The sequence below is a fragment of the Mus caroli genome, chromosome 6, assembly GCF_900094665.2.
Source record: "Mus caroli chromosome 6, CAROLI_EIJ_v1.1, whole genome shotgun sequence".
NCBI classification, from domain to species: domain Eukaryota; kingdom Metazoa; phylum Chordata; class Mammalia; order Rodentia; family Muridae; genus Mus; species Mus caroli.
This window is the reverse complement of record NC_034575.1, coordinates 85,374,839-85,439,245: the sequence shown is the minus strand read 5'-3', so window position 1 is coordinate 85,439,245 and position 64,407 is coordinate 85,374,839. Positions and strand designations below refer to the sequence as shown.

At 53.3% G+C, this 64,407-nt stretch overlaps 1 protein-coding gene across 1 annotated transcript; it reads left to right on the top strand.

Annotated features, from left to right (window-relative positions):
* Positions 1 to 12,992: 12,992 nt before the first annotated feature.
* On the top strand, positions 12,993 to 59,122 carry Plxna1 (plexin A1). Its single transcript, XM_021164374.1, has 32 exons — positions 12,993 to 13,193; positions 17,849 to 19,109; positions 20,548 to 20,730; positions 31,525 to 31,665; positions 32,609 to 32,709; positions 32,952 to 33,075; positions 33,167 to 33,320; positions 33,708 to 33,807; positions 35,014 to 35,128; positions 38,291 to 38,491; positions 40,077 to 40,173; positions 40,249 to 40,442; positions 40,565 to 40,716; positions 40,799 to 40,919; positions 41,171 to 41,307; positions 42,438 to 42,605; positions 42,837 to 42,930; positions 43,287 to 43,526; positions 43,628 to 43,771; positions 44,170 to 44,404; positions 45,139 to 45,281; positions 45,804 to 46,060; positions 46,166 to 46,232; positions 50,780 to 50,926; positions 51,058 to 51,217; positions 51,762 to 51,865; positions 52,109 to 52,205; positions 52,527 to 52,717; positions 52,836 to 53,005; positions 54,376 to 54,588; positions 54,683 to 54,833; positions 55,963 to 59,122. Exons 2-32 carry the CDS (start codon positions 17,868 to 17,870, stop codon positions 56,056 to 56,058), a joined length of 5,739 nt encoding a protein of 1,912 aa, XP_021020033.1. The 5' UTR covers positions 12,993 to 13,193; positions 17,849 to 17,867; the 3' UTR covers positions 56,059 to 59,122.
* Positions 59,123 to 64,407: the final 5,285 nt, after the last annotated feature.

Here is a 64,407-nt window from a genome sequence, read left to right as displayed (position 1 = left end):
TTTTTTTTTTTTTAGTTAGGGTCTCTCATATCCCAGGATGTCCCAAAACTCAACTGTGTAGCTAAGTAGTGGCTTTGAAATTTTTTAACATTTTATCGATTTTCTTTGTGAATTTCACATCATGCACCCAAAAATCCCACTCATCTNTCTATATCTTCATTCCACCCTTGCAACTTCCCCCCCAAAATAAAAAATAAATAAACATACAAAACAAAAATTCTCATCGTGGCAGCTGTAGTGTGTCACACAGAATACCTATGTCTAGGGTCCACATATCTTTACTTGCAAATGTTCATTGCAGTGAGTCATTGGTCTGGTTCAAAGCCTCTGGCTTCTGCTATACAAGCAATACTGGGTATTGTCCTCTTCAGGACTCCCCTCAGATATACTGTTGTTGCCTTGTGTCATGGAGATGTACAGAGCTTTGGATCTGTAGAACTTGCCCCCTCACATGCTCCAGTAGTTCATAGATGGAGTAGATATGTGGTTGGCCAACTCAAAGCCCTGGAACTGGGTCTGGGTGATAGTTGAGTTCATCAGCCCACTAGCTCTCATGCACCCACACCCCAGGGAGAGCTCTCTAGCACTGCCCATGCTAGCTCACTCAATGCCATAGCTGGTGAAGGGCAGGGCCAGCTCTCCACCTGCACAGGTGGCAAGGAGCAATGGGGATGAGAGCATCTCTCCCTCACCCATGCCATCACACCACAAATGGGGTGGGACCAGCTCGGCACAGTGCTTGGACATCAACATGGCCTCAGGTAGCAGCCCAAACCAGGGCTATCTGCATGTCCTTTGGTAGTAATACATGCCTCAGACATCAACACAGTCACTTGCTGCTACAGTACCAAGGACCAAGACATGGCTTGGTGGCAGCATGGGCCCGGATGTCACCATGGCCTCAAGTGGCAGCACAGAATCCTTGTATCTGCCCATTTCTCACTGCATGGAGTCTCCAGTCCACCTTCCTCCAGTGTATAAACCCCTCAGCATCACTTTCTCCCCCAACTCTCCACTACACACTCCATCTTTCCCATCTTTTCATCACCTATTCTCTCATTATAGTGGTGCCCACAATGAGTACCTAGGTGTCTTTCTTCCAGATTCCCCCTGAATTCTTGATTCCCCTGTCTTTCACGTCCTGAGATCATAGACCTGCACTNCCAGTTTATATAATGCTTCAGTATCAAGCCTACTGCACGCTAGACAGGTGTCTACTAACTGAGCTTTCCCCCTGCTCCAGCAATGGGCAAACAAGAGGGTGTGGCTCTTTATAGCCTCAGGTCATGAGACAGGCAGCTTCTTCCCTCCTATGTATCTGAGCCCTTGGCTCTTGTTACAAAGGCTAGCTTTGCTCCAATCCTGGACAGTTTGANCCTCCTCGAACAGCAAGGTGCTTCTGCCTTCTAAGCAGAGGCCAGCAGAAAGGCAGGGTCTAGGGTATTTATCCTTGAGAGACGATCAGGCAAGAGGCCTTTCTGCACCCACCAGATACCCATACAGACCGTCTTGGTGTGCATCACAGTCACTCTTAGGCACTTGCTGAAGACAGCACAGAGTAAAACCAGGGGAGGGTACCCTTGAGTGTGGAGACCTGTGGGAAGACATAATAAAAGGAAACTAGTAGGGTCACAGAATGCCTGAGGTGGACTCTGGTGCTCTTCTTTTCCCCTCTCCAGGTTCCNACTGCAGACTCAGGCTAGCCTGCAGTCACCCTAGATCTGGGACCAGGAAGTCCAAAGCAATTCACTCTGAAGGAAGTACATTCCACCTCACATGAAAACCTGCCTCATTAAATTTAATGTGCTGGTTATTCCTGTTAAATAAACATCAACTAATTATGAAAAACATATTTGCTAAAGTTTGACTATGGAATGTATGAACCAATTACATGGTTATTCAGCCTCAAGACACACGTGGTAATGAGGTGGGTTATAGACTAGCAGCAGGTAGGGACGGCTGAGCCTGGCTCAGAGGAGCTCCTTTCCTGCTTCCTTCCAAGAGAATAGGAGCCCTAAAGAATGTTCATATCCTGGAGAATCAGCGTCTAGGCATACTGGGGTCATATGAAATCACAGTCCTTCAGCATGAGCAACAGACTTGACCGACAGCCACCTTAAATAAAAATTCTTATCAGATTGAGTTGTTCAAAAGAGCCTCAGGCATAGCTAGATCTAGTGGTTAAAATCCATTTATTGAGACCTAGTCTCTTTAGCTGTTTTTCTCTGTTGCCCTTGGAAGTCCCAACAAAGCCTCAGTTTAACCCTATGAAATTTCTTTTCCCTGTACTTTCAGATTGGGATTCGAGATCATTTTTATTTGGTTGGTTGGTTGGTTGGTTGGTTGGTTGGTTGGTTGGTTGGTTCTGTGTAGCCCTGACAATCCTGGAACACTCTGTAGACCAGGCTGGCCTCAGACTCAGAGATCTGGCTGCCTCTGCCTCCGAAGTTCTGGGATTAATGGTATGTGCCACCACAGCCTGGTGATCCACACTCATTTTTTTAAACCACCTTACAACTAAATATCTAACATCATGAAACTCTTGAGAGTTTCATAAATATAGGCATAGGTGCAGCTCAAGGAAGCACCTGTCTCATGTGTGTGAAGCCCTGACTTCTGGGCCCTGTTCTTGGAACACGAACAAAGCCATGATAACTTACTGAGGAAATGCAAAATAAAACCATAAAAAGTCCTATATACCTAGCCAGGGCAGAAATGAAGAGCAAGCAGCCCTACACAGGCTCCCTGATGCTGCTACTGGGGACAAGTGGTGTGAAAGGATGGAAATGGCTTGGTGGGGTTTGGAGAGAAGGGAGATTTTTGGTTTGGTTTGTGTGTGTGTGTGTGTGTGTGTGTGTGTGTGTGTGTGTGTGTGTGTGTGTGTGTGTGTGTGTGGATGTTTTACCTGAATGTATGTCTCTGTGCCACATGTATTCCATGCCTGCAGAGGCCAGAAGAAGATATAGAGTCACCTGGAACTGGAGCTACAGAAGGTTTTAAGCCACCACATGGATTCTGGAAAGTGAATGGCAGTACTCTGGAAGAACAGTCAGTGCTCTTAACCCGCTGGTGGCTTCTTAAGGAGCTGAGATGCCGTTGCTTCACCTTTGGCTTGGCATTCAAGAGAATGACCACCTTTGTCCTCTCTGCCCATACAGGATGTCACATAGATTTATTCACAGAAGCCAAGGACTTAGAGCAGCCCCAACCTACCTGTGCTCCTGAGAAGTCACACTGTACAGTGAAGAACTAGAACCATGCAGTCCTGCAAGAGAGAAAACCTTCACAGAACCCACTGCTNTGTTTGCTTTCTTTCAAAATCGTGTGCATTCATGTATGTGTGCATGCATGCACATGAATGCAGGTTCCCACAGAGGCCAGAGGCGTTGGATCCCTCTGGAGCTGGAATTACAAGCAGTTGTGAGCTACCTGGCATGGATGCTGAGAACCAAACGCCAGTCCTCTGGGAAAGCAGCTGAGCCATCTNCCCAACCCATGTGTTTGCTTGCTTTTGTTCCCTCCCCAACAGGACCACAAACCTGGGCTAGCCCAGCACACATCTCACCAATCTGGGTTGATGCTGGGCACAGTCACCTGCATCATCAGTCACTCAGGCTGCAGAGTAGAAGTGACCAGACTGCTCCTCCAAAGCAAAACTTTACTGTGTGTCCCTGGCTGTCACCAGCTGTCTCATGGCCCTTGATTTTATAAGGCTGTCTCTTCTCTTGCATAACATATATATGTTCAGAGCATCTCCGCTCCTTTGCCCTATCTAGAAGCTAATCACACATCTAAGAGGAGGCAAAGATGTGACATAGTACTTCTGATCATAGATGCAGGACTACAGCACTCATGCTGGCATGGGCAGGGGCGGGGGGAAGTGACAGGGCTACCTGGAAAAGCCTCCCTAGATACTTTCATTTCCTTTGTCATCTCTACTCTCACCCTAGATGTGGAGTAGGTAAACATGCTATGGCATCAGGAATGAGGGACTTTCATATATGTATATAATCATAAAATGGTGTGGTGCTGCATGTTTAAGCCTGTGCACTTTATGGAAATGAAAGGGAANAAAGGGGAGGAGGAGAAATAGAGAGGAGGCAGGGTAGAGAAAATGGGGAGGTATTCATCTTTAGGCGCTCCTGAGGAGTAGTCGTTCAACCTTTTGGTAAGAGGAAAGACAGACTAAATACATGCATGGATGCTTCTGAGTAACAGACTGTGTCTGCAGAGGACTGGAGATGTCCTGCACTTGGCTGTTTGAGCCCAGGCTGCTATCATTTCTCTCCTGCTGTCCTGAGTGGGACTTGAAGAAAAGCTTCTAATTGTGTTTCATTTTATGTACTACTTGAATAAAAAGAAAAGAACACCTATGTTAACCATGAAAACAGTAGTTGTTTCAGCTAAAGGCTGGGCTGCATGGAGGTGCNGGGATCTGGGGCTGTCACCATGCTGCCCCACACAGTTGAGAGGTACGTGCTACGGTTTTAGGCTAAGAAAAATTCTTGTATTTCCTAAACTGTGGCAGCAAAGGAGGACTGTTTTGTGTGGTTCTATTGCATCAGAGCCATGTGAAAAGGATGGATTTTCAGCATATGAGAACAGTGCTAAGGTGGAGCCAAGAAAAGTGTCCCTGGATTCAGCCATGTCTAAAGCTCAATGTCCTTGGGCCAGAGTGAGTCTGCAGTTAGTAAAGCCGGGTTTCCACAANGACGGATGTCGGCCAGCCCACACCTGTGAGCTCCTGCCCATTGCTGATGTCTGTTGTCCATTCTAGTCATTAAATAGTTGGAACGTCATTTTAGAGTCTGCTCCTTGAGTCAGATAATATTGCTACTCTGGACAGTGCTTCCAGGGCATGGAGTATTGGCCAAGTAGTGTGTGCCTAAGAGGAGCAGGCTGAGCAGTTGGATGTGAAGCAATGGCTCTGGTACCTTCACACAGTCCCTGTGGATCTAAGCCCATGCTGAAGAATCCCAANGCCCATGACAGATATCACTGCTTTTGAGCTACTGTCAGCACAAGCCAGAGAGCAAAAGATGCTGATATTCTGTCCAGACTTTTTTGGCCCAAGCAGAGGCTTGGGGAGTCTGAAGCCACAGCTAAGATCAATAGGATGATCCCACGGAAGGATATCCTTCCAGAATGGAGTACCATTCACACAGCACATAGTGTCAGGGAAATCCCTAGAGGCTAGCAGGGGCAGAGCAAGTCTTCGGGGTGGTGCCAGCTGCAGAGAAGAGCCTCTCTCCCCACAAACTGTTGTGTCACAGGTTCTCTGGACTTGGTGCCCGGCCATCCAGGGTCGCTTACTCTGACCTAGAGCATGTCACTCTGCTTCTTGATGATGCACACTAACGCGCGCGCGTGCGCGCGCGCGCACACACACACACACACACACACACACCTCCCCTGTTGGTCACAAAGCATGAGTCTTTACCTTTTGCTTTTGCTCTGGTTTTTAGTGACCCTGAATCTGCCCATGAGCCCCCAAAAGAGGCTGAGGTGTCTGCCTGTTTGTGCTTGTAGACCTGTGCTCTTTCAGAGGGAGACTATGACTGTCCTGGGCCATTCCTGTAATGGAGGCTTCCTTGTAGAGTTGATGCAGTGGGGATAGAAAGTGACCGGACTACCTGGAAAACCCTCCCTGGTTACCATCCTTAACTTTTTCATCTCCATTCACACCCTAGACTCAGAGCAAATGAACTGTGACAGACAGACGCAGAGCATCAAGTNGCATAGNTGTGGGCCATGCCCTAGGNCCTGCTGCCACCCCAGGGCTGGGCTATATCTTCCAGGGACTCAACAGGATTTCCAAGTGCTCACACAGATAGGCATGAGGCTGAGATCGGCACTCTCCCCACNTAGGTAGGGATGCTACTTTCCAGGCCCCCTTCCTGGAGTCATGCCCTGAAGCTACCGTGCAGGAGGAGCCATGTCACAAGCNACACAGGGATCAGGTAAGTCACCAAGGATCCCAGCCTCAGGAGAGTTGTAACCTACACAGCCAACATGTCAGTGGTCAGTGATGAACCACAGCCTGTGGCTGTCCTGCTCTAAGGATTCAGCCACTGGAACATAGACTGCCCTTCCTACTGCCTCTCTGAATACCCAGCAGAAGTCAGGGATACTACACAGCTGCTTTCAGAAGCCTTTCATCTCAGGGGCTAAGGACATTAATAAATGCCATATTCAATCCCTAACCCAGCCACACTCTAGCTGTGGCAGACACGGAACTACATGGTAAGGGTGATGGGGCCTGGCTGCATGAAGTTCCCATTCTGGGGTAACCAATTACAGCTAAGTTGACAAAGGAGTACTAAGAGCTGAGGAATAATGAACCCAAGTGGGGAGTATCTCCCATGAAGGGCTCGGGGTTCTGGAGAATGTGAGCCAGCCCCGGAGAATGAAGAGATGAGTTCTGGGATCTGGAGACTAGAGCTCTCTAAGCCCCTATAGTAGCTTCCAAGAGTGGACCCTGGAGGCCCTGTAGCAGCCTTGTCCAAGAAGCAAAACTTGCAGCAAGCTGGGAAAGGGTCAAAGAAACAGCCAAGGAATTTTCTAAAACTTTATTTTGAAATCATAATTATTATAGACTCACAGGAAGTTGGAAAGAGCAGAGGGAGTCTTGTGTTTACTGTTCTCCTCAGTGGTCACACCATCTTGAGATGAGGGCATTGATCCTGGGGTCAACAATTTCTGTGTCATTTTGTCATGTGGACTTATATCACCATCACCAACGTCAAGTTATGCAATTATTCCCTTGAGTTGGAAATAGTAGCTTACTCATATGACCTCAGCATTCCNGGGGTTGAGGCAGGAGGATTGCTGCAAGTTTGAGCCCAGCCTAGGCTGCATATTGAGTACCAGGCTAGCTGATGCTACCTGGTAAGATTCTGTTTCAGATGAGACAGGAGGTGAGAGAGGGAAGGAAGAGAAGAGAAATTTGTCTTGGCTTGAAGTTCTGGCAGTCCAAGGTCAAGGGTATCATTTGGTGATGGTCTCTTGCTATGGAATCTTGTTGCTCAGGGTATCATGTAAAGAGGGACAGGAAGCATGAATGTGTGTACATTTTCTGGTCCTGCCTCCCTTTTCTTTTAAAGCCACCAGGATTCAAAGAGGGTCTACATCTGACATTCTATATCCTAGTCTTCCCACAGGCCCTGGCCCTAAACATAGGGAGAGTTTCTACTCCTTAAAACTCCACAGGGGGCTTAAACTTGAATATACAAACCTCAGGGGCCCTGCTCTAATCACAGCCAGACCAGAGCACCCTTGTAGCCTCTAGTTTACCCTCCATCTCTGTAATTTTGTCATCCCAAAAATATTATACAAATGGAATCATGTCATTTGTTTACTGTAACTATTGATGACATGGCTATCTGCATTTTAATATTGCTTTGCTTCCAGTTTGTTGTTTTTGTTTTCTTTTTTCTGTTTGGTGTTTAATCTTGTCTTCTCTACCTTATTTTTAGTGTGTACAGATTTCTGTGGCTAGTGTTACATCATCTACTGGGACACCAGACAACATCTAAATTTCTATACGCTGCAACTGTCCATTGCATATATCTGTCAGCTTTCTCTTATTTTTAAAAATATCGCAANATTCTTCCTTTTATCATTTCCTTTCTGCTGTGTCATAGCTTTCTTTAGCTACAAGGAGTGTGCATATGTATGGACTGGATAGTCTGCTGGTGAACACCTCTCATTTCTCCTTTGCCTATGGATTTTTCCATTGAGGTCCTGGAAGGATAGTTTTACTAGGTATAAAATGTATGATTATCATGTCTTCTTTCAGCATTTAGTAATGTTCTGCATCTTTCCGGACTTTATAATTTCTTTTTTGGGGGTAGGGGGCATGGGTTTCAAGACAGGGTTTCTCTGTATAGCCCTGGCTGTCCTATTCACTCTGTAGAGCAGGCTGGCCTTGATCTCTGAAATCCACCTGCCTCTANCTCCCAAGTGCTGGGATTAAAGGTGTGNGCCATCACTGCCCTGCCTAGACTTTATAATTTCTAATAAGAAATCTGTGTTATTTGAATCGCATACCCCCCTAAGGAAAGTGGGATTCCTCTAAAGCTGTTTTCAAGAATTTTTAAAAAGTTTTTGTGAGTGTGGTATGTCTTAGTGTGTATTTCTTTAGGTTTTGCTCTTTGGGGTTCACTCAAATTCTTGAATCTTTATGGCTACTTCTGTTTTGGCCGAGTTTAGAAATTTCCAGTCATTATTCCAGCTTCCCCCTTTTTCTTCTCCCTCTGGTACTTGGATGACATGGATGTTATAGGTTGTTCTATCCCAGGAGGCTTGAGCTTCTTCCCTCCCCCACATAACTATTTTTCCCCTGCTTTTCAGACTGGAGAGTTTCTACCACTTATATTTCTACCACTAGATTGTTGTTCCTTTGTCCCCTTTGTCATGTTGTGGCACTATCAGTGTGTGGGGGGGTTGTTTTTGTCTTTATACAATGTAGTTATTTCCTTAGTCACATGCCATATTTTTATTGTTCCCTTCACGATCATAACTACTCATTGAGACATCTTCTATGATGGCTGCTTTAAAATCCTCAGACCATGCCAATACTGATGTCATCCTTGTTGATGATACCTTTTATACCATTTGAGATGGTCCTTGCTATGACAGGTGAGTTTTAGAAATATTTTCACTGAAATAGAATTATATCATGTCTCATTCCCTTTCCTCCCTCCAGCCCCTCAGTTACCCTCCCTCCAGGCCTTCCAGTGTCTTCCTCCCACCTTTAGGTTGATAGTTTTTTTTTCTCTTCATTGTTGTTACATGCATACATATGCTCACATACCTATAGAAATAGAACCTATTGAGTTTGTTTATGTTGTTTGTGTGTACGGGGTTCCAAGGCTTACCACTCTGTACTGGACGAACAAAAGGAGCTCATCCCTGGAAGAAGCTAAGTCTCCTTCTCCTAGCAGTCATTAGTTGCCAGTAGTTCTTTGTCTATGGGTCAGATCCCCTNCTGTGTTAACATGTCTATAGACATCACCATTGTTCCAAGAAACNTCCTTTCAAATGGTTGGTCAGGGTAGTCAAAGTAACTCCCAAAACAATAGACTATAGAGGTAGCACTTGGTTGCCTCTCAGGTTTTTGTTTGTTTGTTTTTTAATCAGCCCTTGAATATTTTGAGTTTGGTTTGTTGAGATTCTAGATCCTGCTTCCTTCTTCTATGTCACAGCTGTTCTCTTCTACCCAGTACCTGAGGTCAGAGTGGCACTGCCCATCACTGTCAAGAGGGAAGAGAAGTCTAACCTCTATACTTCTGTCTAGTGGTTTATAGAGCCATGGGGGTGGGGGTGTTGGACAAGACAAAAAAAAAGAAAGAAAACAAACAAACAAAAAAATCTCCTGTGCACCCAGGAGGCTCATGTCCTGCTTCTCTGGCACTTGGCACTGCAGTGGCCAAGAGCTCCCATGGGGGCTTCTGGAGTGGNTAAAGAAGCTTTCCATCCTTGAGGACATCAGCAGCACCACTGACTTGGAGTGCCAAGGCCCCAGAGAACCCAGGTCCTGATGAGCTGCATCCATCTACCTGAAGAGAATAGGCAGGCTATGAGGGTGCTTGTGGCCAAGCAAGCCCTCTCTCTGCAGTCCCAGCTCCTAGCCTAGGTACTTCTCTTTCTCTTCCTTTTAGAGGNCTGGACAAGAGCCAAGACCAAGCATGGGGCCTGTAAATACTTTCCACGGACACCCTCCTGCTCCTGGCCCTGAACAACTGCTTGCATTTACACTGATGGTTTCTGTTCAGGGAGCAGAGTGGGCTTCCCAGAGTCAGGTGATTGTACCTGGCCCCTTGTCAGGCCTCTCCTGTCCTAGGATGTGAAAACAAGCCAATGGGTGGGAAGCTCTTCTCTCACACACCTGCTCAACAGACATCAGGGGAACCAGGGGACCATGCCATGGGCTGGGTATGACTGGCCGTGCAAAGCTGTGGCAGAAACAGTAGAGGGAATGTTGTTAGAGGCCAGAGCGGGACTTGTCTCATGTGTGGGTGTGGNTATGTGTGGAGAGGGAAATCATGCATGAACTGGAGGGGCATACTGGTAAACCAGAGGGGTGAGCAGGCCAACAGGTGGACATATGGAGCCCTCTGTGATGGNGAGCTGTACAGTATATGTTTGTGAATATGTTCTGTATATGCAAGTATTCCCCAGGTATGTGCATGTGTCTTTATGTGAGCTCATGTTTGTGTGTACATGGCTATAGATGTGGGTGTATGCAATGTGTATGTACAGTGTACATATGCCTGAGTATATGTACATAAGTGAATGTATGTATATAGGCCTGAGTGTGAGTGCATGGATATGTACATTTGTATGCATGCCTGAGTTTGAGTACATGTATGTATGCATGTATGTATGCCTATACATGAGTGTCCCATATACGTGCCTATGAGTACATATGTGTTTATATATCTGAGTATATATATGTATATGTACCTGTACATTTATGAATACCTGTGTGATGTGTGTACATGTGCATGCATATATATGTGGAGAATTCTGAACAGGAGGCTCTCCACCAACTCTACTTTGACCCTTGAGTCATGGGTGGAAGCCAGAGACAAGAAGGGCCCACAACCCCCCAGCTAGGAGGTGGCAGGAGGGAAGAGGGTGAAATGGGCTAGGAGGCTCTGGTGAGGGAACAGGGGGAAGACTGAAATGGCCTGAGGCTTTAACCTGGGTCTGGGAGAAGTGGGTCCTCCAGCATGCCTGGGCTCTCCCTATGCCTTCTTCCTTATCTCTTACCCCTAATATGGGGCTGTCTGAGGGGAGGAAGAGCCAGCTGAGCCCATTTGTAGGAGGGTCTGTCACAGGTGCAGAAATGGCCCTGAAACTGTTCAATGCTGGAGCATGTGAAGGGAGGGGCCTTAAGAACCTTATTAGGTCCCCTTGACCAGAACCTTGCTCCTGGGACTCCTCTCCTTTCCAGTTCCTGCAGGGAAGTGACCCCCAAAGGGGAAATGCAGAAGGAGGAGCCCTGGCAGCAGCAGTCACAGCAGCTGTGCTGACTCACTTCCTTTCTCTGCAATGTGGTCAAGCCAAAGCTGCAGGCCCAGGTTCAATTCCAGCTCTCCTATGGTCACAGGCTTTCTTCTTCTGCTGCTTCTCGAGACTCAATAAGACCACATAAAAAAGAGCTGAGACATCAGCGGAGGCACAGTGCAGCTGAGAGGGATCAGTGGAAACTACTAACTGATCCAAACCAATAGCCCCTAGCTGGATTTCCTCCAGAAAAAGGTTTGCAGAGGTCACCTATCCCCTCCTGTGGGATGGTAGCCTTCTTTGTGTAGCTTCTTTGGCGTTCTTCATGTATTCTGGATACCTATCCACTGTGTGTGGGTCACAAAACAGGAAGAGCCATGAGCACCTGCCTAGCTGTACTTCGGAAGACAGGTTGGCAAAGGCAGGTGTGAGCAGAGGCAGTAAGCCTCTGAAGCTAAGGAGCAGAGGCAACTCAGGGAACAGCTGGACAGGCACATCCCCAGTCTGCCTGTAACCTCCCCAAAGCGTTGCAAGTAGATTACCAAATCTGTGAGTCAGGTAAGGTTGTGGGCTGGAAAGCAGAGCCAACTATTGGAAGCAGACAGCTGTGCAACTAGGAAGACCACAGTTTGAACTGCACCTCTGGGCCAGACTCCAGGCTCTGCCACCAACCAGCAAGGGAGCTTGGGCAGGCAGGTCACAGGGCCTGCACAGTCTGTCTACCCCGTTTGTACAGCACAGCAGAGATTTGTACATTCAGTATGTAGTGCCTGTGGAGTCCGACGGTAAATGTAACTGTGGAAGAAGGGTCTCACCACCATTCAGAAGCAGAAAGAACCAGCGCCTACTTTCAGCCTGGCAAAATCAAACCATAGCCTTTTCCACTGTTGCTGACACTTCTCCATCACGTGGAGGGGTGGGGTTTCACTTGGGGAAAAACCAAGTTTGCATCCTCTGTTGAAGCTAAAGACATACCTACCAAGGTCTAGAGGAGGGGGCTCCAGTCCAGTAGCAGAAGAGAGGGTTAACTATCCAGAATAGCCTGTGCCACACAGTGAGAGCAAAGACTGACCACACGACCCTGCATTCCTATCAGAGAGGAAGGTGGGACACCATTTCTATAGCATCCTCAAACAAGCTACACAAAAGAATATGTCATTCAGGGAGACAAAATGTAAACGGTCACACCCAAAGAAAAACCAGACAAGGATGAGCACAGGGAAAGAGGGTGATGACTGCCTGGGAGACGAATGAGTACGGACAATGGTCCTTACCGGATGAGCTGCACTGAGTCCCCCAGGCTGTGCCCAGTCAGCACTCGCCCCTCCCACGACCACCTTTTCTGATTGCTCTGTTCTGTTCTGCGCACAGCTGCCTGCTTTGGTCTGGATGCCTTGCACTGGGTGGCCTTATTGAGAAAGGTTCTCTACGCGACCGAGACCTGGCGCAATCCAGCTCTGCAGGCCAGCCCCGCGCCCGCGATCGACCCGGCGAGGTCTCTATCCTGCTGGGGTAGTTCTAACACGCCCCGCTGCAGGACCGCGTACCGGACCGGACAGTCGTCCTCTGAGCTTAGGCATCCTGGCACGCGCCACCTCCTGGGGCCTGCGGGGTGCAGTGCCGGTCCCACCTAAGCGATCGTTGCGCAGGCCGAGATGAGCAAATAGGACCAGGGCAAGTGCTGCCTCCGGACTCAGTTTACCCTTCCGTGCACGAAAGCTGTACTTCCAGCCTGTGCTCCTTAAAGAGTGCATCGACTCCTGGGACCACCCGGACCACCTCACCCACCCCCACCCCAGTCCAGAGTTTTAAGGCTGAGGTGGCCATCGCCCTTTGAAGGCAAGCGGTGGGGCCCGCCGCGCGCGCTCTCGCCGCGGGGCCGAGCGCCCCCTGCAGGCAATCGCGGGTCCCGCCCCGCCCCCGGCCCCGCCCCCCGGCTTCGGCCGGCGCATGCGCGTGGCACGGCGCTCCGCGGGGCGGCGAGAGCGAGGCCGGTCCGCAGCCGCGCGGAGCTCAGCGCCCCATTCATGCTGGGCAGCGGCGACGCAGCCACGCAGCGGAGCGGAGCCCGGGCGCGGCGGCCTCGGCCTGGGCGGCCTGCGCGGCGTGGGCGGCCCCGCAGAGGGGCGAGCGGCGGGGCGCAACGATGGCCAGCGGCGGGACGCGCCCGGGGTTGGCGGGTGAGTCGGGGCGCAACTTTCCCCGCGGGCGGCGGGAGGCTCGTCGCGGCCCGGGGTCCCGAGTGGCCGGGGGGCGCTGGCGGCGGCCAGGGGGGTGTGCGCGGGGACTGCGGCGCGCGTGTCCGCGGCTGGCGTGTCCTGCGGTTCCGGCCGGGCGCCCGCGTGTGTCCGGGCGCGGTCTCCGCTATGGGCTGCCGCGTCCCGGCGGGTCGCAGCACGTCCGGGGCCCTACGATCCGGGGGGGCGCAATGTCTGTGGCCGCAGTTGCGGTCCCTTCCTCCAGGCAGGAGAGAAAGTTTGCAGTGGCCCCGCGGGAAGGGCCCTGCGGGTGCCCATGTCGGCCCGTGTTGCGCCGGGTCGGACCGGGCCGCGGGTGGGGACGTGGGCCGCAGGCGAGCGCCGCGCTGGGCAGGCCCGGGCAGGGCCGCGGGATTCGGGGCAGGTCCCTGGCTGCGCCTCGGGCCGGCCTGAGGCAGTGGGGTGGAAGTTGCAAGGCTTCGTGGGGACCCCCGCCCCCTCCGGCTCCGGCGCGCGAGTGGGCGCCGCAGCCAACCCAGGCCCGCAGGCCCTCCACCCGGCTGCAAGGGGCGGTGCGGTGCCACCGGAGAGGACGCCGGCTCGGGCCTCCTCGGCCTCCCCCTGCGCAGGGCCTCCACGGGTCATTCCTTCCCCGGAGGATTCCCCTCTTGCTTCCTGGACAGTCCCAGGCCTGGTGTACAGCGAGGACGGCGGCGGTGATGGGCTGACTCTGGCTGCTGTAGGGAAGGGCAAGTGTAGATTCCTGGGAGGCCCCCTCCGCTGCAGAGATCCCAGGTGCTGCCCTGGAAGGATACGAGAGGGCTTCAGAAAGGCTACTAGGTGGCCGGAGCCCTCTCAGTCTCATCGGTGGGGTGCTGGGGCCACGCCCCTTGAAAGAAAGGGGTGTGTTGGGGGGGGGGATGGGAACGAACTGAGCCTCTGCCCCTCTGCCAGGCTCCTACCTCTGTCTCTGGCTCCTGGTGCTACCTACCTCTTCCAGCAGGTGCTGCGGGTCTTCAGTCCCATCAGGGTGGTGCTATCCTGTGCTTCTCCAGCCCTCCTGGAGCACCCCCAGTTTTCCGGGTCCATTGCTTGTTGGGGGTGAGCAGGAGGAGGTGGTGCAGCATTAGGCTGGCCAAGAGTCTGCTGGGTTGGGGAAGCACTCAGCCAGTGCCCTAGGCAGAGGTGCAAAACAGGGACTCTTGCTTCAGGGCTAGGCTGTCAGGCAGTGGAGAGGTGGCCACTTGAAGCCCACCAAAGGTGTCTAAAGGCACAGAGGACAGCATGGGTGGAGGCTTGGGGTGTGTGGTCAGTGTTGGCTGAGGAATGTGTTCTTGGGTTTGGAACCAGACAAGATGTGGTGGACAAAGCCACATCTCTTGGAGCACCTGGACCGGAAGTGTGGGACCCCAGGGAAGACTAGAAGCTTGCACCCTTTCTGGAGAGCAGGACTCCGGGGCCTCCTTGTAGAGAGTAGACCGTTGGAGACCAACTCCTATGACCTCCCACAGGGTGGGGCAGGGTGACAAGGCAGGGCGATCCTTCTCTTGCCGCTGATGGGGAACCACTAGGTGAGATGTCAGTAAGCCTGTCCACAACCATAAGGCTCCAGAGCAGCTGGGCACAGGGAGCAAGCTGTCCTCCTATGAGGGCTTTGAGGGCTTTGTTTCTGAGCAAGAACCATAGTGTTACCCAGGGTTGGGAGAGAGCAGAGTACCAGCTCTCTGCAGTCCACTGGAGACCTGCTCCAGCGTGGCCCCTGGCCGAGTCCCCACCATATCTGCAAGCCCAGCTTCTCTCTCCTGGTCCCTGCTGCACACACCCAGCACCACCATGGCCCTCCTGTTTGACTTCTCACTTGTCCGGATCGGGGAGCTATGGCCGTTTGTAGTGCTCCCATCTGCGTGTCCAGCAGGTCCATGCTGACCCCCACCCCACCAGCATCCAGTGGACCTGGTTGTTGTAGAGCAGGTGGAAAGGCGTCACCTGGGAGTTTCCGTAGGCTACAGTGGCCAGGCAGCTCGCAGAGCCCAGAGTTTGTCTGTTCCCCTCCCCAAGCCTAGCTCAGCAGGCAGTATCAGACCATGCTTCTCAGACAAACATTGTTTTCGGAGGGACCTGGCCCCTGTGCTGCCAGGGTCTCCACAGCAGCTCTGCTTCCTTTCTGTCAGGGCTGGCTGTGTGACCTTGGATCTGTCTGGATCCTGAGTCTTTGTATCTGGGGAACGTAGCCTGGGCGTCTTGGCTAGTCTTTGTGCCATGGTAGGTGTAGGCTTGGGATCCCCTCTTCCCTGGATGGCAGCCCTGTACCCCCGGGCCAATCCCTTCCCAGCAGCTTCTGTTGGGAGGAGGGGGAGTGGGCCCAGGGCCAGGCTGGAGTTTGGATGGTGGCTTCTTCAGCCAGGTCCCTCCTGTTTAATATAAAAAGTAGGGCCCGTAATTGCATTAAGACGTGTATAATTATCCCGGAGGAGGGGAGAGCCCAGCCCCTGGTAATTGCAGGCCTGCTTTGAACTGATAAACGGTGAGTGATTCATGTTTTCTTTAGAGTTCACATAGACTCAGTGCTCAGCCCAGGCCCGTTTTGTCTGCGAGCAACCTGCTCTCTAGTCTGCTTTGGTTTTGAGGGTGGGAGGCCGATGCTGTGCTCCCCTTCTGGGTGCCTGTGGAGGCTCCTCTTGGCTGCTGGTCTAGGGACATAAAGCAGCTGACAGCCTGCAAGGAGGGTTCCTGCAAGGAAGTACCACCCTGCATTTGCCCTGGGATTTAGGCCAACACTCTTTGCTGCCCTGAACCTTAGTTTCCCCGTCTGCATGTATGGTGAGGATAGCTTTGCCCAGGCCTGGCCACTCCTAGTGTCTTTACTTACTTGCTCACTCAATCACAGTGTTTGCTGAATCTGCCTGGGCCCGGTGGCTCTGGACAGAGTGACCTATTTGCACCCAGCTTATGATCTTTTGGGAGAACATTTGAGCAATAAGTAAGCCAGAGCCACTAGCCAGACCTATGCCACAGATTAAGACAGGCACCTGCGTGCTGCCAGCTACTGCCTGTGCAAGCAGATCAGAAGATGCATCTCAGGGTTACCTGAGCAGGTGTGGGGCAGAGCAGAGCAAGGTGCCTTGCGCTCTAGACTCTGACCAGAGGAGTAAGGGCTGAGCACCTGTGACTGACTTCCTGCCTCTGGCTAATTCCCCACCTGGACTTACAGAAGGCATCATCTTTAAGCCTCGGTGTTCCCAGCTGTGAGTGGGGCTGTGGGGGAGGGCATGTGTGGGAGTATAAAGAAGCTGTGTATACTGGCTGACTGCCCACTCACCACACTAAACACTTCCATGGTCAGATATCAGCCAAGGAGTGGGGTAAAACCCCCAGCCACAAGCCCACAGGGCAGGCTCTGTGGCCCTGCTGTCCTCAAGAGTGTGGCGCCTACATGATCTTCAAACTGTTTNATCCAGTTTGAAACAAGTGTTGTCATTCCTTTGGCAGCTAGGGAAACTGAGGAAAAAGGATTGTCTCCATTAGGGCAGTTACATTTAACAGACACTACTCAGTCCTGGAAGGTGGCACCTTTCAGGGACAGTGGGTATACAGCTGGATTTGAGGTGTCATGCTAAAGTTTGGGAGGCAGTGCAGGCCTAAAAAGTGGCCCAAACTGTATCATGGCCGTGGGTGGACATGTTGGAGGAACCAGGCGTGAGGTCTGAGGGCTGGAATTTAGGAAGCCCTGAATCTCTCTGGAAGTCTTCTCTGCTTAGAGTCCAGTGTGAGGGTGGAGTACCTGGGAGGAGGCATCATGGGGAGTGTCCTCTGCATGGGGATGTGGGGATTCTAGTGGGAGCTGCTGCCTCTAGATCTGTCCTTAAAGTGCTGGCCTTGGAATTTGTAAGACACCAGGCCAAGGTCAGCCAGGGAGCAATGCCAGGGTCAAGATTCCATAGAAAGTGGCCCAGACTAGCCTGACCCAAGCTCAGAACTATTGCGTGGGTGGGGGGAACACTCTCTGGCCCTTGTGGGTGTGGATGCTGTGCTGGGGGCTGGTTAGAGTCTCGGGAGCAGTCCACACATTGGAGGGTATGTAATAGTGTGGAACATGGCTACCCTAAGCCAAATGGTGCATCGAAGCAACTGGCACTCTGTGGGGAGAGCATATGTGTAATTACAGCCTATTTCTGCCCTGTTTTGGTGGGACATTGATGCAGGAAACATGTCACCCATTTGAGACTGAGGATTTTGAAGGATCTTGATCCTTATTAGGGGATGGGCAGGCTCTGGGTCAGCGTCATATATACCCCAGACCTTTGGAAGTCGCTGTGTTCCTGGGCCCATTCGTGTCTTGCCAAGGGTGGCAAAGCCCAGGCTATAGCTGAGCGCCCCGCTGCTAGGCAGGTATCCTATGCTACTGCTGCATGCCTGTGACACTTTGGCTCACTCTTGCTGCCTCTGTGTCTCAGGACACCAAAGTGCCTTCTTTGCTCTAATCTGTCTGGGTCGTGGTAGAGGGTCTTTTTGTATCTGTATAGCACAGCGGCAAACACACAGGTGAATAGCTCAAAGAATGAGAAGGCCGTGCATGGATGCCCTGCGCATATGTGGGCAGCACCACACTCACACCCTCTTTTCCCTGCTCTTCCCAGGGCCAAGAAACCCAGTCCCATGATGCTCGCCCCTATAGGACCTGAATACTTTGGCTTGAGGCCCCAGCCCACCATGCCACTGCCACCTCTGAGCTCTCGGACACTGCTGCTGCTGCTGTTGCTGCTGCTGAGGGGTGTGTGGATAGCCATCAGCTCACCCCCGGCTGGTTTGGGTCCACAACCTGCCTTCCGCACCTTTGTGGCCAGTGACTGGGGCCTCACTCACCTGGTAGTTCACGAACAGACAGGAGAGGTATATGTTGGTGCTGTGAACCGTATTTACAAGCTGTCGGGGAACCTAACCCTGCTTCGGGCCCATGTGACAGGCCCTGTAGAAGACAATGAGAAATGCTACCCACCCCCCAGTGTACAATCGTGCCCACATGGTCTGGGCAGCACAGACAACGTCAACAAGCTTCTGCTGCTGGACTATGCTGCCAACCGCCTGTTGGCCTGTGGCAGTGCCTCACAGGGCATCTGCCAGTTCCTGAGGTTGGACGATCTCTTCAAGCTGGGCGAGCCGCACCACCGCAAGGAACACTACCTGTCCAGTGTGCGAGAGGCTGGCAGCATGGCGGGAGTGCTCATTGCTGGGCCACCCGGCCAGGGACAGGCCAAGCTCTTCGTGGGCACACCCATCGATGGCAAATCAGAGTACTTCCCCACTCTGTCCAGTCGCCGGCTCATGGCCAACGAGGAAGATGCTGACATGTTTGGCTTTGTGTACCAGGATGAGTTTGTGTCATCTCAGCTCAAGATCCCTTCAGACACACTGTCCAAGTTCCCGGCCTTTGACATCTACTATGTGTACAGTTTCCGCAGCGAGCAGTTCGTATACTACCTCACCCTGCAGCTGGACACGCAGCTTACCTCGCCCGACGCCGCTGGCGAGCACTTCTTCACCTCCAAGATTGTGCGGCTGTGCGTGAATGACCCCAAGTTCTACTCTTACGTGGAGTTCCCCATTGGCTGTGAGCAGGCTGGCGTGGAGTACCGCCTGGTGCAGGACGCCTACCTGAGCCGGCCGGGACAGGCCCTGGCCAAGCAACTGGGCCTGGCTGAGGATGAGGAGGTGTTATTCACCGTGTTCGCACAGGGCCAGAAGAACCGTGTGAAGCCACCCAAGGAGTCAGCGCTGTGCCTGTTCACACTGAGGGCCATCAAGGAGAAAATCAAGGAGCGCATCCAATCCTGCTACCGTGGAGAAGGCAAGCTCTCCCTGCCTTGGCTGCTTAACAAGGAGCTGGGCTGCATCAACTCGGTGAGCAGGAGTAGGGCAGTGTGGGTGGGGGCTCCCGCCACCCTTCCTGGGGTCACATTTCACCTACACCTTGGTGGCCCTGCTCTTTGTTGGATCTGCTTTCTACTTTTTCCCCTCCCTGGTTCCCCCCAACCTTGTGAGGCAGGACCTGAACCCAGCATATTGGGCCTGAAGTCTGCTTCTAACCATGACATTGCCTTGAACCTTAGGAAGTGGCTGGTGGCACCTGTCCACACAGCTCCAAACCCCTTGGGACACTGAGTGGTGGTGACCATTTTTAGTTTGTTCCCCTTTTACAAATGAGGTTATAGAGGATCAGAGGGATAGATTGGTTTGCCCAAGCTCACACAGCCAGTTAGAGGTAGAATGAGATTGGAGCTAATCACAAGGAGCCCAGGAACTGCTTCTGTGGAGTTAATCCTCCCGGCAGGACCCCCACTGTGCCCAGTGAGTGCTGAGTGCACGCTGGGTGGATACACTCCGAGGGGCCCTGACAGGGGCGGCCCAGATACCCTGTGATGGATACTCTGCAGCCAGTGTTCCCTGCCCCCAAGCCAGCTATTCCCTCAGGAGACAGCAGGTTTTCTATCTCAGAATTGGAGCCACAGGCTGCTCCTCAGAATAGAGTAGAGCAGCAGGAGTGCCTGGCTCCTATAGGAGTAATGTGAGTGTGACTGGGCTCTGAGTGCAGCGGGAGGTGAAGCCACCGCTCTTCTCTTGGCTTCTCAGGAAAGGCATTGTGTCCCCATGTGTCCCCTTGATGCCTTGCCCCTGGTCTCAGACCTGCCCGTTACTCCTTGATTATTTCCAGGGATTCCCGGCCAGACTGGCCTCCCTCTGCATCCATGGTAGTAGCCTCTACCCCAATAAACCTCAGTCCCCAGAGAAGGACCAGCTGTCCTCTTCCTTCTCCCCAAACTGCTGTCCTGCCTTTCCGCCCCCTCCTGGTGCCTCCACTCAAAGCCATCTCCGGAAACCTTGAGGTATTGATCGCTTCCTGCACGCACAGCAAGTCCCCCTCTCTTCTCTGTGCCTTCTGCTTGTACCCACTCCCTCCTGCCTTAAACACAGCTTTTGTTTTGCAAGGTGCAAATGTAAGATCTGCAGAAGGAAGACTTCCATTGGCTGCCTCCCAGCTCGAGGCCATTTCTTTCTTTGTCCAACATGACAACTTCTTGAGGGGCTGGCCTAGTTGTGGGTCCTGTGACTTACCTGCCCTTCCTTCAAGTCACCTTCTCTGGGCCATCTCCCACTTTGGGCATTCGTTGGACCTGGGCTGCCACAGACTCTGTCTCTTCTCCAGAATTGTGTAGCCTTGTTTAGGTCTGGGTGTCATAAAACCCAGCCCCCAGCCCAGGCCTGCCTTCCCCAGCCTTGTCCCTGTTGTAGGCAAAGGTCCTTGAAGCTGCTAAGTACTTAACCTTACCACTTCTTACAGCCCCTGCAGATTGATGACGACTTCTGCGGGCAGGATTTCAACCAGCCACTGGGGGGCACGGTCACCATCGAGGGCACACCCCTTTTTGTGGACAAGGAAGATGGCCTGACTGCTGTGGCTGCCTATGACTACCAAGGCCGCACCGTGGTTTTTGCTGGCACTCGCAGCGGCCGCATCCGCAAGGTCAGGCCTGTGTGGGCTTGGAAGGGCCACCCCTGGATGGTGTGTTTGTGTGTGTTCAGGTCCCATCCAAGAAAGAGAAACCAGGTTTTCTCTGACAGGGAGACTGGGTCTGCATGAGGTGGGTAGGTGCATGCCCAGTGACCTTGAAGGACTCAGATGTCTGGGTGCCTCTGAAAGGCTCCCTTCTTTCTGGGCTTCCCATGGGAAGTTTTCTCCAGTCCTTCTTTGTTTGTCTGAGGACCCATGGGTAAATGGGCTTGTGAGGAGCCAGTGCTTCCCTCTTTCCTGTGATTGGCTTTGTTCTGCTGCACAGGGTTTTCAGGGCTACTGTTCAGAAAGAAGCCTGGGTCCTAGAGGCTTGGGTGTGTCTAGATGCTGGGGGTGGGGAGCTGGTGTCGATGTTGGACTGGGCAGGACTATGCAGCCCCCCTCCCCATTCGGCCCTTCTTTCAGCCCTGGGAGATCTGGTGTCTGCTGAAGCAGCATTCTGCCTCTGCCAGCCCCACTCCCACCCACCATGCAGCAAAGCAATGCTGAGGCCAAGGGCAGGGCAAGGGGAGAGCCCTCCCCTATCACACCATACCCCTCCTGGTTCCCAGGGAGCTGGTGACTTGAGTGACAGCGGGCCCGGCTCAGGCCTTGGGGTGACCCTGGCTCTATGTACTGGCCTGTCTAGTCTCTAGACTCTCTTCCTTTTTAGGACAGAGAGGGCTTCCAGAGGCTGTGGATCGGCCTGTCACTGGAAGGGCAGTAGGTGGGGCCCCACCTGGGTGGAAGAAGCCTCCAATAACACTGGAAGGTAGAGTTGCCTGGGTACCCAAAGGACCAGGAGGGTCAGGAGATGAAATAACAGCTGAGATCTCTTGCTGACACAGCCCTCCTCCCCCTGGCCTGCCTGCTCATGAGCCGGTGGGTGAGACTGGGCCCAGGGAGGGCCAGGAAGCCCTGGCCTCTTCTCAGTCCTAGCCTTGCATGTGGGAATCACATCCCATCCTTGCCTGTTCTCTGGTCACCGTCCTAGTCTAGGGTGCTGTTGGTGGTCTTGAGGCCCTGGGGCCTGAGCTGGTAATTGAGGGGCTCAGTAAACAAGGAATCCTGTGGACTCAATGTTGTAGAGCCAGGCACCTGATCAGTGGAGGTGGTTGGTTGAGCAGCTCTTACCAGGCCTCCACTGCGCTTGGAGCCCTGACTTGTTTGTTGCGACTCCTAGGTGGTAGAGGTGTGCCCTGGAGCTCCAGTATAGCCTCTTCTGTAACTGGTGTGCCTCAAGGAGGTCCATGAGCCTGGGGAGCCGCTGAGTGAAGTCAGATGTGTGTTGAGAGGGATTATGGAAGGTAGGGTGCAGAAAACCTAGAGACTTTCTCTTGGGGTTCTCTAGTACCTCCCAGCTAGAGATGGGCTTCCGGGTTGGGAGTGCCCCTTTTGATGTCCTGTGGACTGAGGGGGTGGCAGATAGGCCCAAGTGAAGCTAGGAGAACGGGTCTCTCCAGTCCTGTCTCGCCTGGCTGCCTCCTGGGCCCCAGGGGCCCCTTTGGTTCCAGGATTTGACTGGTGAGCTCAGAGCTTACCTGTTCCCCGGAGTCTAGATTGGCAGTGCTCCCACAGAAAGGAAACGGAGTCCTGGCGTGTGGAACCTTGGAGACGGTCCATGAGCGGAGACTGCATTGTGGGTGACCCTGTGGAGGAGGTTGAGTTCCCAGCTCTCTCCCAATCCTCTCTCCTACTCCCATCTTGCCCATACCTATGCTGGTGGGTGGGCAGGTAGGAGTGGAGTCCCCTCTGCTGCCTTGAGATTGTGTATGGACAGCCGCTAGACAGTCCAGCTGAGGAAGTGGTCTGAGTGACCCTTTGCCCCAGCCAGTGTCCTCCTCAGGCCAAAGGGCCTCTGTTTGTGCCCACCAGCACCTTGCCTGTGACTTAGGCTCCTTGCATCTCTGGCTGCATCTGGACTAAGTGCAGCTCTTGAGTGGATGCGGCCTTTCTGGGGTAAGGGATCAGATGTGTGTGAGGGAGGGTAGACAGTTGGACTGACATTTTGTTTGGAGCTCTGTGGTTGAGCTGGGTACGTGCTGCGCCACCCAGGGCATGGATATAATTGTGTCCTGGGGCCCCTGCCATCTGAACCTTCTCACCGATCCACCTGTCCCAGTTGTGGGATCTCATCAAACAGTTCAACTGGCGTTCCTGTCTTATCCATCATCTTTTGTTGCCAGTGTTGTGCAAATGAGGTGTTTCTGAAGTTTCGTCAGCTCGCTCTCTCTGGCTGTGTGAGCCTCTCTAAGCCCTCTGTTCAGTACTTCTCCAGGGCCTGACAAGCTCCTTTGCTGTGAGCATATGCCCAGTGTTCTTGTGATTGACTTGCCAGAAGCCTCACAACAATCCCAGCATCTGTTTCACAGATTGGGAAACCGAGGCACAGAGCAGTCATGTCACATGACTCCAGGGCCCTTGCTTCCTCCCTCCCTCCCCTCTTTAGAGGGTCCTTGGAGGATGACTGGAACCTAGCAGGGCTCTGAGACCCAGACTGTGCTTCAGTGATTGGGGGAACCTCTTTCCTTGCTGTCCTTTCTGTTGCTGGTCCCCAGGACTGCATCACAGGCTGCTATGATGGCCTTTGAGATTGGCATGGCCTCCATGTAGTGCTTTAGATTGTCTCTGGGAGTAGGGTGGAATCCCCTCTACCTGCTGGCCTGGCTTGGAAATGCCTGAAGCTCCCACTGCTGGGCCTGGGGCCTAGTCTACCACCAGGCAACAAGATTCCCACAGCTTGTATTTCCCCAGGGTCATGGCCCTGACAGATGGGCAACTTTCTGTGGTCCCCCATTCAAGCCAGTACTAGTCCGCTGCTTGTGGGCTGCAGGCCACCTCCTGCATCTGGGCTTTGGAGTGGCCTCCTGAGCCCTCTTGTTTTTATCCAGGCTCCTCCCACCCCTGAGGCTTCTGGGCCTGGCTCTGCTGACTAACTGCATGCAGGGGTGCTCGCCACCCCACCTCCTCCCCAGCTCTCAGCACTGCTTGTTGGAACCTGTACTCTGGGGACCCCAGGCCATTGCCTGACCTAGGGCAGGCGGGCTGGGCAGGCCCCTCCCATCTTTCCCAGGCCTGGGACTTCCAGGGCTTTAAAAAGCATCTAGGGAGCTCCAGAGACTTGCCTGGCCCTAGGCCAGGCCCTGCCAAACGTGTTGTTGTGTAAAATTGTAGCGATTAATTTAAGACCTGCCAACTTCAGCTGCTCAAGGCTGGCTGGGGTGCCCCTACCTCCCCCTTCTTCTCCAGAGCCCTGCCTGCCAACATGACCCTCCCCCAAATAGAGGCCATCTCTCTGGAATGCCCTTCCCAGCATCCTCCTGGGCCTCCAGAGACCCAGCCCTGTGAGTAGCTCCCCCTACAGCCTCCAAAGAGCCATTTCTGGCCTGAGTTTGTAGTTGCAGGCCTTGTTTGGTCCTGCAAGATGGCCCAGGTACCTCTACAAAAATGGGCTCTGGACTCCTGCCCAGGGAAGGAAGGGGTACCCCAGGACAGTAACCCTGTCCACTTACACTTCAGGCCTGAGGTCCAGCCAGGTCCCCTGGTAAGCGTGCCAGGGAGAATATAGCCTCTTTTGCTAGGGCATTTTTGTTTGTTTGTTTATTGTTTCATTTTTTTCAGGATAATCTAAATTATCTGTGGGTTTTTTTTTTTTTTTAATGTATGAGAGATTGTTCAATGTTGGCAATTAACCCCTTGTTTCTGGAAACCTCTGTAAACCACCTAATGTGCATATGAAGCACTAGTTTGGGGCCAGAGAACCATGCTGTGGCATTGTACAGCTGAGAAAGGGCATGACAGGGCTGAGGGAAGGAAGGACCTCAGGCGGCACCTGAGGCTGCATTCGTCTGCTCGGGGGGCCTGATGGGGCCCAACCATTGAGGAGGTCTACCTTGATCAGCCAGCCTCCCCTGAAGCCTCTTTCCTTTCCTGGACTTGCATGAGGCCAAGCCTCCCTGTGAGTTGGCCAGAGGCTTGGAGAGGGTGGAAGATGGGACTGGGGTCGGGGTAGGATGGGGTAGTGGTCTTCTAGTTATGACCCAGGACCACCATTCTCTCTTGCCCTCTTGCTGCTGTGATCCTTTGGAACAGGTGTGGCTGCGGTGCCCATTGTCCTGCCAGACCATGTTCACAAGCCTGGAAGGCCTTACTCTTCAGCCTGTGCTGCCCCATCTGTCCAGGCAGAGATATCTGGCTCTCCCAAGGGTGTATGCTCCCCAGGGTATTAATCACAGTGTCTCCAGATGATATTCTGAGGGGTGAGCACAGCTCTGCTCAGCACATCTAAAGCCTGGAGCAGGAGTGAAGCCTCCAACTGGCTTACTCTGCAGTTCAAGTGTGCCAGTGGCCTTCATATACAGCTGTCTCTGCTGCTATCAGAGTCTGTGCTGCTGCAGCCTGGCTGCCTGGGGACAAGCAGCCCTGCCTGCCAACACAGGCCCTTGACCTTGGATGCCTCCAGCTTGCCCTTTTTTCCTCTGCACCCAGCCCTGCTAGAGACCCTGTGTCCTCTGAGGCACCCATAATGGAGCCCATGGTGAAGGCTCACTGGAGGACACACTACCAACATCACCATCTCCAGAGCCCCTCCCAGGCTCTGCCTACTCCAGGGATGCCCTGGCTGACCCTTTGTGGCTAAGGTTCTGGGAATGGGCTGAGTCATGTGTATTTCCTTTGTGTTTTTTGCTCAGCTGCCGCCAGGCTCATCCTGACCACAGTGCCAAGCTGTGGCCTGCTCTGGGTCTGTGAGCTCCACACTGTGGGCCACATACAGGTCAGGCATACAACCCTCTGCTTGCCATGCAGTGCTTCATGCAGCATTGCTCCAAGGACCCAGCCTTTGGGGCATAGGTTCTGATGGTGGCAGGAAGAGTTGCAGGGCTTTGATCTTGGTCTTTCTATTCAACTTCTCAACTAATGTCTTGTTCCAAGCACTAGGTAGGACCCATGTCTACTCAGCAGGACCCATTTCTGTTTTCTCCCCTGGCTAATTGTAAGTAGGAAACGAAGGGGCCCAGGCTGTCTGTCTTCTGTGGAGTAGATGTGCCCCTGTGGCACCCATGTACTCTTGTAGTGCTGAGCAGACATCTGTGTCTCCTGGGAGCACTGCTTCCTTCTTGCTGGTTCTAAAGGAGACCTGCCATCAGGGACTGAGTCAAGACACAGACCTGATCAGTGCTATCTAGCTACTAGCCCCAGGCTGATGGCATATTAGCTCCTAGTGGCCAACAGGCTACCCAGATGCACATGGAAGTCACTCTTAATGTGTTTTACTCCTAGTACCTACCCTGGGCAGCTCTTCCCCTGGGAGCAGTTAGGTTCCATCCATGGCAGAGGAGGCCACAGTAGTGTAGCCCAGGGCTGTCCTAGGAAACATGTTCTATGAGTGGGAAACAGTGGGGCCATAGCAGAGAGTCTCCAAGTAACCTCTAATCAGATGCTCCCTCCTGTAGAACTGCTAGCCTCTGAATTCTCAGTCCCAAGAGGTGAGTATTGGCCTGAGTGACCACTGTGTGGGGAAGGTCAGTGTTGGAGCGAGCTACAGCTAGCTGGTCCTCACAGCCCCGGCTGTCCTTTGCCTAGAGCTCTAGCCTCTTTTATGTGTGACAGAGTTAGAGGTGAAAGATGTAACCCCTGGAACCACTGCCTATACCTCGCCCAATTATAGCTATTGGGCACCTGCAAACCATGTTTTGTCATCCAGTTATGGACAGCTAAGTGCCAGCTACTCTTATACTGTCAACCTGCCTGGTCTTTGAGGGTGGTGGTGATCAGGGGGTTAGAGGAAGGGCCTTTATGGGAATGGAGGCTGCCTTATGTAGCCCCTTCTATGACAACCTCCTACAGAAGACAGGCTTGGCAGTTTTATCTGCAGAAACTACTATGCTCACTGGCTGCTGCCCCTGATCTCTTCTCTCCTCTAGACCCTGTCCTGGAGAGTGAGATCACCCAGTACACTCTCACAAGCAGGGAGGCCAGGGCTAAGTAGTTTGTAGGGTCAGCCCAATCTGCTATCTTGGGGCAAGCAGAGCAACCTCTCTTAGGTTGGGCAAAACTGGGCAGCCCCCTGCCTCCGGGCAGCTAGGGCGCGTGCCGGCCTTGGCATACAGCCTGGATAGCCCAGACATCCTCTTCAGCAACCCCGCCTGCCCTCGGTCTGGATAATGGCCCCATTGTTGGCTCAGGGCTGGACGGACAGCTGACCTGGCCAGGCTGTCAGCTGCCTGCCCACCCGCCCTGCAGCAGTTGGCCAGGGCCTTAGAGGTGATTGGAGCCTAGCAGGCAGGCTGGCAAGCCTGGAGGCTCTGGCCTTCCCCACTGGTGACAGCCTCCTCTCCAGCCTGACCAGGTTCCCCTCTGTATGGCCTCTCCTGAAGTGTCCTGGGACCCATGGGCAGGGTCCTCCTGTCCATTGGAGAGATCAGAGTCTGACCTGGCTTCTCTCTTGGGTCAGCTCAGATTTCAGGTCCATCTCAGCAGATAGGATAGAGACCTGAGACTTAAGCAGCACAGGCAGGATGGAAAAGACTATGTCACCAAGATAGGGTGAGTAGGTGTTGGTGCAGCTTGGGGCTGTGTCCAAGGAGGCTAGGTGGTTCCACCACAGCTTCTAGAGGCAATGTGCTGTTCAGTTATAGAGGATTCTGGTGTCTGGGGAAAAGAATGAGAAACAAGAAGGCAACAGCTGGAGATGGTAAGGATACCCAGGATGCCCCAGCCCATGCCTTCCCATGTTCTGCCAGTTGCCCAGCTGCTTTGCAAGGGACTGCCAGAGCAGCTGTCTCCAGGTGGGTGGCCCTAGAGTGGACAGCTGTGGGCTGAGCCCTTGGCACGTGGGCTCTGCTGCCATGTCAGTGCTGCCCTGCTGTTATTGCCCTGGCCCTGTGCCTACTCTGCCTTCTGAAGCTCTTGCTTTTGCCCTCCTGGGATGCCCTCCTGGCCGGCTCCCCAATGTTCCAGGGCAGACTGTGTTCCCAGTTACAATCAGGTGCCTAGAACTTGGTTCTTCTCACAGGCTCTCTGAGTCTCAGTTTACTGTCTATGTGGTCTGATGAAGCTGGCTGTACTTTAGTGACTCTAGCTTGGTGGGATACAGCATGACTTGGGGACCATCATTCCAGTCAGGTGTTCCCCTCATGTTTGCACCTGGGGACCTCATCAAATGCATATATCCACAGTAACCACCATTACGTAGGTATATACAATGGGGACCCCCTTCACACATGTATTTATACAGAGACCCTGTTACATATGCTTGGAGGGCTCCATTACATACATGTATAGACAGGGTCCCATCACACACATGTATCCTGGGGGAATTTTATCATCTGGCAACTCCATCAAACAGGTATATACAGAGACTTCATCATATGTGTGTATATGGGGTCTCCACTACATGTGCTTGCATAGGTCCTATCAAACACATGTACATGGGGACCTCATCATACATGTGTGCACATGGATCATATCCTACACGTGTATAGTTTCTCCCTTCATACATATGCCCTTAAAGACTGTGTGATGCATTGTCCTGGGGACTATCTATACATGTATACAGGGACCCATTATATATGTACGTATGGAGAGCCCATCACATGTGTTCATAGGTTTTGCTTCACATGTCCATGTGCTCACACACTCATCATGTGTATACAAAGGAACATCACATATTTATATTCAGAGCCTAGAACATGTATGTACATATATATGCCCCATTATACTTGGGTATGCAGAGGCCACATCATCACACATGTGTACACACAGGGTCCTATCATATGTATGCACTGAGACCCCGTTCACACATATGCACATTGGGGCCCTATCACACATGTGCCCAGTAATCCCATCATCACATGTAAGGTCTATGGCCCTTGTCCCAAGTGTGTACACAGGAGCCCCATCAACTGGTGTGTACACAAAAACTTGTCATGGATACATCCGTTGCACATATGATCATAGGGACACTATATGTATGCATATAGGAACCTGTTCCGTGTGTATACACAGGGATCCCATCATATGTATGCAAAGGAGCCTCATTACCCACATGTGCACAGAGACCCCATTAGGAGTACATTAGGAACTACATCACATGCTATACACCCAGGGGCCCGACCCTGTTATATGTACACTTAGGGACTTCCATTACATACATGGACACACAGGGACCCCCATCATACATGCACCTAGAGACTCCATCACACAGATGTTGTCACAGGTGTCTTGTATTTACTTTTTCTGAATCTGTGATAAAATACCTACCCTGACAAAAGCAATTTAAGAGGAAAGTGGTTTATTTTTGCTCGCCGTGGGATAGAGTCCATTATAGTAGGGGAGGTCATGGCAGTAGAAAAGCAAGTGGAGGCAGACTGTAAACCTCAAGGTCCACCCCAAGTGATGTACTTTTTAACAAGACTCCTACATCTGAAAGATTCTGCAACCTCTCTCTACAGTGGCAGCAGCTGGGAATGAAGTATTTAAACACATGAGCCTATGGCAGGCATTTCATATTCAAAACATAAACTCCGTCATCGCATATGTACCCAGAGACACTGTGACACTGATGTGCACAAAGGTCCTGTCAGGCCTGAGCATGGCTTGGCTCAATGCAGAGTACTGCTACACACTCATGTCTATAACCTCCCTGATGCCCACATTCCTCTAGCTGAGGAATGGTTTCCACGCTCTGCCAGTGGCTCCTCCCTGGAGTTAGCCTCTACTGAGCTGTGTCCCTAGGACCTGGTTGTGCATGTGGACCATTGCTGGGCAGGTGGATGGACAGCTGAACTCACATGCCCCCAACTGCAGCTGTTGAGACCACCTGTCCCAGTCAATTAGGCTGGCAGGCTGGGGGCAGGGCCTCCTGAGCCTGGATGGCCTGTGATCCTTTCCTTATGGACTCTAGAGAAAGGCCTGCTCTCTGCTCTGGCCTGTCCTTTTCCTGCATGCCTGGAGCTAGTGTGTCTACCCAGTCTGGGAAGGGTGGTAGCAGGTGGTGGCAGGCAAGATAGGGCTGGGGGTTACGTGGTCATTGTGGCAGGAGGAAACTCCCCTAGTCTCTGTCCAGGGCACCCTGTATGCTGGGTGCAAGGCTACCACCCAGGGGTGAGGAGGATGGGATCTTTCTGGGATGTGGATGTGGGTGAAGCCTAGGGTGTGGGGGAGTAGAGTCATGGCTGTGGTCTTGGAGGCTTGTAAGACATTGGTCTAGAGTTCTCGGTCCCCTGCCCACTGAACAGGCTTGTTTCCTGGCACCTGTCTCAGGCAAGCTTTTCTGTCTCTGTCACCGTGTGGGGAGGGGGAAGCATGATTCATTCCCATTTCAGGAGTAGGAAAACAGATACATCTAAGCCAATTTTGGCCTAGGTGGTGTGAGTCCAGCCTTGTCTCTGACTGCATGCTATCCACTTAATACAGCAGTGTAAGCTAGCCTAATATGATCTGCTCTAGCAGTCATCCAGGACCTGGCTCCCTCCCCTGCTCTGGCATAGCTAGGCTAGGTAGGTTTAGGTTAAGGTTAGTGTCCTCGCCAGCCCCAGGGTTATTGGGCTGCTGTGGGCCCTTTCTGTCTCAGCTAGCTGTTCCTGCTTGTCCATCCAGAGGCCGGAGGAATAAAGTTTGGGCAACTATTAGCCCAGCCCCTTCAGGCCTCCCAGGACCTCCCTACTTACCCAGCTCTTCCGGGTCTGGTTTGACTTAAGCCTGTCTTGGTGGAGCGGCAGCTGAGCGGATGTGGGGGGTGGCCCAGGCTCTCAGGAATGTGACCCTCCCCCTCTCTCCCAGCTAGCAGTCTCTTGGCCCAGAGACACAGGCCCCACCCTGGCTGGCCCCTCGCCCAGCTCCTGACAGAGCTAGCCTATGGCAGGGTGCTGGTTTTTGCTGCCCTTGCTGCCCCCAGGTCTGCTCTGCCCCCTTACTGTGGGGTACAAAGAAGGCCAAGCTCACTCCAGCCTTATACCCAGAAGTAGAGAGGTAGGCCAGATGGGTTAGAAGCTGGAGGTAGATGTTGGCTGCCTTAGCTGCACAGTGGGTAGAAGCAAGCTGCAGGTCCTGTGCCAGGAGACTGTGCCTGGGCCCAGCTGAGCTGGGCAGACGCGCCCCACGAGTCCCATCTTGAAAGCCCCCATGGGTCTCTCTGTTAATTAAATACATTTGTTTGGTAAAAGCAACTAAAAATACTTGCAGCACCAAGGCTGCAGGAGAGGATCAGGCTAATTAGCGCCTGGCTTGTTTGGGATCTGAACTATATTTCCGCGCTGATGAGGTCCCCTTCTCCCTGCCACTTTCTTGCTGGGGTATCCCTCATCCCAAGACACCAAGGCCAGCCTTGGCCTCTCTGTGTGTGAGCCCCTGGTCTTGTTCCTCGACTATACCAATCACAAGGGCTCCTCCTACCCTCTTACCTCAAACTTGCTTTCTTTCACAAGCCTCATGGTGGCCCATGAAAGAGGTTCCTGCCTGCCAGGTTCCCTGCAGCTTGATGGTAGGCACTGGAGCCCACGTGTACCCTACCACTGAGTTTTGGTGTCTGGATTGGTAGAGGAACCAAGGCACACCCACCTGTCCAGTGTGTCTTGTCCTATCTCTGTCTTTGGGGTGACTTGGGTCAGGGACAGTGAACTGGGTCAGCCTTGGCTCATTCTGAATCAGCCTGGTTCTTTGGTGGGAAGGTGCTTGTTAGAGGGCTTGGACCCTTTGCATTGGGTAAGGTGGGTCTAGGATAGTGTGTTGTGGGCCTGCCTCATTGAGCACCCTTTGCTACTACAGATTCTGGTGGACCTTGCAAACCCCAGTGGCAGGCCGGCCCTGGCTTATGAGAGTGTGGTGGCTCAGGAGGGCAACCCTATCCTGCGTGACCTGGTCCTCAGCCCCAACCGCCAGTACCTCTATGCTATGACGGAGAAGCAGGTGGGTGCTGCTGGCTGATCGGCATGAGCTTTTAGGGTGGCTGGGGTGGGATCCCCGGTCAGAGATCCCAGTCATAAGGAACCTGAGGAATGGCTTGCCTGGAGTCAAGAGGCTGCTTTCCCCCATGGTGGTGTCCTGTTGGCTATAATACCTGACATGACACTCTACAGACAGATGAGCAGTGGGCCTGCTAAGAGATGTGGTTATGAGGGTTCCATGCTATCCATGTAGCCTCAGACTCCCCAGGGCCTCATATGGAAGGCCCTTGTTCTCTCCCTGTGACCTCAACCCTGGAAGTTGGTACTTAGGTGACTGCACTGTCCAAGCACAGGTGCCTTTGGAGGATTGAACTGGGACGCTGGGCTGGGCTTATCTGGCTCAGGCTCTGGCTGTCTACAGTGGGTTGTGGCTATGTCCTTGGCAAGACATGGCCAGCCTGGCTTGCCTAGGTCTTCAAGGTATTCTTATGTGCCCAGCTTTACCAGCTTGTTGCCTGTTCCTCCCCTTTCTATGTAAACTGGCATCCCTATGGCAGATGGGCAGGTAGTAGTTGGAAGGGAACAGGCAGAACGTCAGCTCTTGCTTCTCCTCTGCAATCCTTCTTGGTTCTGCCTCTGGGGTGGGTCCTGAGACCTGGGGAGACCCAGAGTTGGCCTGCTCCTCTGCACCACTGGGCTGGCCCCAGTCTTCCTTCACCAAGCTGACAAGTCTCCATTCCTCAGTAGTCCAGGCCATAAAGGAGTCCAGACAGATGGGAGACAAAGTGTGGTCCCAACTGTAGGTCCCAGCTAGCTGCCTGCCTTGGATCTCTTGTCCCTATTGATCCACTTGGCCGAGGCAGGGTGACCCAGCCTGGCTTTTGAGTACACTGAGCTCTTCAGGATGGGCTGGGAACCTGGGATGGATGGGTCTAGCTAGGCCTCTCACTGTGATCCTTCCCCAGGTGACGCAGGTGCCTGTGGAAAGCTGTGTCCAATATACTTCCTGTGAGCTGTGTCTGGGGTCTCGGGACCCCCACTGTGGCTGGTGTGTCCTGCACAGCATGTGAGTCTGGGAGGTCTGGCTTGAAGAGGTGGGTGGCATTTGGCCTAGTGGCCCCTGGAAGCCTACTGTGTGTATCTCANATAGTCATAGCTGCCCTAGGTCTCATTTGACCCCACTGACAAGTGATGGGGGTGTTAACAGGTGGGGGCAGAGGAATCCATGCCCTCAGCCCAGGGACCCCTCTCCAGTGGCCTTGGAGATTCTGGACCTATAAGCCCAACCTAGGCATATTCTTCCTGCAGCTGCTCTAGGCAGGATGCCTGTGAGCGGGCAGAAGAGCCCCAGCGTTTTGCCTCTGACCTGCTGCAGTGTGTGCAGTTAACTGTCCAGCCACGCAATGTGTCAGTCACCATGTCCCAGGTGCCGGTGAGTGTGGCTGTTGGAGATGGCTGGGAGGGAGCAGTGGGGGGCGGGAGGGGGCAGGTAAGCACTTACCCATTCCTTCTGCCATGGCCAGCTCGTGCTGCAGGCTTGGAATGTGCCTGACCTCTCAGCTGGTGTCAACTGCTCCTTTGAGGATTTCACGGAGACTGAGAGCATCCTGGAAGATGGCCGCATCCATTGCCACTCACCTTCTGCCCGGGAAGTGGCGCCCATCACACAGGGTCAGGGTGAGTGGGTTCTTCCTGCTCAGCAGTTGCAGGTTAGGAGGAGAGTCAAAAGCAGGAGGTATGTGGAGCCAGACGAAGCTTCAGAAGGGATCAGAGTGGAGCTGGGGAATGTCTGTGCTGCGTGGGAGGAAAGCCTGGTGCTGGTTTGAGCACATGCCTTTCTGCCTGCTAAGGTCCATTTTCAGTCAGTGCTTGGCAAATATCCCATTTAGCCCAACCTTCATGAGGGATCTGTGTTCTGATTCCTTACTGGCCAGTTAAGGATGGGGCATCAGCTACCTGGGGCCCGGGCTAGAGGAGTGATGTGTTGGTTTATATCTGGGCTTTCTCTGTGGGTGCCAGGTCTGTGGTCTCTGACCCTGATGGCTTAGCCTTCATGTTCTGCAGGAGACCAGCGGGTGGTGAAGCTCTACCTCAAGTCCAAGGAGACAGGGAAGAAGTTTGCATCTGTGGACTTTGTCTTCTATAACTGCAGTGTTCACCAGTCGTGAGTGTCCCTAGATCCTGCCCTTGCTGCAGTCGCATCCCTGTGGTCTTGCTGCAAACACTCCTTTGCAGGCCTGCTCTCCTGCAGCTGACATCCAGTCAAGCAGACAGGATAAGAGACCCCACAAAAGCAGCCTGCCAGTTGAGCTATCTGGGAAAGGCCCTGAGGGCATCATGGAAGGAGGCTGTGGCTGGTATTGCAGCACCTGTGGAGAGCTGTTTTAGGAACTGGGTAGGAGAGATATGACCTATGAGAAGCCCTGCTGGCCAGCAGAGTGGGACCAGGGCCTCCAAGGGAGACATTGATCTGGGCCATTGTAGAACCCAGACATGACAACTCAGTGTGTGCTGATTCTGGGCCTGGAAATAGTTGCTGCACAGTAGGACACCCAGGCATTGGCTTCTGCTTGGTTCTTGGGGCTTCTGGGTGGCACAGGGAGTTGGGCAGGGGCAACATTGTTTGCTTTTTCTCATCTTGGCTGTAAGCACCTAGCTTCAGATATAAGGAAGCTGGGGACATATTAAGGTTCATTACTGGTCAAGAGAGGGTCCTTAGAAGACCAGGGCAAGGGTGGGGATTTCAGAGACAATCATATCAGGCTTGGCCTGGGACATGGGGTTGGCTGGCTTTTCAATCTTGCTTTCATTTATTGAGAGACTCCACAGTTTTCTTGGAGTTGTCTTTAGGAGCAAGGTGACCAGAACTGGTAGGGCTGTCCTATAGGGCAGGGAGGTGTATTCTGGAGGCCATGAGGCTGTCTCTTTGCAAGCCCCCAGGATTATGAGATGCACATTGAACAGCTCCTACCTAAGTAGAACAGGTTTGGATAGGGCAGGCGGAGGAGGACTGAGACCTGAGCAGTTAGGGAGCCACTCCCCACGTGCACCAGCCTGAGCCCATTGAAGTGGAGAGTGTGACACATGCTTCTGGTGTACTTGCAAGTACATTCTGTTTCTGTCATGGGGACCAGGGGTCACTGCAGTGACTAGTACTGGGTTGAAGAGGAAGAGAGTCAGAGGAGGGAAGACCATACTCAGTGAGGCCTGGGCAGCAGGCAGCAGGTCTGGTGACCTTCTCTCAGCCAGGGGCAGCCATTACAAAGGCCCTGAGGTGACAACACTTCAAGGAGAAGCAGCACATTAGGTCCTTGTGGTGGAAGCACAAGCTGAAACTCCCTAGGCCTAACTGTCTCATTTCCCCCTGCAGCTGCCTGGCATGTGTCAACGGCTCCTTCCCCTGCCATTGGTGCAAATACCGCCATGTTTGCACCAACAATGCGGCTGACTGCGCCTTTCTGGAAGGCCGCGTCAACATGTCTGAGGTAAGGCTGGATAAGTGGCCTGAAGGCTTCAGAAGTACCAGTGGGCCTCAGGGTATCATCACCCAACAATATCCATGGGTGGCTAGGGTGCCAGTTGTATACTATGAGGTGTGACCAAGGCGGGGACAACTTCCTGAATGTCATAGCCTGAGGCCAAACTGGGACTATTTACTGGTGGCCATGGGTGTCCTTTGTAGTCCTTGAGAGACAGAGGCCCTGTGGTAGCTTGTGCCAGGGCAGCCTGAGCAGCACGTTTCATAATAGTTCTTTTCCCAGACAGGGAGGGAAGTTACCAGTGTGGTGCTGTGGGGGTTTCTGAAGCTCCACATGGTAATTGCTGCTGAGTCTTGACTGTATGAGTGGAAAGCCACTTCTCCTGGAACCTGTGACATCCTGGGCATACAGGATGGGAAGTGGGGACAGGGTCCTAGGGTACATGTTGGTGTGCAGCAGAACCTAAGTCAGGACTCATTCATTTCATTGTGAATACTATGCTGAGTTTGGAAAGGGGAGGCCCTGAATTCTGTTACTTGGGTCTGTGGGAGCTGCAGCCAGACTGGACTTATCTGAAAAACTTGGCAGAAGTTCATATGTGAATGGGGCCCCATGAGCTGCCCTCCTCTGTCCCTCCTTCTTGTACCCTCCCACCATTCTGCTGCTTCCTGGTCTCATGTCTCCTAGACAAGGTGGCAGTAAAATACAAGACCCTGAACCTAATGGTGAGGGGAGCTGTGACAGTGGGTGGAGTGGGGACACAGTGGGGGTGAGGGGGTGTTTCCAGGAGGGTAGCAGTTGGAGAACTGGATCATAGTATCTAGGGTAGGAAGTAGGAGCCAAGTCAGGGGCCTTGGGACCTGGCCAGGGCTGGCCTGAGGCCACTTCCAGAGGCCTGTGCAGTGCCCTGGAGACAGCAGTATGCTAGTAGAAGGCAGGGGAGACCCCTGTTGGTGGTTCCTGAAGCCAAGGCAGTCCAGGTTTTTTCTCTGGTCTCCCTCTAATCCTGCTCTGAGTAGCCCATCACCTCTAGGAAGTTTTATTAACAGAGGACTCCCCCTGGATGGTAACCTACTCAGGTTCTCATACCCAAGCAGCCATAGTATTCTGGGTGGGATGGGCAGCATAGAGCCTGGTTTGTCTGCACAGGGCTGGCGTCAGGGAAGGGACTTTTGGAGAATGGGTTGATCCCATGTGTGCATACTCTTCTTTAGTTGCAGCTTTGTATGGAAGGTCACCAGTGTTATATAGCCATAGACATAGCATATACAGTGGCAGGCAGCACACCCCATCTCCCTGCCTCTGGCTCTGGGGGACCTCATGCAGATTCAAACTTTCTAACCCAAGATCCTTTTCTGTGCCCAGAATACTGGCTCGAAGATGCAGAAAGACCTGTAAGCACTCACCTTGCCACCCTGTACTCGGGGGCTTGCGGAACAGGTAGTGAGATAGGCAGCCAGCATGGGGTGCTAGGCCCTAGAAGGAACCTCACAGAAACCTGGTCATCAGAGCTCACGCTGACAGTCCTGGGGACCTGGCATGTCCTAGTAGTTCCACATTCTGACCTTGCTGTAGGGGTGGAGAGTGGCCTTCCCAGTGGTCTGGTGGATCTTACTCTTGGCTTCTCTCCCTCGCTAAGCCCTAGGATGACCTTGAGTTCTCAATAGGGAAGTAGATTTGTCTGCATGAGGGAGAGGGCTGTGGGTCAGATGACTAGGAGCTGACCAAAGTCCAAAAACATCCCCTTGTCTTGCCTACTTCCAGGTTGGTCCTGGAGTGAAGGCATAATCAGGAGCCCTTAGGCAGGGACACTGGTTCCACTCCGCAGTGTTTGCAGTGTCTCCCAGGCATACCTTGGGCTGCTGAGAAACAAGGAAATAGTTAGACCTTTCAGGGCTGCTAGTCCCTGAACCAATAGACCCCAAAGGCTCTGTGACCTCCTCTTAGCAGGGCCTGAGGTATAAGTGTCTGGTGGGATTAATTCAGCTTGACCTTGTGTGCCCCAAGGGTCCCACTCAGCCTGGCCTATGAGTTCTAGAATCTATAATTAGAAGATGCGCTGCTGGGCTTGGATAGGATACAGGAGGCTAGGTGAGGTGGAAGCTACACCGGAGGTCCAAGCAGGTCTTCCATCCAGGATGTGACTGGTGGACTGAGCTGGGAAGACAGTGTTGGGTTAGTGGGGCAGGCAGGAGGATTCAGCCATGTCTGCCCTCAGTCTGCTGCAGTCACCCAACGGTATTTACAGGGGTCAGTGAGCAATGCTCGGCTCTGGGCCTGGTATGCTATACTAGATGGATGGTAAGCTCAGCTCACAGGGGCCGTTGGGGGCTCAGGGGAGGCTGACACTAAGTTGTTGCTGTTCTCTCAGCTAGGTCCCATCACAGCCTGAGTCTTGGGGTGTAGTCACTAAGTGCTCCTCAGATGGTATGGAAGACAGCAATGTGGATGTGGCCCTGCATACCAGTGTCTTCACCAGGGCTGCCACCTGAGTTGGGGCTGATGGCCAGTAAACACAGGGCCATCCCACAGTCTTGCCCACTGAGCCTGTCCAGATCTTCTAGGGTCAAACCATGAGAGGCTGGGTCAGAGGTTAGGCTCTTTGGGCTCTGCAGAGCAGATCCTGGGCCTACATCTTGGGAGCCAAGCCAGTCCCCAGGGATCAGGCCTGTTTTCAGCGTCCCTATTTAAAGCTGCACCACACGCTCCCACGGGGTGCCTCCTCCTGAGGCTGCTGCCAGCCATGCTGCAAGCAAGCCGGGCGTTGCATCAGTTATTGTTGCTGAAACCCTGGCCCTGGGGGACCCTGCTGTTTTTCTACAGGGCCCAGGCTATTTTTACACTCCACGGGCCCCCAGCTGAGAGCCTGCTACCCCAGCACCCTGTTTTTGGCTCCTGCTTCAAGTCTTTGCAGCTATGGGCCAGATGGGGTACCTGTGGCCACGAGAGTGAGTAGTGAGGTCCTAGAATATGGCAAGAGTAAAAGGCTAGCCCCATGCAGCCACAGCCTGGTTGGAGCAGGACCTGAAGACCACTGTCTTTGCGGTGCCCACATGCAGAGTGACACAGGGAACCTGGCTTTGTGAGTCCCCATAGCCTGGGCCGCAATGGAACTTGTACCTCTTGCTGCCATCACACCCAGCTCAGCCAGTGCTTTGCTGTCCTCAGGACTGCCCACAGATCCTGCCTTCTACCCACATCTATGTGCCAGTGGGTGTGGTGAAGCCCATCACCCTGGCTGCACGGAACCTGCCACAGCCACAGTCGGGTCAGCGAGGGTACGAGTGCCTTTTCCACATCCCAGGCAGCCCAGCCCGAGTCACTGCACTGCGATTCAACAGCTCCAGCCTGCAGTGCCAAAACTCCTCGGTGAGAAAATAGCAGTCGGGCAGGCAGGTGGGATGCTCCATGCTTTGGAGTGGGTCATTGCCTACTTGGTCCCAAGACCTGGTTTGTTAGCAAAGAAAGGCCACGATCTGAGGGCTCTGTTGGCTTCCTGGCCAACACTGAGTCCTTGGGTGAGTATGGGTGGTGTAGCTGAGTGGGGTGGTGGTGGGGCTGCACCATCAGGTTCTTAAGTGAAACAGCCAGGTAAAGCGACCAAAGCCTGGGTCTGTGTCCTTTGGCCATAAAGGAAGACTACCCACACCATGGCCGTCTGAAGATCAGCAGGTGGCCTTGCTAGGTGGGTAGGGAAAACCCATGGTGGAAATCTCCTATCTCACAGTGACGTTCCCAAAGTTGCCACTGAGTTTAGCAGTCTGGTACTGAGGACTTTCCTAGAGCAGAGAGTTCTTTGGAGAACAAACCCTTTCAGGGTGTGCACGGGACACCTGAGCTCAGGTTTTGAGCTCTCCTTTGGCTCCTGACTACTGGCAGGCCGCATTTTCCCCGTCCAGGAAGTGTACAGTCAGGAGGACAATGAATTTTTTGGAACAGGCTTAGGCCCAGATTATTAGAGCTGTGTACACCGGGTTGTTGGCAAGACTTCAGTTGTCCTCGCCCCTGGTTCCAGCAGCCCTTGGCTGACAGGAATGTCTTACAGGGTAGGAGTTGGGGTCAGAGTAGACAGCTCTCTACCAAATAGGGAAGGCTGTACTCACCTCTTTCACTTCCCATCCTTCTCTTACTGGCTCCTCACATAACCTGCACCACCCACACTTCCCTCTGACTCTTATCACCCCTTTTTCCTGCTTCTGCTTCCTGTGTCTCTCCATCCCTGTCTCTGTTGTCCTCTTCTCTGCAGACCCCCATTTATCTTCCCTTCAGCAGTGTTTAAAGGGAAGAAAGGGTATCAGGAAATTTGATAGGATTCAATTAAATTCCTCAAGATAAAATAGTGATGAATTGCTGAGCCACCCCTTTGAGATACCAAGCCTGGGCCCAAACACAGTACAGAGCTGAAGTCATCAGCTGCAGAAAGTGGGAGGCAACTAAGCCTAGGCCTGGCCCTTGAGAGGGGCTGTACCCTAAGTGCAGGCCAGCCTGGGGAGATGTGGGAACAGCACACACACCTCAGAAGTCCTGCCAACTCAGCAGACAAAAACTCATGTTCACAGAGCTTTCCTGATGCTCTTGGGCTCAGCTAGCCCTACTCTCCCAGACAGCTGACTGCACCTCCTCTCAGGCAGGATGGCCCTGCTCTTAGAAGTAGTGTCTGAGACAGCCTTGGAGGATAACACATGGAGACTGGCAGTTGATGTGGTTTCTTCATGGCTGTAGGAGATAGAACTTGGCAGGAGGGAGCAGGGCCATGGAGCTAGAAAAGAAGCCATGTGTGGAAAGATGACCAGAAGAGCTGTATGTGTTCTAGTCCAGCTTACATGTAGGCAAGCCCATTCAGTAGTCAGTTTCAACGATGTTGAGGGGCCCCCACAGGCACCAATGACCTTGCATGTAGCACAGGGTGGTAGCCTACCACCCTAAGCATGATCACTGTGCCTGCTTCCAACAGTACTCCTATGAGGGGAATGATGTCAGCGATCTGCCCGTGAACCTGTCAGTTGTGTGGAATGGCAACTTTGTCATTGACAACCCCCAGAACATCCAGGGTGAGTAGCGGGGCTGGTGGCCTGGGTGGGTGGATGGTGGATGGTCCGTGCTGACTAACCTTCCCACCATCATAGCCCACCTCTACAAGTGCCCAGCCTTGCGCCAGAGTTGCGGCCTCTGCCTCAAGGCAGACCCGCGCTTTGAGTGCGGCTGGTGTGTAGCTGAGCGCCGCTGTTCCCTACGTCACCACTGCCCAGCTGACTCACCAGCCTCCTGGATGCATGCCCACCATGGCAGCAGCCGCTGCACAGACCCCAAGATTCTCAAGGTAGGAGCTGGAAACCCAGTCCAACACCTAGGCAGCCCCACCCTTGTAAGCCCACCCAGTATCTCCTCCCACCCTGCATGGTAGACCTTGCTATGTCCGCCCCAGCCTCTGCCTTCCTGCAGCTGTCCCCAGAGACAGGCCCTCGGCAGGGAGGGACTCGACTAACCATCACCGGTGAGAATCTGGGCCTCCGGTTTGAGGATGTGCGGCTAGGCGTGCACGTGGGCAAGGTGCTTTGCAGCCCTGTGGAGAGCGAGTACATCAGCGCAGAACAGTAAGGCAGACTAGGCTGGGTGGTGAGGGCCTCAGTGGCCGGGGGAGCTTTTTTGAAGTGCTGAGCCCCACCGTACCCACAGGATTGTCTGCGAGATTGGAGATGCCAGCACGCTGCGGGCCCATGATGCCCTGGTGGAGGTGTGTGTGCGGGACTGCTCCCTCCACTACCGAGCGCTGTCCCCTAAACGCTTCACTTTTGTGGTAAGCCCCACCCCACTGCCCTCTGCTTCCTGCTGCCCCCAGAAAGTAGTTAAGGATACTGCAGAAGTAGGCCTGGACTCATCTCTAGTATAGGGCACTGCACCCGTTGCCCATACCTAGGCTGAGCCCAGCTACAAGGGAGTGGTTACCCCTGCCCCCAGGGCTGCCTGTGTGGGAACACAGGGTAAGGGGCCCAGATGCTAGAGGATCACCTAAGAGGGAATTCCCTCTAACAAGTCATCTTCCTGCAGACACCAACCTTCTACCGAGTGAGCCCCTCCCGTGGGCCTCTGTCTGGAGGTACCTGGATTGGCATCGAAGGGAGCCATCTGAATGCAGGCAGTGATGTAGCTGTGTCCATTGGCGGTCGGCCCTGCTCCTTCTCCTGGTATGGGGTGAGAGGAGTCAGGGGACACAGGGCTTTCCCTCCTGGCTCTGCTGTCCCCCTCCTGTTGCCTGGGCAACGGGTATGGAAAACCTGGTTGGGGTGATCACTATGGAAACCTAGAGGCAGGAGAGGTTGCCATGGAGATAGGGGGCCAGCCTCCAGAGTAGAAAGGGGGTGTGGCCTGGCCTCAGAGGGTACTGCCTATTGGTTCCAGTAGCTCCTCCTAAAAAGGGGGGACATCTATCTTACAAGCAAAATAAAAAGTATTTTAAAAAAGTTTAATAGAGAAAACAGACATCTTAACAAAAGCCTCGAGACTTGAAGTGGATAATTTTAGATTAAGGATGATAATGGAAAGGCCCTTTAAATATTTTCCTGTGGTAATTACCCGTTATCAAACTAATCATTGGTGTTTGTAGTCTGGAGGCTATGAGGCCTCCAGGCTGCAGTGATATAGCCAAGTGACAGGGCCTCAGAGCAGGTATTGCCTTGCTGACTGCTAGTGAAGGTGACCTGTGACCCCATGCTCCAGGCCAGCTTACGGTTGCTAGGTGCAGGGTCTTTTCCAGGTGTATGTACAGTAGGGAAAAAGGGAGCTGGTTAGTTCAAAGCACTTGGTAGGTAGTAGTGGGACTCTATACTCAGGGGTCTGAGGAAGGCAGTGCTGACAGGTGGGAAGGGTCAGGCCTGTAATTTAGTCTCTTTGACCTCCAGAGCAGTAGCCTGTCATCTGCAAGGTGTCTTTATCCCAAGCCTGGCAGGGTAGACTGGGACGGCTGGCTGATACTTGTTAGAAGACAGGCTTAGCCAGGGTCTCCCGAATAGCCAGCATCAGTAGGCAGGATCCATTTCATCCATCTGCATTAGAGATGATGTCATTAGAGTGCGGTGGAAGGCAAGACTAAGGGAGGTAGGTATACAGCCCAATGTGGATGAGAGAGGCCAGTCAGGGTTTAGGGTAGGGACCGACAGTGGTGGGCATTCAAAGGTCAAAAGTAGTCATCCCAGTAGCCACCCGAGGGAGGCCCCAGCCTTTCCCTGGAAGCCAGTTCTCAGCCACCAGTGGAGAGCTGCTGGTGTGTTGACATGCTGCCCTCACAGTGCCCACGCCCATCTTCACCCCATCCCAGGAGAAACTCACGAGAGATCCGCTGCCTGACACCACCCGGGCACGCTCCTGGCAGCGCCCCTATTGTTATCAACATCAATCGTGCCCAGCTCTCCAACCCCGAGGTGAAGTACAACTATACTGAAGACCCTACTATCCTGAGGATTGACCCTGAGTGGAGCATCAACAGGTAGGAGACCTGCTGTGAAGCCAGAAGCCTCTCCCTGTCCCCCACGTTGGGTCAGGGAGTCCCTCTCCAGGGTAGTCTATGGTGGTTTGTTCAGTGGCAGCCTCCTAAGGTTCTTAATCCTGGCAAGCAGTGCTCCAGCTGAGCTTTGACCACCTGCTCATGCAAGAAGAGACTGTGTCTCTTATATTTCTAGGCCTAGGGCATTGTCTGATTCCTGTCTTCTTCCTTTAGTGGTGGGACCCTCCTAACAGTCACAGGCACCAATCTGGCCACTGTCCGTGAACCTCGAATCCGGGCCAAGTATGGAGGCATTGAGAGGGAAAATGTGAGTGGATATCCTGTGCCTCTGATCCCCTGCCTCACTCTGTTCTGTTCTCACTCCCCTCCTGGCCATATGGGTATTTTCTAGACTGGTAACCACGGCTGCTAACACCCCTGCTTCTGCCTCCCCCTGCTTACCTGTCTGTGCTGAGGCCTTGAGGACAAAGTGGTCAGCTAGGGGTGATCCCTGGGCCTGTCCAGCTCCCAGACTAGAAAAGAATGGACATCTTGAACAAGCGTTCCCTTGGTGCCTAGGTCATCTACACAGGGAGCTGTCATTCCCTGGGTGGGGCTGTTATTGGGTAGCTGGCCCACAATGGGAAAGCAAGCCTGTCTGAGGTCCTGGTACCTGTGTCCCAGAGCTGCATGGTGTACAATGACACCACCATGGTGTGCCGGGCGCCGTCTATAGACAACCCAAAGCGCAGCCCGCCAGAGCTGGGAGAGCGGCCAGATGAGATTGGTTTCATCATGGACAATGTACGCACGCTGCTAGTACTCAACAGCTCCGCCTTCCTCTACTACCCGGACCCTGTACTGGAGCCACTTAGCCCTATTGGGCTCTTGGAGCTGAAGCCCAGCTCCCCTCTCATCCTCAAGGTAGGTCTCAGCCACTGTGGCCTCCTGCTGCAGAGCCTGCTCTGGGATGGGGCTTGTGGAAAGACCTCAGGATTGCCCTCATTTCACCCTGACCTCTGTAGGGGCGGAATCTCCTGCCACCTGCTCCTGGCAATTCCCGGCTCAACTACACGGTGCTCATCGGCTCCACACCTTGTATCCTCACCGTGTCTGAGACACAGCTGCTGTGTGAAGCACCCAACCTCACGGGGCAGCACAAAGTCACGGTACATACCCTAAGCTTTCTTTATGCAGTGGGCCAGGAAATCCCTGTCACAGCCTATCTGTGGTCTCCTGGAACCACCCTCCTGACCTGCTGACCCCACCCCCACTAGAGCAACCCCACCTCTGAGAAAATCCCCATGGAGCTGAGTTCTAATGCAGGCCCCATTCAGTCCTTGCCATCTTTCCTACTTGGAGCCCCTCTCTCGACTGACGTTAACGAGCTGGGCATCTGTCTGCTCATGTCCCAGCATCTTGCACCATTATCCACTTTTGTCACCTGCTGGAAAGATACTGTCCACAGGCAGGTAGATAGATGCTGTGGGCGACTTAAGGGCCATTGCACAGGGCCTCAGGCTCTGAGGGGCCGATGCCCTCTGAGTACCTCTACTCCATCTGGCAGGTGCGGGCCGGGGGCTTCGAGTTCTCACCTGGGATGCTGCAGGTGTATTCGGACAGCCTGCTGACACTGCCGGCCATTGTGGGTATCGGTGGTGGGGGTGGCCTCTTGCTGCTGGTCATCGTGGCTGTGCTCATCGCTTACAAACGCAAATCCCGGGATGCTGACCGTACCCTCAAGCGGCTGCAGCTCCAGATGGACAACCTGGAGTCACGGGTGGCCCTCGAGTGCAAGGAAGGTCAGCAGGGAGATGGGTAGGGCCAGAGCCAGGGAGGTAGTCTGAGTGCTGAGTCAGTCACCACCACTGGGCTCTGTCTGGCTCAGTCCCAGGGAGATGACAGATGGCAGAATCGTCCCACTGGTAAAAGGACCACCTTCTATACAGCTATAATTTAGTTATAATTTTATGCCATCTGATCTTTTATATCCATCTTCTGGTCTGTCAAATGGGCACAGAAACAGTGCCCACTCCCTTGGATAACCATAGTGAGGCAAGAGTACATACAGGTGATCATGCTTAGCCCCTGAGAGTCCTAGATAGTCGAATGGTTGGCTGGGACCCTGCCCTGTAGACCACTTTGGTGGACAGGAAGCAGACATGAGCCAGGACTGGAGAATGAAGGCCCTTGGCTCCAACCTACAGAGGAAGGTTGAACATCCAGTGTACGTGATACCTTCTCTGCCAACTTGTGCAGGGCCAAGACCTGCTAGAGAGGGGAGGCCAGATGCCTGGCAGCAACCAGGAAGTGAAGCTGTAGCACTTCACCAAACCTGCTAGGTGCTCCAGAGCTTGCCCTGCCCCTCTGTTCTAAACTAGGGAATCTGAGGCACAGAAAGGCACTTGGTTTCTTTAAGGTCAGGACCAGTGATCCTGGCCACACAGTAGGCAGACTAGGACTGAGAAGGGGGAGAGGAACCTCAAATGTGCTGTCCTTAATCTCACATTGCCCCTGACCCCACATTTGGGCACAGCCTTTGCAGAGCTACAGACGGACATCCATGAGCTGACCAGTGACCTGGATGGTGCTGGCATCCCCTTCCTTGACTACCGCACATATGCCATGCGAGTGCTGTTTCCTGGGATTGAGGACCATCCTGTACTGAAGGAGATGGAGGTAGGACTGCCACCTTAGAGGTCCCTGGGGGCTGGTGGACAGCCAAGGAAATGGGGGCTGGTATGGCCTTCCAGAGAAAGTTCCAGGGCTTGGCCAAGTTGGGAGTATGGAGTCAGACCCATATTGGTGCCAACACAGGGTTGGGACCCTGAGCTCTGGGGCAAGGGCCTGATTTCTGGAGCAGGTAGCTTGCCTTGGGTGACACCATTGCCCATAGTGCTTCAGGAGGCTGGAAGGAGACCCCAAGCATAGAACAGTGCCCCAGGCTTCACCCAAGCCAACTGCCCTTTAGCCTGAGATCCTGGTTCCTCTCCTTATGCTTGGTTGTGTGGGGGCTTTCTGCCATCCACCTGCCTGGGTCCCTTGGAGGATCTAGGTACTGAGCTTCGATGTGCAGTGAGGGCAATCTGGTCTACCTGTGTATTCCAGGCCCAAGTAGCTCGGTGTCCCAGAAGACCTTTCCCCTGCCTTAGCTGTTGGAGCTATGTACCCCGTGGTCTGAGCAGGCCTATGTGCCCCCAGGTGCAGGCCAATGTGGAGAAGTCGCTGACACTGTTCGGACAGCTGTTGACCAAGAAGCATTTCCTGCTAACCTTCATCCGCACATTGGAGGCCCAGCGTAGCTTCTCCATGCGTGACCGTGGGAACGTGGCCTCACTCATCATGACAGCCCTGCAGGGTGAGATGGAGTATGCCACAGGAGTGCTAAAGCAGTTGCTGTCCGACCTCATCGAGAAAAACCTGGAAAGCAAGAACCACCCCAAGCTCCTGTTACGGAGGTACAGTGAGAGAAGCTTGGCTGGTGGGGTCACTGTGGGGGTTGTGGGGACCACCTGCTGGGGATGAAAGCGACTCCTCTCTTCCATTTGCTTCCCTCCCCACAGGACCGAATCAGTGGCAGAGAAGATGTTGACCAACTGGTTCACCTTCCTTTTGTATAAGTTCCTCAAGGTAGGCCTCAGGGGCCCAATGAGTGGAGGGAAGGGCTGGGGAGGGGAGGAAGCCAAGAAGGCAGAGGCCAGGTCCTAGGGCCCAGCCCAGCCACCCAGACTACTTGTTCTTAGCTGTTTCTTGTGTTGATACTTGCTGCTACATTCACGCTCTGAAGTCAGTGCCCAAGCTCGAGTTTGGATATAAGCTTGGATCTCTGCTTGGTACCTGGAGCTGGCTGCCAGCCTCAGAAGGAGGATACATCTAGCCAGGCTTCTGAGGGAGGGCTGACACTGGCCCTTGAGTGCCCCTTGGTGGGGTGTGAGTCTGTCCTGGGCTTCTGGCTCTCCAGAGCTCCCACAATCCCTGCAGGTGCCAGGGTGGGCTGGTTGATTGAACTGGTTGCCTGCACTTAAGAGACTGGGTAATTACACAGTTCCAAAGTCTGGCTTCCTCTGACCTCATGGCCAATGGGATGCATGTCACAAGTGGTAACAGTGGGTCTACCTGGGAGTGTAACTTGTGTGTGTCAGCCCTGACCAGTGCTGTGTGGATTCAGTGGCAAGGGTGGGGCTGGTGCTGAGTCTGCCAGCATTGGACTCTGTCCTCCCCATGAGCTCTGGATGAGCCAGAAGTGCTAGCACGTGGGTCTGCTCAGAACTAGATCCCTGGTGGGATGCCTTTACTTGCTAGGAGGAGAGCCAGTGATAGGACATGGCAGTGAGTAAGAGACGGGAGGTCTGAGGGACCAGAGATGAAGAAAAGTGACCTGGATGGCACAGGGACAGGTGAGGAGAGGGGACCTGTGTGTACAGCGGCCCCCATGATAGTTATGTGCCCATCTCCTATGAAAGTGCCGCTCTGTGGACAGTTGTTTACATGGTCATTAAAGCAGGCTCTGAACCAGAAGCAGCAAGGCCGAGCAAAAGCATCAGCACTCCAGCAGCTGTGCCCATGCTGGGTCCTGACACGCGCTGACCCTGTTTGATCCTCATTCTCCACAGCAAGAGAAGAGCGGGTGCAGTTCACCCCGTTGGTCTCAGATCCTGAGCCAGCTCTGCAATGTCTGCTGCTGCAGTGTGGGGAGGCAGGCCGCCACTGGAAGCTGGCAGAGCTGGCTCTGCACCTGTCAGTGTGGGGCAGGGGGAGCAGAGCCCATCAGACATCTGGGACGGCCTCACGGAGGGCATGTGTCTCAGAGCAGTCAGGGTGTAGGAATGCTGATGGGGGTGGGGAGCAAGGCGACTGGGGGAGCAGCAGGAAGCAAAGCTTGAGAAGTGAAATGGGCCGACTCCCCCAGGGTTACTCTCAGGTCCTCTAGTCTCCTCGGCTCTGGTTTTTGTGTGGCCTTTTGAGCTGTACAGTGAAAACTGATACTCTAGGAGTGAGCCAGATTGGCCTGGGCTTGTTCTCCCCCGTCTGTGGCCATGGCGCCACACATAGGCCTCTTGATACATGTTTGCTTTGTGGTGCTGAGAGAAGATACACTTCCCTGAGCTGCAGCAGATTCTCCTGCCCATAGTTCTGCCTTCTCTGGAGTCTAAGGCTCCATTCACATTCTACATAGCTTTCCAGAGTGCTTTCTTTCAGGCATAAGACAGGGTCCTTCACCCTTTCATGGTTTAATAGTTGGTCTCTTTTTACCATGCCACAGACTTAAAAAAATGCTTTACTGGATTAAAACATACATAATACAAAATACACTACCTTTTAGATTTCTTTGAAATTACATTTTTTTCTTTATTATGTGGGTGTCTACCACAATGCACACGCAGAAGTGGGAGGACAACTTGCAGGAGTGGGTTCTCTCCTTTCACCATGTGGGTCCCAGGGATCAGAGTCAAGTTGGCAGAGTTGGCAGCAGGCTTCTTTACTTGCTGAGTTATCTCACCAACCCTTATCTTACTATTTGAGACAAGGTCTCCCTAGATAGCCCAGGCTGTCCTGGAACTCATGACCTTCGTGCTTCAGCCTCTGGCGTGTGTACAAGTCACTAGAGTTAGTACATCTGTAAAGTGCAGCCCTTGTCAACATCTTCTGCACCGTTGGTCTTGTCTTCATGGTACACTCCTTGTCCCTCTTCTCTCCCTCCACCGTACCACCTTTATCATCTCTGCCTCTGAATTTGACTGATGTGGGGATGCCCTCTAAGCAGAATTATCCATGAAGACCTTGCATTGCTGGCTGGTTTGACCCAGGTGTGTGGCCTGCACTGCTACTGTGCTTTCCTTCGGGTCAGTCGCTTGTAGTCAACTACAGCACACAGTATGTAATGGACAACTAGAAATGCAGGTGTGTTAAGCCATGAGAACTCTCTGAGAAGCATGAGCAGACCCTTCCTAGAATGAGAATCGCCCTGCCTGGCCAGCATAGCCATCCCACATACACAGCTCAGTTTGCCTGGGGAGAACAGAAGGGAAAGAAAGCAGAATGCATGGTGTTCTCATGAGTCTGCACTTGGGCAGGATCTGAGCCCATCCCCTGCTCACAGATGCATGGGACTAGAATGTATGAGGGAGGTAGTTCTGCCTGCCTGTCACTACACTGTCAACAATGTGAGGTAAGGGGGCAGGGCCCCAGCTCTGGTGGTCACAGCCATCACTATCCAGTGTGGGTCACTGACCTGAGTGGAAGCAAATGTCTACAGGTAGAGGAACAGGTTTTGTTCACATTTTTTGTCTTGAGTTCTGGTTGTACTGACGTGCTGGTCCGAAGTTCACCCCCTACCCTCAGTGATTTTCACAGAGGGTCCTAGTACCCCACCCCAGGAGGGTTAGGCCCATGTCTTCAGGTGGCACACAGTAATGTCACTTTCACTGTCCTCTGTCACACTGGCAGAGGTGTTAGGGGAATGTGAATTCTCCCCAACACAGCAGCCTTCTGCTGGAGCTGTGAGGGCTTCCAGAATGAGTACAGGTGCATCCTCATTTGCAGCATAAGCTCTGCTGACTTAGAGCCTTCCTGGCCTGGGTGCTGTGATACCATCCCTGGAGATGTGCATGAGTACGGACAGCACGCTTCCTTGACTGCCGTTTATTCTACAAGTTAAACAACTTGCTTGACTAGCCACCTTCATTTTCTTTGAAGCCACAATTGTATATTTTCTAGGGTTCTTTTTTTTTTTAGTTTGGTAAAGGGGTGGGGGGTGGTATTTTAAATACCAACGTTCCATCATCTGTAGTGTTTATGCTACAGGTGAAGTGCATGGTATGGGTAGGGGTTAACTTTGGCTTTCCTTGAAGATGGAAAGCTGGTGCCCTGCTTCATTTACTGCCATGCTCCTCTGCTCTGTTGCCTCTCTATGAAAGAACTATTCTCTACACCTTCTCAGCAGGGTTGACAGGAAGCTGGGGCCCTACCTTTCCCCTGTAATGGGACAGGGAAATGAGGCCCAGAGAGAGAGAGCCCTTAGGCTTAGGTCTGCTTTGTTCTGGGCCCGCCTCTTCCCTGGGCTCTGGGCTCTGACTGCTCTTTCACCGTCTTGGAAAGCCTGGTGAAAGTGATAGTCCAGGCCTTCAGGTCCTTCTGGGTCTGAGCTTTCTCTCAGAAGCCCTGGCTTTCCTGGGGCAGAAGCATTAGGGTTGGGCAAGTCTGCATCCAAGGCTTGGGCACTGGCCTGCCCCCTCTGCTCCTTTTACTCTGCTCAGGAACCTATGGGCAGGCATTCTAACTTGGGGAAACCTTATGAGGGAGTGTTTGCCAAAACAGGCAGCTATTGATGGCTCTGAGTCCCAACCTGCTCCCCCTCCCTCCCACTTCCTAGCTGACTTAATGAAGCCAAGTTTGCAAATGAAACATAATTTCAAAGATAGGCGTGTTGTCTGAAGGTCTAGGGATGATCTATGCTCCTGGCTGTTCCTTCCTTAGCAGCTGTCTCTTTAATTGCCTCAGATGCTAACAAGGGGCTAGGACATCTGGGTACAGAGTCACCATGGGCTTGCCAAGGGCCCACCTGGGCTAGCCTCTGGCCTAGGCATTCTCAGCCAGCAGCCTCTGTGAGGAGTGACTGCTACAGTCAGGGGTGGGCCTTCAGGGCCATGGGACCAGCCTGAGCTCCAGCATTTGCTCCGCTCAGCTTGCTGAGTAATGTGGCCCTACTTCTGGCCCCACACCTGCAGTGCACAAAGCCAGATGACAGCTGAGGGTAGGGACAATGCAGGCTCTTGCCAAGTGTGCAGAGGCTACCCTGCCAGTCCCTGTTTCTCCTTGCCACCAGTCTGTGGGTTCCTCTGTCCCTTGGTGATAAGGAACATCAGGAGTCAGTGTGTGTGTGCTAGTGATTGTGGTGAAAGCATGTTCTTCGTGATGCTGGACTTCTGGCTAGGTTGGCCTCTAGTCATCTAGCAGATCACGATCGCACTTGGTGTGAGTGAGGGTAGTATTTCAAGGATTTCTGTGTCTACAGTCATAAGGATACTGGGGGTATCGCTCACTAGATATCCTTGCCTGGTGCTGGCTCCAGAGACAGGCTTGCCTTCAAGAGGAGATGGAGCTTCTGGAAATAGCTAGATAGCCCTTAAAGGGCTGACAGGTCCTATCCCAGCCTCATACCCTACCACCCCACACAGGAGTGTGCTGGGGAGCCGCTCTTTATGCTGTACTGTGCCATCAAGCAGCAGATGGAGAAGGGCCCTATTGACGCCATCACAGGGGAGGCCCGCTACTCTCTGAGCGAAGACAAGCTCATTCGGCAGCAGATTGACTACAAGACCCTGGTGAGCCCACCCACCACTCCGCCCCCCCCCCTTCCTGGATCCTCCCCTTCCGGTGAACTGAACTGAGTAGACAGGACTGGCAGAAGTGAGGGGTGTGACTGGTGCTACAATACCACCCTCCTCACACACAGACCCTGAACTGTGTGAACCCTGAACATGAGAATGCGCCGGAGGTTCCTGTGAAGGGGCTGAACTGTGACACCGTGACCCAGGTCAAGGAGAAGCTCCTGGATGCTGTGTACAAGGGTGTGCCTTACTCACAGCGGCCGAAGGCCGGGGACATGGACCTGGGTGAGTGGTGGGCTGTCCTATGGTAGGAAGGCATTCAAGGGAGGTGACAGAATAAGCTACGGTTTGCAGGCCAGAGTAGAGTGATGGAGGAGACCCATGGAGAAGCAGCTGGGTGTAAGTTTGGTATTCTCTGGGAAGCCAGGGCTGTCTGAGCTGAAGGAAGAGAACTTTGCACTGGGGAAAGTCAAAAGTCAAAAAATGTGGGACACAGTTCTGGGATCCCAAGGAGATATGTCTGGAACCTGGGTAGAGCAGGGCCTACCTCTTGGGCTCAACCAGGCACCAGATGAATGGCCAACCCCATGGGCAGACTATGCCACCTCTGAGCCTGTGAGTGTAGCTATCCAGTGGGGGAGCCTCAGCTTCTGGCTCTATCCCAGGCTCTTCCTCAAGTGCAGAGCAAGCCCCTCCCTGTCTTCCTCTCTTCCCCCACTCCCTTGTTCTATGTGCCAGTAGAATGAGGAGCTTGGATAGAAGGTAGAGAGGAAGAAAAGGAGGGAGAGAAGGAAGGGGGATCCCACCTCTAATACCCTACTTCCTGTAGAGTGGCGCCAGGGTCGCATGGCACGCATCATTCTTCAGGATGAGGACGTCACCACTAAAATTGACAATGACTGGAAGAGGCTGAACACACTAGCTCACTATCAGGTAACGCTACCGTCCAGGGACCACTGTGTGGGCTTTCTTTCCCTTAAACTGGAACGTGCCTCGTCAGGTGTGGACTGTGCCATGCCCAAGTAATTATCTGCCCTGGAGCCATCCCAGTGGAGGTTCAGAGTGGTGGCATGACTTGCCTTGAGGGGAAGAACCACGGATGTCTTTAGATCCTCCCAGGTTGGGCTGGACACTTAGTGGCACCCTGGGACTTGTATCCTTGATGTCTGCCCACAGGTGACGGATGGGTCATCGGTGGCACTAGTACCCAAGCAGACATCTGCCTACAACATCTCCAACTCCTCTACCTTCACTAAGTCCCTCAGCAGATACGGTGAGGGACCGGCAGGGTTGCAAGCAGGAAGTGGGTGGGCAGTGGACTTGGATGGGATGCCCTTCCTACTGTTCTGCCAGTGTGTTGGATGCCAGGACTAAGGGGACATGTGGCTCGTGGTTCTTGGCCTTCCTGTCAGTTCTGAAGCAATGCCTGTCCTCATAGCCTATAAACAAGGGATCTCATGTGACCACAGTGGCTATTCCCCAACATACCTAGCAGGAGCCTTGGTGCCCTCTGAAGGAAAACTGGCTGGGGTAGGGCAGGGTCTGGCCATGGGTGAGGGACACATCCCTGCCAGCTGACAGGCTATTCCTGCAGAGAGCATGCTGCGTACAGCCAGTAGCCCCGACAGCCTACGCTCACGAACACCCATGATCACGCCAGACCTGGAAAGTGGAACAAAACTGTGGCACCTGGTGAAGAACCACGACCACCTGGACCAACGTGAAGGCGACCGTGGCAGCAAGATGGTCTCTGAGATCTACCTAACCAGGCTGCTGGCCACCAAGGTAGGTGTATGGGAAAATGCCCAGAACACATGACCAAATCCTGAGCTCCTACAGACCTGTCCAGGTCCTAGAAGGGTGGTGCCCTGGGCAGCCCTGAAGCTCACTACTCACCCTGCAGGGAACACTACAAAAGTTCGTGGATGACCTGTTCGAGACCATCTTCAGCACGGCGCACCGTGGCTCAGCCCTACCTCTGGCCATCAAGTACATGTTTGACTTCTTAGATGAGCAGGCCGACAAGCACCAGATCCACGACTCAGATGTGCGCCATACCTGGAAGAGCAATTGGTGCGACTACCATAGGGGTGGGACTGCCAGGGCCCGGGCCTTACAGTGCCAGGATCACCCTGGACCTTCCCAGTTTCCAGCCCTGGATCCTGCCACAACCCCACTACTCTGGCCTGTAGGAATTCCATGGGTGGGGGGTTGCCATGTAAGAAACAGAGTTTGGTGGGCCAGACCCAATTGATAACATAGAGGAAGTGATGTTCAGAGCACAAGCCTGTGTTCAGAGAGCAGTTGAGAATTCAAGCCACCCAGACCCCAGTTGGTTCACTCCAGTGCTTCCTGTGACTCCCCTGTGCTCAGCCCTGACCTGCCTTCTCCCAGAATAGACCACCTATACTTTTAGACCAGCCCTTGATGCCTGCAACCTAACCATGGGCCCCTCAGTCCCGTGCTCCCGATTGGGGCTGCTCAGTATTCTCTGGCTTTAACTGTCAAGCACAGTTGTGGGCTTCTGCTGTGTGTAACCCTGACCCAGCAGGCTCTACCACTGTGTGTGGTCTTCCCACCCCCATAGCCCACGACTTTAGAGGAGGACCACTTGGACTGAAGACTGATCAGTTGACCTTCCTCTCCTACAAGTTTGCACCAGACCTCCATTCTACATTCCCACCAGGGCGGCACACCTTTCATGTCCACACCCGTTAGCACCTTTTACCCTGAATTTGTGCTCTGACCTCCAAGTAGAGTTGGCCATTCGCTTTCCTAATCTCATGACCCTTGGCCTAGTGTGCTGGATGGTCCTGGCCTCAGCCTAGAGCCCTGTATCCCTCCTTTCCCCTCTCAAGATCCCTCTTGGTTTTTATCTTTGTCTCCCTCCAGGGCTGTGGGAGCCTAAGGCCCAGGTCCATCTGGGCTGCCCGTCAGGGGTCCCAGCAAGGGAGGAGCTGCTGTGGGACAGCACTGGCTATTCTAGAGCAACTGCCTCAGCCATATGGAGTTAGCAGGCTTTTGGCACATGCCTATGGTCACAATAGCCTCAGTCTCCAGTTTTATTTAGTTAATGTTTGAAAAGCATGTGTTATGATTGGGTGCCCAGCCAAGGCTGTCTGAGGCCTTGTGGGGCATAGGGGGTGGGCGTGAAGGCATATGTGCTTGGACTGGAGATGAGCACAGGGGCAGGATATAAGCCAGTGCAGGCCTCNGGGATGGCCATGGACGTAAGCTGAACGTGAGGATTGATGCTCTGAGAGGCACCAGGNTGTTGGCAGCATGTCCTGTCTGGCCAGTGGGGTGAGGGGCCTGTCCCAGTTGAGCATGTGGGCATCCAGTCATTCTCTGGGGGACAGAGTCAGGCCACTCTAGCTGCTGTCCAGAAGGGGATGGGCTGCAGAATGGCCATCCTGAGCACTCTTGGGCCTGCTTGTCCACAGCCTCCCTCTGCGCTTCTGGGTGAATGTGATTAAGAACCCTCAGTTCGTGTTCGACATCCACAAGAACAGCATAACAGATGCCTGCCTCTCAGTGGTAGCGCAGACCTTCATGGACTCCTGCTCTACATCAGAGCACAAGCTGGGCAAAGACTCGCCCTCCAACAAGTTGCTCTATGCCAAGGACATCCCCAACTACAAGAGCTGGGTTGAAAGGTAGGTGGNCAGCAGGGGTCATGCAGGGGCCACAGGTTGGTGGGTGAGTAGGCCCTGTGACCCCACCCGTGCTGACCCTGCCACCTACTGTCAGGTACTATGCTGACATTGCCAAGATGCCCGCAATCAGTGACCAAGACATGAGCGCCTACCTGGCAGAGCAGTCCCGGCTGCATCTTAGCCAGTTCAACAGCATGAGTGCACTGCACGAGATCTACTCCTACATCGCCAAGTACAAGGACGAGGTGCGCNCTTCCCCGACCCCAGTTCCACCTGTGTCTCAGAGCTCACCCAATACTTGCTTTGCTTCTGTACCTGACAGCCCAGCTTTTCCTAGGGCTAGTAAGAAAATCAGAGATTCTGGGCACAAAGAAGGCTCTCTGGGGCAGGGTGGGGAGACAGGGTGACAGTGTTTTCCTGGAATGGAAAGCTGTGGTCCTATAATAGTTTATTGGGCTGGATGGTATCTCTGGGCTTGGCAAAGGTTGCTCCTTGTCCTTTGCCAAGAAGCAGCTCCCCTGCCTCTTCTCTCTGGAATGACTTGTCTCTGACTCTGGGCTGGAGCTTATGGGTACCAATAGCCAAGGACTGGGTATGTGTGGGCAGTGCCGGCCAAGGCACTGAGAGGGCCTGGCAGGCCAAGATCCATAGAGTCTACATGGCTGAGCTAGGGCCCACCTGGGCAGAGGCAGAAGATATACAGACCAGGGTGACCTAGGTGTGGAGGCTTGGAGCTTGGCTGTGTCCCTGAGCCTGATGGATTCTTATAGATCTAGATAGGCAGGGAGACCATGGTCTGCTTGGCTGTGCTGAGCCAGTGAGGTAGATAACCAGGTAGCTTGTCTGGAGGTGGGAAGCCACAGAGACAGGTCTAAGATCGTGGAGCCAAGGGCTCTGGGATCAANCCAGCCATGGAAGGGCTCACAGGTTGTAGTGATTAAGGAATAGGATGGGAGGTTGGGCCTGAGCTTCCACATAGACTNAGGTAGGAGTGTGATACTCAAGAAGACAACCGAAGAGCATAAGAAACCCAGCCACACTAGAGAACAGTAGCCATGCCACATCAGAAGCAGGGCATGGAGCACTTCATAGAAGACTCCCAGAAGCCTGAGAAGGACAAGGTGGGAGAGGCCATGGCCAGGAGCCACAGCCTATTGCTGAGGGAGATGAGGGTGGAGGTAATGAGCTTGGGGGCTCACCCTCAAGTGCTGTAGTACTCTGGATCAGAACTGTTGGCACAGCTAGGAACTGGGAGTCAGGCACACCAAGGTCATGTGTCGTCGTCCAGCTACTTCCCTTAGAGCTTCCAGCCCATGTCTGTGGGTAGCTAACCCTGACTCTGACCCTATCCCACCCCTCACCCCACCCCTGCAGATTCTGGTGGCTCTGGAGAAAGATGAACAGGCTCGAAGGCAGCGGCTTCGAAGCAAACTGGAGCAGGTGGTGGACACAATGGCCCTGAGCAGCTGAGCCGTGGAAGTGCCCACCCAGCAGGAGGCAGAGCAGGAGGGCAGCAGAGGACCCAGGAGACAGCCCTTGGCCCACCTGTACCAAGTGCCAGGTGTGGGGGCTGCGGTTGGGTCCTGGCCCTCGCCTTCCTCTCCCTGCCATGCAGGGCCAATTCTTATCGCTGTGGATGTAAGGGTTCCTGCTGAGCCGCCTCTGTGCCTGGGGCTTGCTGCCATGGGGCAAGGATAGCACAGCGTGGCTGGTTCTGCCCAGGGATATTTGCTGCTTGACAAGAGCTGCTAGTGGTTTTCCTGGGAGAGAGGTGGCCTCTGAGGGGCCGAGATAGAAGGCCAGGCCCTCCAGAAGGAGGGCAGCAGGACAAGGGGCTGGACCAATTCACAGTTCTTGGCTTCTCCAGCTGCTACCAGCAGGCAGAGTCTGAGGGAGAGGTGAGATACCCAAGGCTAGGCCACATAAGTCACAGCCTGGGGCTGTCCCACCAGCCTCTACTCTAGCACCCTGTGCTTGCCACCACCCTCAGATTCACCGCGTGCTCTGCGCGGCCAAGGCTGGAGTGCCACATCCTTCTGCTGGGGAGAGAGGCCCCACTCCCCTCCTATGGAGGGCCTGCAGACCCCACTTCCAAGTGACATGTGGACAATGGCTAGGCGAACCCTTCTCTGTCCTCAGGGCTGTGCCTCTGGGAGCTCCTGGTCCTGGGGCTCCAGTCAGAGTGCATGTTCCCGTTATTTATTCCCCGCCTCCTGCTCCTATCGCAGCCCACCACAGAGCTCTGGAGGATACCAGGCCACCTTCCCACCATCCTTTATCCTCCCCGCCCCTGATGGTCCTGGTGGCTTCCAGTCTGGCCTCTCAACAGTGTTCTGGCCCCTCTGCAGTGGGACATCTGGGTACTGCTTTTAAGGGAACAAGAAATCCTGTGGTATTTTGCCCTGGGGATGTGGGGGGGCATTTCTGCCACCCTGCTGACCATGGGCAGTGACCCAAGGGACTAGAGGTCAACTGTGTCCACCTCTGCCCTCAAGGAGCAACAGTACGTTTTTAATGGACCCTGTACATATATATATGTATGTATGTGTATATATATATATGTGTGTGTGGCCCTGGCCCCAATGGGGTGCTGTACAATTATTTGAGGGAGGAGACACNGAAAGGCAATTCAGGAGGAACCCAGGTGGAAGAGAGCAAAACCAAGGACCCTGGAGCTGCCATCTGATGTGGCCTCTACTTCCCCAAGATGGAAGAAGCCGCTGCCCACGATTCCGTGCCCCGAGCTTTGGGTGCAGAGCTGTGGACCTGCATGACTGTGCTAGCGTTTAGTCTGAGTTGATCTTTTCAAACTGCAAGTGTTGAATACTAGAGGTGGTTAGACCCTTTTTTTTAAATGTTTTTTTTTTTAATTAGTCATTGGAAAAGCAAGCAAGCGGCCTATTCCCTTTTCAAGTTCACCTTTTTGATGGTACTAAAGATTATAATGGATTTTAAGGGACAGCTAACTGTGGCCAGGCCCATCATCAGTGCTGGGGACAGCACACTCCACATTCATGGGCTGCTAGTCTTGTGGTCCCTCACACTCCAAGCTAGGGAGCTGATGGGACAGGGTGGAAGTCAGATTAGAGCTGCGCCTTTATTAGCTATGTGGCAGGTACAAGGACTCAGGGAGCAACTCCTCTGTGGTAGTCATGAGCCTAGACACCCTGGGCCATGAATTTTGGTCAGACTCCCACCCCAACTCTGTGGCTCACTCCCTGGGCTGATACTAGGGTCAGAGCCTGGATATAGCCGTTTCTCAGAAGCCCCTGTTGTTGCCTGGGGTTCTACCCATGGATATACCCCTCTCTTCCTTCTGATGCCTCCGGGCTGTGCCTGGGTGGGAGCCTCAGTTTCCCCTAAAGTCTTCCCTGGTTGTAGGCTTCAGATGGAAGCCCCCAGTTCTTCCAGCTCTGCCTGGACCACGCACAGCTTCTAGGCTCAATGCCTTCACTATCCAGCCCCACGTCCCCAGGCTCCCTCAGAATAGGCCAGCCTCACTTTGTCCTACAGGCCACCTTGCCCATGTGGGTGTCAGGTAGGAGGTGAGGTGGCCTGGAGCAGCTTCCCAGGGTGTTTGTTCGCAAGCACTTTAGCATTTCTGTTTACATGCGAACTGCCCTAGCTGTTCTTACCACGCATCTTCTTGGCACAGCCATCAGGGCCAGGCCTCACTTCCCTGCCACTTCTGGACTGGGCTCTGATATCTGCTTGTCCTTGGTCTTCAAGAGCCATCCATCTCTGTGGTATCCTGTAAAGGGTTCCACTCCAGCCTCAATATGGCTTGGGGTTGGAGCCAACCGCACACTGGGTGGTGGATGCTCAGAGCCACCCTCTACAGGCCTAGGGTCCAGGGAGGTGGGCAAGCACTACTCCAGCCAGCCTGGCCCTAACACTCTTGGTACTGCCGTCCTGCCATGGGCCCCATCCCCCTTCCTGCCTGGTCTTTCCCTTTGCACCTGGACTCAGGAGTGCCTGGGCCATTCCAAGCTGGGCCTGGGTGCCTGGCCTCCACATGCCTTGGGCTGACTCTGCTCTCCAGCTGCCCCACTCTCTTATGGTTGGACAGATAGACAGAGCAGCAGGGATGAGGGCCTTGATGTGTCCCCAAGAGACACTGCATTGAGTCCAGGCACAGGCCAGCAACCTCTGTTGGTTCAGAGGGGCCCGACCGCCACCCTCTACTCCAGTTTCCCCAGTTTGGATCTGGTGGCTCACATCGGTGCTACACAAGCTAGAGTAGATATATTTAGAGAGAGAAAGATATTTTTAAGGTGAAGCCCATGATTAGCTGTCCTTTAATGCCGCAGAACACTCCCTCTTACCCCCTTCCTCCCACCCGGACCCAAAAAATCCCTGGTCATTTGGATGGTCTGAGTAGACCAGGCCTCGGCCATTGCTTCTCTGGAAGCGGCAGAGCCAATACGCTCAGCCATCAGATGTGTAAATATACGGCTATTTCCTATTTTACGGTTCTTCAGATTTAGTACTTGTAAATAAACACATTAAGGAGAGATTAAACATTTTTGCTAAAGCTCGTGGCTCTGAGTCTTATTTTAGTGGAATGGGAATCCAAGAGGTGACCACAGAAATAGCTTATATCCTCAGGGGTAACAGTGGGCACCGTGGAGCTCCTGCCCGACAGTTTTATCTAATGCAGAAAACAAACAGCATACCCCCTCATTGGAACAGAGCAGGAACCTCCTCAGTGGTAGTCTGTGTGGCAGGACCATGTACAGTNNTCACTGTGAGCCACCCATNTATAAGGCAGGATCACCATGGCCTCCCATTAAGGAGCCTGGTGTGGGACCGCCCATGTGCACACCCATCCAGTTTCATGGGCGAAGAGTTCATAAGTCTGCTGTTTGATGATGTGGCTCAGATACCTCACCTTGCCCTCCTCAGCTTGGCAGGGTGTTGTGTCAAGTTGGGCACAGTAGCACTGACAGAGACAGCTTTCTGCTGTGGAGGCATACCACCTCCCTAGGAGCCATGTCTGATGATAGTTTACCCACTGCCCAAGGCTAGGGAGTGAGCTTCCAGTGGTGAGGTGAGANTGTCCTCAGAGGCCCCAGGCCACACTGCCCCCCTGGGCTCTGAAGGCATTCCGTAAGCCACAATCAGTCCTCCATTCCTAGCCGAACTGTCCTGCCAGCCTGCTCAGTTATTTAAAAAAAAAAAGGCAATATAATCACCATAAAATTGCATGGGAAGCAGATTTAGCAAATGTGGTCCCGTTTGGGGTGTGACATGGCCCGTTTCTGTCTCTTGAGCCCTCCCAACTTTCTGGCACAATCAGCTCTGCCTGAATTACCCTCGTTAGCCTGCCACGGGCTCCAGCCCTGCCATCTGAGACTGAGGCAACCTCTCAAAGCAGCAATCAGTGCCCTTGCACAGGGTGATCAAGCATGATTAGAGCAAGCAGGGTCTGATTGCCACACAGCTTATAGAAGGCAGCAATCCATCCATACAGCACTGTGGTGGCTCTGAGCACCTAAGGCAGAGGCTTGACATGANGACAGATCCTGTCCTCAACACTGGATCAAGGGGACATTTTACTGCATTTCTTTCCTGGGTCCAAGAGCAGCCCCAGGACTCCAGCAGAGGACAAAGCAGTAAGCTGGGATGAAAACCATGTTAGAAGAAGTCTACTGAAAGCCTCAAGGATGTGGGGAAGCCTAGCAGAGGCTCAGAGGGCCGGATCAAGAGCCAACCAAAGCCAGCCAGGGGCGGGAGAAAGAAAGAAGACCTGCCAACCATGTAGCCCGGAGAGAGGACGGGCCATTTGCAGAGGCAGGAGTGACCTAAGCATCAGGGCCAGTGTAGAGACCTAGGAGAGGCCTGTGTGAGACAGAAGCCAGGACAGGCTGCTACAGAGGAATGAGGGTGCCAGTCCTTGGGAAGCAGGAAGCCGACTTAGGTTTGCTCTTGGTGGCTCCAGCTGGTCATCAAAGGCTGCTGGGAGGCCTCTGCCAAAGCACAGCTTCATCCCCTGGGAGTGCGGTGTGGCAGACATCTCTGGCAGGTGGCTGTGCTGGTAGTCTCTGACCCAGGTGCCTAACTAGGTGTGGCCAGTCACCTCATAGATAATCAGAGACTAGAACAGCCACCTGCCAGAGATGTCTTCCACATAGCAACCCCAGTGGTACTTTATTCTTGGCTGNATGCAGGCATCTCTGGTAGGTGGCTGTGAGGTCACAGCACCCCATCTTTCTCCTCCTGTCAAATTAGTTCCTTGATGGCTGTCGAATTGCAGTGGTCTCTTTGGTTTAGGTGGAGATTTCATTGGCCACCTTTAGGACCGCTACAAGTGTTTGAGCCCGTTAATCTGGCCTGGAGGAGATAGTCTGGTTAGCTGGACATAGGCACATGCCCAGGAGAATGGCCAGTGCACTTGAGCCTGAGTTTTGCCAATCATTCAGAGCTGTGGCCATGCACAGGTCCTGGTCTGCACAGTCCTAAGCCCAACTTCTTTGGCATTGTAGCATTCCCTCCTGGAGAGAAAAGGGGGGCTTCTAAGACTCATGAAGCTGTAAGATCCATGAGACATGCCCCTCCCCCTTCCCCAGTCAGCAGTGACAACTTCTGAGCAGGAGACTTCCCTGTGGAACTGCCTGAAGGTTGTGCAGGGAGCTCCAGGGATGCAAATTCTGAGAGTGGTTCTCCACGCTAGGTCAGACGTTTCAGTGGTTCAGCTGCTACGAAGTCACCCATGCACCAATAAACTTGTTGGTTCCCTAAGTGAGGCTTGGGTGGAATCGTCTTTGGTCAGTCATTGGTGCCCAGTTGAGATGATTAGTTCTGCTTTCTTGGATGCTTGTCCTTTGCCTCCAACAAGAGAGTGAGCAGAGAGAGAGGAGGGAATGAGGGAACCTACGTTGCCACACAGGAGTGAAGATTTACATAACAGGAAAGTGGGAATCCTGAGAGCCTCCATGGCAGCAGGATACCAACCAAGAGAGGCTTCAGGTCTTACATACAGCTCCATGTTCTAGGCAGACGTGAGGATACCAGCCCAGAGATTGGCAGCAAGCTTACAACTCCAGAGTCTAGAGGGTTTCTGGAACCCTCAGGCATGGACGCCTCTGATAGGACTGTCCCCCTTAAATTTTGAGGTCAGTCTTTCTTCTCCACAGAGGATGTGGAAACTTGACCAGAGCCAGGAGCTGGCTCTGAAGCCTTCTCTCTGTCAAAGTATGCTGCAAAGAGAAGTGTTGAAAGGGTTGATGTTGGACCAAGTGAACGCTGATTGGCTGAATGTATGTGAATGCAAATAAGATATAAAATGGGACCAATAAGCGAAGAGCTATCAAACCGCAAAGAGAAAAGAGAAACCCACCAAATTTTGAGAGATACCTATGCCCATTTCATGTTTCAGAGAAAGCTGGAAAGGTGGAAATCTCCCCATAGCTCTTCTTGTTTGGTGTACTGNCCGCCCAGAGACTGAACTTGCTTAAGGATCCTGGGGACTTGGAACCAGGCAGCCTTATCAAAAGTCCAGAACTGTTCAATCCTCTCTGCCCAATACAGCCTGCTGCATCCCAGGGTTCTTGTGTGGGCTTTGCACCAGTCAGGGTGTGCGTTTGTGTGTGAGTGTGTGTGTATGTGCACGTGTGTGCATGTGTGTGCACATGTGTTTCATTCTCTTGCTACCTGAACAACTGAGAGGTAAGAAGGCNGTCAGATGGTGGCAGAGGAACCTCTTGATTGTCCCTGGACCACTCCAACCAGTTGTGGCTTTTGGCTGTCAAAGAGAGCCCGCCCAGCTCTTTCAGCTCTTCATTTCAGGAGGGTCCCCAGCACTATCTGCTATCAAGAGATGTTTGTTCACACCTTTGAACTAAAACAGAAACTTAGCTCTTCTTGCCCATGAACTCTGGTTTCACTGTCAGCCCACCAGCTTACCTGCAGCTTGGGTCTGGCCATGATCTTTATTCAGAGCTGTCCCCAGACAAGCTCTCTGTCCTACTATTTCTGTTTTACCTGGGAGGGTCTCTGCTGCGGTTCCATGTCATATCTGTGTGGTAGGGAACTTACCATACCTAGTGGTGCCAGGCCCACACAAACAGAAGCCCAAACCTGGAAGCCAGGAACCTGGAAGGCTCCACGGAGGAACTGACACATTCCTCCCGGCTTTTGCTCATTGGCTAAGACCAAAAGGACCAGAGGAAGGACACAGAATTTTTGCTCAAGCAAGAGCCGTATACAGACAAGATGGGCTCAGCTGGTGAAATCACTTATTATCTAACCTAACCTAATGACCCAACCTAAGTTGCACCCCTGGAACCCATAAGTACCCACCCTATTTGCTCATAAAGAAACAAAGAAACAAACGAGTGAGTGAATCTAATAAGATTTTAGAAGACCCAGAATCCCACTTGTCTTTCTAGGAGTAAATGACTTAGATGCACTTGCGTCCACTAATGCGGTGGGGAGGGTANCTGAGCTTGGCAGGAACATCGGATCACCTCCTTACTGCACTTTGCCACTGGCAGAAGTCGGGGAAGGCTTGTGAAAAAGTCAGACAGGCTGACTTACTGTTTGAAGCATCCTGGTGATGGGCACGAGGGAGGAGTATCTAAGCCTTTGAGCTGCCTTGAGTGCCCATCAGAAGAGTTCATGTGGAGAGATCAAGGGGTCAGAGGTCAAGCCAGAAAGATCCTGCCTCTCCTGGTGGGACTGAGGAGAGAGAAGGAGACAACCTGCCCAGCTGTACAAGAGGACATTTCCTGGGGTGGACTGTGCCCCTGATGTTGGCTGCAGCCTGTCAAGGCCCAGGAGCCAAGTGAAGGAGAAGGCTGCTGGGGCCAAACGAACAAGTAACTGACAGGGCCATTCAGGGCTGAGGGACAGAGGAGAGTTATAAGGTGTGGGAAGCTGAGCTAAGGAAGNCCTGCATGGGTGACATCCTGAGTGAATGGCTGTTGTTGACATCGACGACCCATGTGAAGGACTCCAAACCCTCAGACCTATGGGGCCAGGCTCAAGAGGGCCATGCTCTCCTTAGGAGACCAAGTATTATGAATGATTATCAGTGTGTGCAACTGCAACTCCTCCTGCAGGATGTGTACAGTCTGAGACTGTTCCCTATAGACTTCCTGTAGAGACTAGCAAAAACCCCACTCTCCTGCTATACCTACTAAATATGCTAAGGGAGCAGAATTCCACTGCATCCCAGCTTGACTGTACATATGTCCATCTGACTGTCCTTCCTACATTCCCTCACTGCTCCTAATTGGGATTCCAGGACCCAAGCTGTATGGGATACAGCACCCAAGAGAACAGTCTGTGCTCACATCACCCATGGTAACATTCAGTGTTTAGCCTGCCCAGCTGTTCAAGGTGACATTTCCTCTGGAGCTGACAAGGGACCTGAGCTCTCTTTCCTAGTGTCAGGAGACCCACGTGCTGTGCCATGGGTGACCTTAAGCCATCTGGGGAAGAAGAAAAGGAAGGGAGCAGCCATTTCTCTTGGGAAAGATGATCTGGAACCAAGACATTTTCAAAACAGAGACTGTTAAAAAAGATGTGTTTAATAGCATGGGATTGAGGCAGTTTTAAAGTCTGAGGTTTGACCCTGCCTCCCTGTGGGGCAATATTGGAGAAGTCACAGATGGTTTGGAAGCACATCGGGGAACCCAACTGAGCGGCGTGTATATGCACTTAACGACAGATGCCACAAGCTGAGGGCAGTGNGGGGGTCGCANTCCTCCTCCTCTGAGGGCTGGCAGACATGTGACATCTGGCAAATCAGAGCTTGCTCCGTGAGGTAGAGCTCACCAGGCTACCATAGAGGCAGCTTTCTTCCTTGAAAAAAAA

What these genes read in the sequence shown, in the direction of transcription:
- Plxna1 (XM_021164374.1), top strand. Translation starts at nt 17,868, where the DNA reads ATGATGCTCGCCCCTATAGGACCTGAATACTTTGGCTTGAGGCCCCAG. An exon ending in TGGTGTGTCCTGCACAGCAT is followed by an intron (nt 32,710 to 32,951) that starts GTGAGTCTGGGA and finishes TTCTTCCTGCAG; the next exon opens with CTGCTCTAGGCAGGATGCCT. An exon ending in AACTGCAGTGTTCACCAGTC is followed by an intron (nt 33,808 to 35,013) that starts GTGAGTGTCCCT and finishes TTCCCCCTGCAG; the next exon opens with CTGCCTGGCATGTGTCAACG.